Source organism: Papio anubis, chromosome 16 (genome assembly GCF_008728515.1).
Source record: "Papio anubis isolate 15944 chromosome 16, Panubis1.0, whole genome shotgun sequence".
Taxonomy (NCBI): domain Eukaryota; kingdom Metazoa; phylum Chordata; class Mammalia; order Primates; family Cercopithecidae; genus Papio; species Papio anubis.
The window spans coordinates 13,761,439-13,832,161 of record NC_044991.1 but is presented as its reverse complement, the minus strand read 5'-3'; the positions used below and the strand labels follow the sequence as shown (position 1 = coordinate 13,832,161).

Genomic DNA, 70,723 nt, shown 5'->3' with positions numbered 1-70,723 from the left:
ATAGATTTCCATCTCAGGAATTCAGGGCTCTTACAGCTGCCTGAGGAGTATCTCTGGGTCACTTTCTAGAAATAGAAAGCATGTATTGCCTTCCTGTTTTCCGGAAAGTCCTACTTATCAGTTCGCTAGCTAACTTCCGGCCTCAGGGGCAGGGAAGGAACCACCTTGAGCCTTGGTTAATATGTTTGCAAAATGGCATGTAAATAATCCGTCTTCCATAGGGTTGTTGTGAAGATGAACAGAACACGTGCCCAAAGCCCAGGCCGTGGCCGGGTCTGGGTCTGATTTGTGGCTACGTGGTCTAGAGCAGAGGCACAATTGTATCTGATGAATGAATGAGTGAGTGGGATCAGCAGCAGGCCCTTCCTCATCCCTCATCCTCTTCCTTCCATGTTCTATTTTCATCTGTAACACCTGCCACCATCGGACTCGTTGGGTAGGTCATTGTTCACAGCGCGCGCACCCTGTCATTCTCCATCGTACTGGAAACTCCGTGGGGGCAAGGACTTATTATTTATTATTATTATTATTATTTTTTGAGACAGAGTTTCAACTCTTGTTGCCCAGGCTGGAGTGCAATGGTGCGATCTTGGCTCGCTGCAACTTCCACCCCGCAGGTTCAAGTGATTCTCCCGCCTCAGCCTCCCGAGTAGTTGGGATTATAGGCATGCGCCAACATGCTTGGCTAATTTTTATATGTTTAGTAGAGACGGGGTTTCGCCCAGTTGGCCAGGCTGACCTCAGGTGATCCGCCAACCTCAGCCTCCCAAAGTGCTGGGATTGCAGGTGTGAGCCACTGCGCCAGGCCCAAGGACTTTTATCTATTTTGAGAGCCCAGAGCCTGTCAAGTGGCTGGTTCTCAAGAAGTCTTTGTTGAATGAATGAGTGAATGAGTGAGACAAAAGCAGCTTTCTACATAAATCCAGACCCTGACATATTGTAAAACCCAAATATAAGCCTTCTTAGAAGTGACCAGCTCAGTGAACTTCCTCGCCTTCTCTCCTCCCTCTACGGAAGAAGACCAGGACCTCGTCTGCCTTTCCCCGTCATTAGAACGGGGCTGAGGGCTCCGAGGTGTGGCTCTGCTGCCTCTCCTCTCACCAGCCTGGCATCCCTTCTCTTCCTCTGCAGGGCACTGTCCGGGGAGCCACAGGCATCTTCCCTCTCTCCTTCGTGAAGATCCTCAAAGACTTCCCTGAGGAGGACGACCCCACCAACTGGCTGCGCTGCTACTTCTACGAAGACACCATCAGCACTGTCAAGTTTGTGGCCTGGGAGGGAGGGGCCTGTCCAGCCTTCCTGCCATCCCTACCACCGCCACCTCTCGTATCACCCTCTCTTGGGTCCCTCTCCCACTCCAAAGCCACCAGTGGCTCCCAGATGAGCCACAATGCTGTAACAAGACATCAACGTCCAGGGTGGCCTGGCCAGCCTCATTCCCCTTTTCCCCACCCCACACCCCACTTCCAGCCTGATGCCTCCTTACCCCAGCCTGTCACCCCCTTAGAGACATCGCGGTGGAGGAAGATCTTAGCAGCACTCCCCTATTCAAAGACCTGCTGGAGCTCACGAGGTGAGGGACTGGGAATGGGGCTGGGGAGCCAGACACTCTGGAGAAGAGAGCGCAGGGAGAAATGTTAAACACTAGTACGAAGGTGCTGGGGTTTTGCATGTACTTTGTCTTCTCGTTTTATCCACAGCCCAGTCCTACAGGTTAGGTAGCATCTCCCCACTTTAGAGACAAGTGGGGAAGCCGCAGAGAGGTTAGGGGACTTGGCTGAGCTCACACAAGTTGTGGGTTTAGATCCGGATCTGCAGCTGGAGCTAAAGTCTCTCTGGCTAAAAGCCTTGGACTTGAGCCATCCACCCTCAGGGACTCACTACCCGCCCCAGGTCCAGGACCTTGCTGGACAGTTATTTTACAGAACGGTAATCGCACTGTTACGTTTCTGACTGTAAAAGTTGTAGCAACTCATTTTATATATATATATAATGTCAGTAACCATGTCAGAAAGATACGAAGAAGTGAAATCACCTCATATTTTTACCCCCCTCGTTAGTGATGTACACTCAGATTTCTTCAGTACTTACACCCCACACACACATGCACACACAGAAGTTACTTTGGCTGCACAAAACCTTTCTGTGGCTACATCATTAATATGGTCATGTGCTTTTACTGGCCTCTTAGGATTTCTTCTACTTTTTTACTACTCTAAACAACGTTGTACAGACCATCTTAGTTCACCTATTTGATGACTTATCTGATCATTTCCTTGTAACGATGCTCAAGAAGTAGATTTGGGGATTAAAGCATTTGCAAGTCTCACAGCCTTCTGGCCCACGTTGTCAAACTACTGGTAGAAAGTTCAGATCAATTTCTATGTACACCAGCTAAGTAGAAGGATGCGCATCTTCCTGCACCCAGGCCAGACAGTTCCTGTCCTTACAAGGTTCTCCTCAGCCTCACACAGGTTTCTCTCTGAGGCTTTATACGGCCCTACTCTGTGCCCAGTCAAACCTACGCTTCTTCACAACTCTTAAGCTTTTAGCACATTTATACACAAGACACTTCAGGCTGTGCCACTAATTTCCTGTGAAAGTCTCTCTCTTTTTTTTTTTAAGATGGAGTCTCACTCTGTTGCCCAGGCTGGAATGCAGTGGTGCAATCTCAGCTCACTGCAACCTCTGCCTCCCGGGTTCAAGTGATTCTCCTGCCTTAGCCTCCTGAGTAGCTGGGATCACAGGTGCATGCCACCACATCCAGCTAATTTTTGTATTTTTAGTAGAGACAGGGTTTCATCATGTTGGCCAGGCTGGTCTCGAACTCCTGACCTCAGGTGATCCGCCCACCTTGACCTCCCAAAATGCTGGAATTACAGGTGTGAGCCACCACACCCAGCCTCTTCTCCCTTTTAGGCTTCGATATCCCCATCTGTACAATGGGAGGTTGGATTATTTGGATGACACAGGCTTGTGTCAGGCTCTGACCTTTTCTCACTCCTGGCTTCAGGACATAAAACTTTTTTACCCCCTCTTCCTACCCCTACCCCATGCTTAGGCCCTTTGATTATCCCTGACTTTTCCCATGCAGGCGGGAGTTCCAGAGGGAGGACATCGCCCTGAATTACCGGGACGCTGAGGGGGATCTGGTTCGGTTGCTGTCAGATGAGGACGTGGTGCTTATGGTACGGAAGGCTCGCGGCCTCCCCTCCCAGAAGCGTCTCTTTCCCTGGAAGCTGCACATCACGCAGAAGGACAACTACAGGGTCTACAACACGACGCCATGAGCTGACAGTGTCCCTGGAGCAGTTAGGGGACACCAGCAAGAACCTTCAGCTCTCAGAGGAGATTAGGACCAGGAAAACCTGGGGGAATGGGCAGACTTCCCGTCTCTGAGGCCAGTGGACCCATGGGGTTTGTAATCTGTCTCTTTCTACTCTTTACATCTGATTTAAATAAACCATTCCATCTCAACGGGGCAGGCTTCAGGGAAAGAGTGTCTTTCATGCGAGTAAAATACAATTTAATGAGCATCCACGGGGAGGCCATTTATATCTGGCAGGGGCCCTGGCTCTGAGACCTCTGTCCTGCCACCCCATTTCCTTGCTCTGTCCCTGTGTTGGGGGGAAACCTGAGGGTCCCCAAGCCATATCCCTTCTCCCTCCCACTGCTCCCCTTTTCCTGCGATTGGCCACCTGCCCCACAGAAGTGATCTGCTCTGGGTGCCCTCCAAAGGCCCACCAATACCAAGTCCTCGGCTGTGTGATGAGGGTCAGGAGCTCTCCTCTGCCTTCCTGTGTCTGCTGCTCTGTGGGGGCAGGGAGGCAGGTCTCGGGGTTGGTTGTCTCCACTGTAAATAGGGGGAGGACTCTGGTCTCATCCAGGAGGAGGGGGACACAAAGCAGTGGGATCATCTTCTCTGAGCTGAATCTCCTATCCTAATCCGCCAAAAATTAAACAGGTGTCACTCCCAGAATGGTGGTGCAAGGAGCTTGGTGGACCCTCTCCCCAGGGAAACAGCGGTTTCACTGATGAGAGATACTTAAAATCAACTGTTTAAAGTCTCTGGAAATTGTTCTAAGGGCACAGAGCACATGGAGAAACAGCCGTTCAAGAAGATCATTAACGTCTCAGTAAGAAGAGCGAATCAGTGGCATTTGAGACACATTGTGTTCCCGCCCCCCACCCCCAGCTCCATGTGATGGAAACTCTACTCCAGATACTCCACTGTGGATGGATGCAGCCAGGAAGATGGGCTCCCTCATCCCTCAGCGCCTAACCTTCCACAATTTCACCACAGGAGGAATAGGCTACCAGGATCTCTTCTCTCTGTAGCCCTGTGTTGTGGAATCACTATTCTAGGCCATTACAGCAGAGAGGACTGAGTTTCCTATAGTTCCCATAGAAAGCACCAGGAAATTTGGGAGACCGAGACGGGTGGATCAGGAGGTCAGGAGATCGAGACCATCCTGGCTAACACAGTGAAACCCCATTTCTACTAAAAATACAAAAATTAGCCAGGTGCGGTGGCGGGTGCCTGTAGTCCCAGCTACCTGGGAGGCTGAGGCAGGAGAATGGTGTGAACCCGGGAGGTGGAGCTTGCAGTGAGTGGAGATCGCGCCACTGCACTCCAGCCTGGGTGACAGAGCGAGACTCCATCTCAAAAAAAAAAAAAAAAAGTACCAGGAAATTGAGCTTAAGCAACAGAAATCGATCGTCTCACAGTTCTGAATGCTAAGCGTCCTCCACAGGAGGACATGCTCCCTATGAAATATGAAGGGAAATCCTTCCTTGCCTTTTCTTAGCTTCTGATGGTTTACCAGCAATGTTTGGTGCTCCTTAGCTCATTGGTGGATTGCTCTGTCTTCACATGGCATTCTCCCTGTGTGTATTTACACTGTCTTCCCTCTGTGCATGTCTGTCTCTGCATCCAAGTTCCCCCTTGTATAAGGACACAAGTCATATTGGACTAGGGCCCATCCTAGTGATCTCGTTTTACCTTGATTACCTCTACAAACCTCCTCTTTCCAAATAAGGTCACATTCTGGAGTACTAGGGGTTAGGACTTCAACATGTCATTTTTAATTCCAATATAACACTTCAACCCATGACACTCCCTTTACCCACTCAGCTCCCCCTTCTAGGGCAAGGGCTCTGGAATAGGCGTAGCAGGCTAGGAATGCTGGACCTTAACCCCCTGGTAGGGCAGGGGTTTCATGCTAAGAGGGGCAACCTGAGATCAAGGGATACCATACTCCACTCCAATGCCCACTCACAGAGCAGGATGTCACTCCTGGAGAAGCAGGCTGATTTCCCTATCCCCAGATCTGGTGCAGTGGTGCAGAGGTTCTGCCCAGGGAGAGAGTCAGGCCTTAGGGATGGATAATTCCACAGCTTTTCCTGAGGGAACTAACTTTATTTGGAAAGCATGGTGAAGAATTTGGCAAAAATAATGTAAAACTTGGTGGCCAGCAATTAAGGAGGGACTAGATACTAATGCCATCAAGTGAAATGTACGGCCAGAAATTTAACAGAGATCCAGGTAAAGAAATAACCAAGAATACTGGTTCTAGGACTATAGTCATCCCTGAGGACACAGAATATTGTGCTCCTGTGTCAGGCTGCACCCACACAGCAGACATCAGAGTGAAAAGTGTGGCAGACTTGAAATCATTCCCTAAACCACATACAGATCCATCAGTAAAACACACTAGCTCAAGAGGCTGAAGCCTAACCTCTGACCAAGCAATGGCTGAACAATAAGCTAATCTGACTCAGAGAGGATTCTTAGGAAGCCAGGGTTAAAAATAAAATTGCACTCATTTCCTGGTGGTCTGGAAGACTGCACGCATGCCCAGGCTGATCACTCTTAGGAGTGACTGGAGAAAGAAACGCTGGGCTATCAGTTCCTGACTGAACATGGGGCAAGCTTGAACCCTGAGCTGTGAAAGATGTCTCCAAACCACATTCACAGCCGAAAGTAAAGGGTGAAACCATCTAATTGAAGGGGCTTAAGCACAACTTTTCATCAATAGGTGGTTTATGCAGACCCAAGTGCAACCTCTAGGAAGCCAGGATAAGAGAGAAAAAAAAAAAAAAAAGAGAGGAAAAAAATATGAGCAGAGGAATCATAAGCTGCACATTGTAGGGGAAACAGACCTCGCAAAATTAGTTCACTGAAGTCACTAAACAAGTAAATAGATGACAAACCAAATAACAACAACATTAAGCCCTGGAAGGAATAGGAGAGCAGCATCTAGAGTTGCTACAAAATATTACCTAAAATGTTCAGTTCCTGATATGGTTTGGATCTGTGTCCCTGCCCAAATCTAAAGTCGAATTATAATCCCCAGGTTGAAAGTGGACCCTTATGGGAGGTGTTTGGATCATGGGGGTGGATTCTCATAAATAGTTTAGCACAACTCCCTCCGTGCTTTTCTTGTAAGAGTGAGTGAGATCTGGCCATTTAAAAGTATGTGGCACCTCCTCTTTCTCTCTCTCTTCCCTCTGCTCTTGCCATATAAAACTTGCCTGCTTCCCCTTCATCTTCCACCATGATTGTAAGGTTTCCTGAGGCCTTCTCAGAAGCAGAAGCCACTAGGCTTCCTGTATAGCCTGTAGAACCAAGAGCTAACTAAACCTGTTTTCCTTATAAATTATGCAGTCTCAGGTTGTTGTTTGTATGTTTGTTTCTTTTCTTTTCTTTTCTTTTCGAGACTGAGTCTTGCTCTTGTCATCCAGGCTGGAGTGCATTGGCACGATCTCAGCTCACTGCAACCTCTGCCTCCCAGGTTCAAGCGATTCTCCTGCCTCAGTCTCCTGAGTAGCTGGGATTACAGGCACCCCCCACTTCACCCAGCTAAGTTGTGTACTTTTAGTAGAGATGGGGTTTTGCCATGTTGGCCAGGCTAGTCTCAAACTCCTGACCTCAGGTGATCCACCTGCCTCGGCTTCCCAGAGTGCTGGGATTACAGCCGTGAACCACTGCACCCAGCCAGTATTTCTTTATATCAGTGCAAGAACAGAAAAATATGGTTCCTAACAAAAAATTATGAGAATTGCAAAGAAACAGCAAAGTGTAATCCATACACAGGAGGCAAATAAAAGCAGGCAATGGAAGCTAAAGAAATTGCCTTTGAGGGGAGGATTCAGATCCTGGATGTAGCAAACAATGACTTTATATTAGGAATATATTTAAAGAGCTAAAGGAAACCAGGTTTAAAGAATTAAAAGAAAGTATTGTAACAATGACTTTTCAAACAGAGAATATCAATAGAAAGACATAAATGGTTTTTAAAAAGAGAACCAAATTGAAATTCTAGAGTTGAAAAGAACAATAACTGAAATGAAAAGTCCACTAGAAAGGCTCAGCATTAGATTCAACTTGGCAGAAGAATGTTAGCAGAGAAAGTATAAGCAAACTGAGAGATAGATCAATAGAGATGATGCAATATAAGAAAGAAAGAAAGAAAGAAAGAAAGAGAGAAAGAGAGAAAGAGAGAAAGAGAGAAAAAGAGAAAGAGAGAAAGAGAGAAAGAAAAAGGAGTGAAGAAAAATGAGCAGAGCATCAGAGAAATGTGGAAACCATTAAGTGCACCAACATATGCATAATGAGATTACCAGAAAGAGAGGAGAGAAAGAGACAGAAAAAAGATGAAAAGAAATAATGATTGGAAACTTTCCAAATTTTATTTTTTTAAAAAACCACCAATCTACATATCCAAAAAAGCTCATCAAACTCCAAGTAGTAAAATACAAAGAAAGCCACACTTAAACATATCATAGTCAAAATATTGAAAGCCAAACATAAAGAAAAAATCTTGAAAGCAGAAAGAGGAAAATGATTCACCACATAAAAGGGAACTACATTAAGACTAACAGCTGATTTCCTGTCAACCAAGAATCTTACATAAAACAAATCTATCATTCGAAAATGAAGATGAAATTAAAACATTCCAAAATAGGCAAAAACTAAGAAAATTCATTGTTAAGCAGACTTGCCTCACAAAAAAATATTAAAGGAAGTTCACTTCCTTTAATAATGGCTTCATTTTAACTCGATTAGCTCTGTAAAGACTCTTTTTTTTTTTTTTTTTTTGAGATGGGGTTTCACTCTTGTTGCCCAGGCTGGAGTGCAATGATGTGATCTCGGTTCACCGCAACCTCCACCTCCCTGGTTCCAGCGATTCTCCGGCCTCAGCCTCCTGAATAGCTGGGATTACAGGCATGAACCACCAGGCCCAGTTAATTTTGTATTTTTAGTAGAGATGGGGTTTCTCCATGTTGGTCAGGCTGGTCTTGAACTCCCAACCTCAAGTGATCCGCATGCCCCAGCCTCCCAAAGTGCTGGGATTATAGGTGTGAGTCACTGCACCCAGCTAAGACTCTATCTCATGTAAGATCACATTCTGAGATACTGGGGTTAGAAATTCAACATATCTTTTGGGGGAGAATACAGTTCAAACCATAACGGTGCACTAGAAAACATCCATTCAAGAAAAATTTTAAAAGACCTTGCAAGGTGTGATCTCCCAAATCCAGTTATTTGGCTTCTAGTTTGTTGCCTGACCACACTCACCAAGAAAATGTTCTGCCTCAAAACAACCAGACCTCAGCTAAGACACAGTCTTTGAGGAATTGTGAGCCTTACAAGAAGTAAAGGAGTTCTCCAATGATTCTTCCACTCCCCACCAAAAAAAACTATGATAGGTGTTGAAACCAGAATACAGAGCAGTTGGGGTGCTGTTTTCTGGAGAGCAGAGGCAGTCCGGAACGCAGAACCATGGGGAGGCCATGAGGTAGGGAGGCTGAGCCGGGGCTTCTGTGCCAGGCCAAGGCCCTAGATGTGAGAGCTGAGGCAATCCTGAGAGAGTGGCATTCCTGGCTTCAAGCAGAAGAGAGTCTCTTCTGGAGTAACGTATTTCCAGTTTAGGCTGACAGGAGTCACCCTGATTAATATCAAGCAAAAGGCTGATAGTCAAAGATCACCAAAACTCTGTGAGTGAGAACAGGCAGAGGCAATAAACAATAGCTTTACAGCCCCAGGGACTATAGATTATTGAATTATGTGACTGAAATATTTAAAGAAATCAAGAATGTAATCATAAAGATAAATAAGTAAAAAAGAATGAGCAGGCAAATTTTCAGATTTGTAAAAGAAAGAAGGTATGAATGCATCTACATGTGTGTGTGTGTGTGTATACACACATGTACATAATTCAAAAGGTGAGTTGGTGAACAGTCCAAATTTATCAATAATTCTGATACCATAAACATAGATGGATTCCATGCATAAGTTAAAAGACTGTCAGGGCCGTGCACAGTGGCTCACGCCTGTAATCCCAGTACTTTGGGAGGCCAAGGCTGGCAGATCACTAGGTCAGGAGTTCGAAACCAGCCTGGCCAATATGGAGAAATCCCATCTCCACTAAAAATACAAAAAATTAGCTGGGTGAGGTGGTGCACGCCTGTAATCCCAGCTACTCTGGAGGCTGAGGCAGGAGAATCACTTGAACCGTAGGTTGCAGTGAGTCAAGATCGCACCACTGCACTCCAACCTAAGCCATAGAGCGAGACTCTGTCAGAAAAAAAGAAAAGAAAAGAAAAGAAAAAAAGACCGTTAGATTGAATTTTTAAAAATCTAAATCTATGTAAGTGTCATATATACAAGAGACACACATACAATAAAAGGTTATGGAAACATTGAAAGTAAAAAAAAGTATGAAAAAAGATATTCCTGGAAACCACTAACCAGAAGACAGCTGGGTCGTCTATACAGATTCACAATCTACTTTTGTGTAAACTTGGCACTCAAACTCACTTGGTAGCACTCCTTGCCCCTGAATGGAATAGTTACGCTTACCAGCCATATGTCTCTGCTATTCCCTTATTTTTTGATGCTTTGGGGGGGATGACTTTTGATTTTATGTATAACTGAAGTAAGAACGTGTCAAAATTAGAAGTGAAAAGCTTTTGCTGATAATGAAGCTGATGAAAATTGCGTGGGTGGGTTTGTTAAGTAATGCTATCTGATGAAAACCTTGGCTGTGGGCATCAGTCTGCTCTGCAGAATGACTGATGAGGACCCACCAATTACTTACACCCTGTTGACTGTTCTTGGCACACCACGTGCTACAGGAACACACTGGATACATTTGCAAGTAACTGGAAAAAGCCAACATCCACCATCTTTGTAGGATGTATCCAATTTACTCTCTGTCAGTACACATACTAGACACCATGAGTAACCACAGAAATATTTTCTGACTGATTAACAACCTTTTTCTACCAGTGGTACAGACTCATTGCAAGGATTCTGGCTTGGAAGAAACAACTGTTAGATGTTATCATTCCTGGGAAACTACTATGCATACCTCCTTCCTAAACATCTTGTGGAAAAGCAGTTTCGGCTTTTATTTCCCCTAGGGGAATATGTGCATTTTAGCCTGAGTGCAAAGAAGTTTAGAGGAAGGGTAAACACTTTTTTTTCAGGCTGTGTTCTTGCTACAGTCACAGAATCCATGACTCCTGAAAGAGTCCAGTGTTAGAATGTCTACACAATTAACAGTGTTTGGAATAATGTTGATTAGACATTAGCACATTCGACACAGATTCTGACTATACTGATGCTTGCAAACAAGTCTGTACAAAAAGGCTTTGGAGAATTTTTTGTGACTTTCGAGAAAATGATGATGTAAGACTTCATTCTTGCACAAAATGTTTATCAGCTAAAAGTGGAAATAACTAAGAAAAACCAATACCAGAGAAATGTTGAACACTGTGATTCAGCTATTGTTCATTCTTTGCGTAGTGGGGAAGTTACTGACAAATACGGATAAGGGTTGAGGGTAACTGTGATGATAATGACGACACAATTAACACAGAATAAAACATTCTCATTAAAAATATGGTGAATATTTAATTAGTTAATTACGGGCCTTGAACAATTCGCCATTAATGGTGAGCAGGAGATAATAGAAAATTACTCAATTAGAAACAGACTTCTCAAGTAGGCATCTAATGCAATAGGACACTGGAAGAAGTCATTAAAAAGGCAATCAATTGCAGTGTGCTTCTTGGCTTGAGGAACCTGTTCCTGGTACATCATGAGATGTCCAGGAGGAAAAATCTGGCATCCTCAAGTTAAGATAATTCAAGGTGCGTTTAATAAAGGGACTATTTACAAAGACGTAGGCAGCACACGGGAAAACCTCAAGGAATAGTTCAATATCCCACGGATAGGACCTCAGACCTGTTACATTCCTGGATCCAAAGGAATAAAGGGAAGGGGTGTCTACAAAACCTGGAAGGAGGGGATTGTGTAGACATGGCCTCCTTAGAAGGACTGGTGATCTTTGGCTGGTGGGTGAGATTGACCCAAAGTAACCCTGCTGGGAGGGGATCAGAGGACGAAATACCCCGCCCTCCTTCCCCATCCTGATCTCAGGGGAGGGGTTCCCTACTGCCAAACAAAACTGGAAGCCCTAGGGCCAGGCTGTTATAATCCACACAGGTTAGCTTCCCAAGGTAGAGAGCAGGGCAGAAGAGAGCACAGTGTAAATGTGAGTGGGGAAAAATGAAGATCTCTGACACCCTCCACCCGTTTTTCCCCTCATTATATACACTTATCCTTCAGCCAAGTGAAAACTCCATGTTCCCAAGACAGGGGACACAGGAATTCCCATCAGCTATTTTGGCATTTTAGGGTCATGTCCATACAGACATATTCTCACCTGAAACCTGCAGTGTTAGCTGCTACAGGTATTCTTTATATATCCAAAGTTGATATTTTGAGCTACCTGTTCCCAGTGTTCATTTCATGTTCCTCTTTCCTCTGCCAGTACATGGGTTAAATAAGGGTCTTTATGTGGTGAAGCGACTGAAGGCTTCATTCCTATGGGATCTGAGTTCTCGTTAGTCTTGTCTTTACCGGATTGCCTCAGTATTCCATTGACCAGGACTGTTGGGTAAGAAAATACTAAGAGGCACCTATGTGAATCACAGTGGGACCACACATAGTCCTCTCTATCTCCTTTCTTTTTTCTTTTTTTTTTTTTTTGAGATGGAGTTTCGCTCTTGTTGCCCAGGCTTGAGTGCAGTGGCGCAATTTCAGCTCACTACAATCTCTGCCTCCCGGGTTCAAGTGATTCTCCTGCCTCAGTCTCCCAAGTAGCTGGGATTACAGGCACTCACCATCACATCCAGCTAATTTTTTTTTTTTTTGTAATTTTAGTGGAGATGAGGTTTCACCATGTTAGCCAGGCTGTTCTTGAACTCCTGACCTCAGGTGATCCACTCGCCTTGGCCTCCCAAAGTGTTGGGACTACAGGCATGAGCCACCGTACCCAGCCTCTCTACCTCCTTTCTGTAGCAGCAACCTAGTTTCCCTCTTGGTAACGGATCAATTACTCTAGCCAATACAGTGACCTCTTTCTCCACCTATTGGCTCAATGGCACAAGGAGGGTCAAATGGTTCAAATTTCTAAAACATGTCACTTTGTATATGCCACAAGTTTTCATATGCCCCATTGTCATTTGACTGTAACTATCCTTTAAATTCAATTAGGATTTGATTTGAGCTATCAGTTACTTAGAAGTGCGTTTTAAAATTTCTAAACATGTGAGAATTTTATGTTTTTGTTTGTTTGTTTTTTGGGGTTTTTTTTGAGATGGAGTCTTGCTCTGTCACCCAGGCTGGAGTGCAGTGGCACAATCTCGGCTCACTGCAACCTCTGCCTCCCGGGTTCAAGCGATTCTCCTGCCTCAGCCTCCCGAGTAGCTGGGATTATAGGCATGCACCATCGTGCGCAGCTAATTTTTGTATTTTTAGTGGAGATGGGGTTTCACCATGTTGATCAGATGGGGTTTCACCATGTTGATCAGGGTTGAACTCCTGACCTCAAGTGGTCTGCCCGCCTCGGCCTCCCGACGTGCTGGGATTACAGGCGTGAACCACTATGCTTGGCCATGTGAGGACTTTAAAAAAAACACTTTTTTTCTTTTTTCTTTTTCCTTTAAAGTATCCTTGCACATTTCATGCAGATTCATTTGTCTTTCATATCCTTCGGTTGTAGAGACTAGACAAGCTAAGGGAATGAATCAAAATCAACAGATACCAAAGGTGAGGCTTCTCAAAGTGAAACATACTGTTTATGTCGGGTAAAACCACCTCCACAGAACATCATGAGTCATCAGGTATAAGGCCAAACACCTGTGGCGTGTAGTGATACAGCATTTGATTTCTTCCTTATAGCCCAATGAAATAAAGAGAAAGTTTGTTCAAGAGATGATGGTAGTTTTCACTGCACTAGAAGGTTAAAAGAAAGTGAATGAGAACAGTAACCCCAGGAAAAGGAGGCTGCTGCTCACTGCTCCAGCATCTGCAGCATTCTCCTGAGGGGACACATTTGGGCAGCAGATAGACATTTCCCCAAATAAACAGCGAGGGAAATAGAGATGTAGGAGTCCCAGTGTGGAGGCTAAAGTGACTCCATCTAGGAAGCTAGGCCACCATGTTGACTTCTGATTAACGCCGGTTCCTGAAATGCCCCTAAGATTTCCATTTCATCTGTTGTTCTCTGTGTAAGCACATATGCCTACCATAAATCCTGCCTTTTGATCACATTAAGCATGCATACCCTTTCTTTTTAGGGTGTACAATCCCTGGGTCTGGGGGATAATAGTGTAGAGATGTACCTGTCATACAGCCTCCCAAGACCATGCTTCAGTCCCTAAGTTCCCAAATAAAACCACCCTATCACAAGCTGGATTTGTCTGCTTCCTTCTTCTGTGTCCTGGCTCCTATGTTTGCGGGTCACTTTGCATATACAGGCCTAAAAAAACACTTTTAATGGTCAAATATAACAACACAGAAAGTACATAAAAGAAAAATGGCTGAAAATTAACAAGCTAAACTTCCAAAATCAGAAGTAAATAAACAAAAACAGACAAACAAGAAAACAATAGAATTAGCTCAAGGAGGGAAGTAAAGACTTATAAAAATAAGGCCAGAACTCAACATCACCACCACCACCACCAACAAAAAAATACAATAGAAAAGGTCAACAAAGCCAATATTGGGTTCTTAGGAAAGACTGTGGTAAAACTGATGAAGATAAAAAGAAAGAAGAAAAAATAGTATTAGAAATGTAAATGAACCATAATCATAGATGAAACAGAGGCTTAAAAGACACTGAGAATTTCATCAAAAGTTTAATATTCTAGATTTTAAAATTTAGATTGAACAAATACTTAGAATAGTATAATTTGGTTTAAAAAATCAAGAGAACCGATAGACTGAATTTTCCTTTAACTATTAAATAAATTGAAGCTGAAATGTTGCCTCCCCAGGCACATATGGTTTTATGGGCAAGTTCTGCCAAACATTAAAATAGCAGATTATGCTAATATTACAAAATAATTCCAGAAAATAGAAGATAGAATATTTCCCAACTCATCTATGCAGCCAGAATAATCTTGATGCCTGTCTTAGTCTGTTTTGTGCTTCTATAGCAGAATATCACTGATCGGATAATTTATAAAGAACAGAAAGGTATTTCTCACAGTTCTGGAGGCTGGGAAGTCCAAGGTCAAGGCACCGGTAGGTCAGGGTCCAGTTTCCCTGCTTCCAACATGGCATCTTGAGTGCTGCATCCTCCAGAGGGGAGGAACACTATGTCTTCACATGGCAGAAGAGCGGAAAGGGAAAAGAGTAAATCCATTCCTGCAAAGTATTTTTATAACAGCATTAATCCATTAAACACTTCCCAAAAGCTTCCACATTCCAACACTGTGACACTGGAAATTAAGTTTGCAACACATGGATTTTAGGGGACACATTCAGACCACAACAATTCCCAAATAGACAAAAGCAGTACAAGTAGTAAAAATTATAAACCAATCACACATGTGAAAATAGAAAGAAACTTCAGCAAACTAAATCTGGCAGGAAACAGACATACATACAAAGATAATATAAATGCCTACATTAGGTTTAACCCAGATATACAAGGAAAGCTTTGCATCTAAACATGTATAAATATTATTCACACTGGGTGTGGTGGTTCACGCCTGTAATTCCAGCACTTTGGGGGCCGAGGTGGGTGGATCATGAGGTCAGGAGATAGAGACCATCCTGGCTAACACAGTGAAACCCCATCTCTACCAAAAATACAAAAAATTTGCCAGGTGTGGTGGCAGGCGCCTGTAGTCCCAGCTACTCCGGAGGCTGAGGCAGGAGAATGGTGTGAACCCAGGAGGTGGAGCTTGCAGTGAGCCGAGATCGCACCACTGCACTCCAGCCTGGTCAACAGAGCAAAACTCTGTTTCCAAAAAAACCCACAAATATATATACACACACACACACACACACACACATACACACACACACACACACACATATATAATTCACCCACCACATAAGATAATAAAGGAGAAAAACGATATGATCATCTCAACAGATATGGGAAAAATAATTTGATACAATTAAAGACCTATTCATGAATTTAAATTAAACACACGTGCACATACCCACACACCTCTTAGTATACTGGGAATAAAAGTGATATCTTTCATTTAGTAAAGGCTGTCTTCAAGAAAACCTGCAGCAAACATCATTCTAACATTTAGTAGGAGCACATTCAAATACAGCAGTAGTTCCTTTACATGGTAGAAAGGCAAGAATGTCCACTATCACTCATCTACGGACACTGGAGGCCCCAGCCACCCAGCATGGCATTAAGAAGAAATAAAAGCATAAGAATTGGAAGGCAAAAGCATATCCATCATTATATCATTATTCACATGTGCTATAATTGTCTACATTGAAAACCCAATAGAATGGATAGGCAAATCATTCACTGTGATAACAGAGCTTCACTATGTGGCTGATTATGCTAATACTGAAGATTGATTGTCTCTCTATACAACAACAATAAATAATTTGAAAAGAATTCTTGAAAGAGATGCCATTTACGACATCAATACAACCTTAAGGTACTTGGAAATAAACCTAACTAAAGGTATGCAACACCTGTATGTATAAAATGTTAAAACTTAACTGAAATATTCAAGAAAACTGAAATAAATGGAGAGACTACCCAGGTTCATGAATAAGAGGCTAATATTATACAGCTGCCAGTTCTCCCAACTGATCTGTAGCTATCCATAGGTTTGATGCAAACAGAAAAACATCCCAAGAATTTATTTCTTCTTTTTGTTTTATTTTGTTTTTGTATATAATTTCATAAACTTATTCTAAGCTTTATATAGAAGAGCAAAGGACTTGAAATAGCCAAGTTACTCCTGGAGATGTATAAAGTGATGGGAGATGACCTCTAGAATAGTAAGAATTATTCTAAAGCAACGAAAATGAAAACAATGTAATATTGTCCCAGGGACTGATAATTCAACAATGGAACAGAATAGAGAGCCCAGAAATACTTGATATGTAATAGAAGTAGATTTGGCTGGGCACAGTGGTTCACCCCTGTAAACCCAGAACTTTGGCAGGCCGAGGCGGGCAGATCATAAGGTCAAGAGTTTGAGACCAGCCTGACCAACATGGTGAAACCCAGTGTCTATTAAAAATATAAAAATTAGTCAGGTGTGGTGGCATGCACCTGTAATCCCAGCTACTCAAGAGGCTGAGGCAGGAGAATCGCTTGAATCCAGGAGGTAGAGGTTGTAGTGAACCCAAATCACGCCACTGCCCTCAAACCTGGGTGACAGAGCGAGACTCTGTCTCAAAAAAAAAAAAGATAGATTTGCAGATTAGTTGGGGGAAGAGAAGTAAAATCAAATAATGGTGCTTGGGCAATTGCTAGACCATATGGAACACAAAACAAATGAGATTGGATCCCTAACTTAAACCATTACAAAAGGCAATGTTATGCATTAAACTGTAAGAGGGAAAAGTAATATTTTGAGAAGATATATAGGATGCTATCTACCAAATCTTGGGGTAGAGAAGAACTTCATAAATAAAACAAAAATAAATAAATATTAATAAATTTGACTACATTAAGATGTTCTCATCAAAAGACACAAGAAAAGAGGCACAGTGGCTCAGCCTGTAATCCCAGCACTTGAGAAGGCCCAGGTAGGAGGATTGCTTAAAGCCACAAGTTTGCAACCAACCTGGGGAACAAAGCTAGACCTTGTCTCTATAAAAGAAATTTTAAAATTAGCTGATGTGCCTGTAGTCCCAGCTACTCAGGAAGCTGAGGCAGAGGAATCACTTGAGCCCAGGAGCTTGAGGTGGCAGTGAGCTACGACTGCACCATGGCTTTCTAACCTGGGCAACAGAGACCCTGTTAAAAAAAAAACAACAACAACAAAGAAAACAAACAAAAACAAAAGAAAACACAAGGAAGAGAAAAGATAAGCCAAAAACTAGAAGATATTTGCAAGACGTGTAACTGACAAAAGATTAGTATCTAGAATATATCAAGAATTCCCACATATTAATAAGAAAAATACAGACAATGATATAAAAAATGGGCAAAGCCATGATTAGATATTCCACTAAAGAGGAAAAAAAAAAAAAACAAATGGTCAATAACTATATAAAAAGATACTCAGTAGTCATAAGGGGAGTGCAAATTGGTTCAATCTCTGGAAGACAGTTTGCAATTATTTTGTAAAGCTGAACATTCCCATATCTTATGACTCAGCAATGAACCTTGCACGGGACCCTGGGACATAAGCAAGAACATTCACGACAGCTCTCTTCCTAATAGCTCCTGACAAATGTAAGCAACCCAAACGTCTGTCCAGAGAAGAGTAGGTTCCGACAGTGACTATAGCACAATGACAACATGAATGATTCTTAGAAATGTAATTGAACGAAAAATCAACTATCAGAAGACAGGATTCTATTTTTTAAAGCTCAAGAACTATAAACAGAAATAGCAGACACAAAACTCAAGATAGTGGTTATTTCTGGGAGGGAGGTAGCAAAGGCATAGGAGAGGAAGATATAGGTAGGTGTCCGTAACAGGTACTGAAATTTGTTGAAATACTTGGGGTTGAGTGGGTGGGGGAGTGGGTTCACAGCTGTTTTTTATATTTATGGCTTACATATATGTTACACATAATCTTTTGTATGTATCAAATATGACATTAAAGGTAACATATAGTTTACAAGTTTAAAAAACGGTTTCCATAAAAGATTCTTATTCTCCAGTTTTCAGAGCTTTGACTTCATTTTGTATAAATTATTTTGATCTGTTATGCCAGGAGAGTGCTGCTGGTCACGTGGTAGGAGTGGGGTTTTCCTGAAAGACAGGGTGGGATGAGGCTGTGGTGAGCCTCCCCTTGGAGAGGAAAGGGTGAGGCAGGAGTCCAAGCCTAGCATTGCCGGCTGGAGGGACCTGGAGCTCTCTTCCCGGGCTGAAAACTTTGGGACTTTCCACCTTTGAAGTTCTGGTTAATATTCTGTTTCCCTGCAAACAAGTGCAGGGAATAACCTTACAATAACCATGGGCTGGAGGTTTGTCCTTAGGGGGAATGAGGAATGCCACAAAAGAGAGGAAGGACAGGTTCAGTAGAGCATGGGAGTGGGGGTGGAGAAGGGGCAGTTCATGCTAAAAAAGAAAGGCAGACAACCACCCACTTAGAGGCTGCTAGGAAGATGCTGAAAGAAAGCAGGGGAGACCATGAGGCCCTAGAGGTAAAAACATGGGTTCTGGCTCCACTACTTCCTAGCTGGATAACTTGGGTAAGAGACTGTCTTCCCATCTGTAAAATGGTCTAATAATAATGGCAGCACTCCTAGTAATAGATCTCAACAAATGTAAACAACCCAAACACCTGTCCAGAGAACAGTAGGTTTATATAGTGATTATAGCACAATGATGACATAGATGATTCCTAGAAACATAATTGGATGAAAAAGTCAAGTATCAGGAGATAAGATTCCTTATCTTCATACCTCCCTTTGTTGCACGCTTTTTGTGACAATAGGAAATATATTTTGTATATTGCCTGCCACACAGCACCCATCAATAATACAGACTAAAATAAAAATAAGACCGCCTAAAAAGATGCTTTAACAAGAAACTAAGCAATTTGAAGTGGCAGCCATGGCATAGTAAAGGCCAGCTGGAATCTGGAGGAAACATGGAAACCTCCAGCATACTCTCTTGTTTCTGCTGTGCCACTATAACAACTTTTTCAAGGAATAAAACTGCCCCTAGAAACAGTAAACCATCCAGCAACTGTGTATGAGACATGCTTATGGCTGTTAAGTAGACTTTTACAAGTTGTATTCTCTTCCTGTAGCACTATGAAAATTCATCAACAGGTTTCCTGTAGAGTACGATGGACTTGTTCACACATTTGATATTTCAATAAGGTACACTTGGGCCCAAATAACTCAAGTTGGGATGGTTGGTGATTTGGACCTAGGGCTTGTGCACTTCCTGCTTGAAAAGCAGAACCCTTGAGCAGCAACATTAACTCTTGCTGATTCTAACATTTTACAACTTTCAAAACGGGGTAATTAGAATCTTAGAGTGCCCGTGACTGAATCACAGAACCTCTAAAGATCTGTGTGTGTGTGTGTGTGTGTGTATATGTACTGGAAGAAGGGGTTGGGGCAAAGAATACCAAAGCAACAAAAGTAATATGGGATGAAAGAGTTCAAAGTCTTGCAAAAGGGACAAGATGTTTCTGAAGCCTCAAGCACAGAGACGCAGAGATGGCTCATCAGTGATGCTATACGCCTGTTTGATTAAACTTTTTTTTCTACATGTATTGGCCCTTTGCATTTCTTCCTTTGTGAATTATTGTTAATTAGTATGTTCCTATTTTTCTTATTTAGTTATAATATCTCTGTTGCTATTCAGGATATCAACTCTGTATTTTGCATATGTTTTTGCAAACTTTTGCTCTCAGGTTGTCATTTTATGTCTGTTTCATGAGGTGGTTGGCCTGTCTTTGCATCGTATGACTATACAGTTTAGCTCTTGGATTGAGGGCCTGTCTTCTAAATTCTGGGAGGATGTCACTCAGTGGCTGTCAAAGTGCTCATAAACAGAGAAAACTAGGGAATTTCCTGATAAATGTGGCCACAAGAATTCATCTTTTTGTTAGATAACCCAAACCCTTCCCAACCCACTCTCAGCCAATTTCCTTATTTTATGCCCATATAAAAAAACCTGCCTATGCCAGTTTTTAAGTTATTGTCTCCCAGCTCCAAACTCATCCCTCTGTACTTTGCTTTGTTGTGATGCTGGAATTGGTACTTCCCAGCCACAGTGATGTCAGCTGGTTCCTGGTACCTTCTGTCAACTTCGGTGCTAGACGGAAGCTGTGAGCTGTGAGGTTGGAGGGAGAGAAGACTTGCACCTTCCTGCCTGCTTGCTGCTCCAGTGAGCCTCACTGCAGGAATACTTCTTCACCCTTCACCCTAGCAGCAGCAATTATTTCCTGTGGCAGTAGCTGAATCCATTTTGCAGCTTCTCCAACCCTGGCAGAACCAGTTTTGATGAGAAACTCCCCTTTTCCCCTGGTCCCCGCACAAAACACCAGCATCAGCTGATATTGTGTGGGTGTTCCTCCCCTCCAAATCTCATGTGGAAATGTGATTCCCAGTGTTGGAGGAGGGGCCTGGTAGGAAGTGAGTGGATCATAGGGCCAGACCCCTCATGAGTGGCCTAGCACCATCTCCTTGGTGATAAGTGAGTTCTCATTCAGTTCACACAAGAGCAGGTTGTTTAAGAGTCTGGGACCTCCCCCTTCTCTCCCTCTCACTCCTTCTCTCCCCATGTAATGCTTCTCCTTTGCCTTCTGCCATGAGCAAAAGGTCCCTGAGGCCTCACCAGAAGCTGAGCAAATTCTGGCACCGCACTTCCTGTGCAGCCTGCAGAACCATGAGCCAATGAAACCTCTTTTCTTCATAAATTACCCAGTTTAAGGTATTTCTTTATAGAAACACAAGAATGGACTAACACAAAAAAATTGGTACCAAAGAGTAGGACATTGCCATAAAGATATCTGAAGATGTGGAAGTGGTTTTAGAACTGAGTAATGGGCAGAGGGTGAAAGAATCTAGAGGGCTCAGAAGAAGACAGGAATATGAGGGAAAGTTTGGAATTTCTTGGAGACTGGTTAAATGTTTGTGACCAAAATGCTGATAGAGTTATGAATAGTGAAGTCCATGCTGATGGAATTTTCAGATAAAAATGAGGAAGCTATTGAGAACTGGAGTAAGGTTCACCTCCGTTTCTCCCTAGCACAAAACTTGGCTGCATTGGTGCATGACCTAGGGATCTGTGGAAGTTTGAATTTAAGAGTGATGACCCAGGGTACCTAGCAGAAGAAATTTCTAAGTGGCAAAGCATTCAAGACATGACCTGGCTGCTTCTAATAGTCTACGCTCAGATACAGGAGCAAAGAAATGACCTACAGTTGGAATTATATTTAAAAGGGAAGCAGAGTGTAAAAGTTTGAAAAGTTTGTAACCTAGCTATGTGACAGAGAAAGAAATAGCATTTTCAGGAGAGAAATATGTTTAAAAGAGTCTTGTGGATAGCCACTTGCTGAAGAGATTAGCATGACTAAAAGGGAACGAGTACTACTATCCAAGACAATGGGGAAAATGTCTGAAAGGCATGGAAGACCTTGAAGTCATTTTCAAGATTTTCCTTGAATGCAAATCTTCACAGCTGCTCCCATCACAGACCCAAAGGCCTAAGAAGAACCAATGCTTTCAGGGGCCAGGCTGGGGTACCACTGCATTGTGTAGTCTCAGGATGCTGTTCCCTGCATCCCTGCTGCTCTGGTTCCAGTCCCAGGTTAAAGAGCTCCTAATACAGTCAGGCTGCCACTCCAGAGGGTGTAAGCAGTGAGCCTTGGCAGTTTTCACGTGGTATTAAGCCTGCAGGTGCACAGAATGCAAGAATGAAAGAGGCTTGGCATCTCGCACATAGATTCCAGAGGATGTATGGGAAAGCCTGAGTGTCCAGGCAGAAGCCTGCTGCAGGAGTGGAGCCCCCACAGAGAAACTCTACTAGGGCAGTGATGAGGGGAAATGTGGGGTTGGAACCCCCACACAGAGTCCCCACCAGGGCACTGCCTAGTGGGGCTGTGGAAAGGGAGCCACTGCCCTCCTGAATCAAGAATGGTAGAATCGGCCAGGTATGGTGGCTCATACCTGTAATCCCAGTGCTTTGAGAGGCTGAGGAGGACAAATCACGAGGTCAGGAGATGAAGACCATCCTAGCCAACATGATGAAACCCCATCTCTACTAAAAATACAAAAATTAACTAGGTGTGGTGGCACGTGCCTGTAATCCCAGCTACTTGGGAGGCTGAGGAATGAGAATCACTTGAACCCAGGAGGCAGAGGTTGCAGTGAGCCGAGACTGTGCCACTACACTCCAGCCTAGCAACAGAGTGAGACTCCGTCTCAAAAAAAAAAAAAAAAAAAAAAAAAATGGTAGAATCATTGGCAGCTTGCAACCTCAATGTAGAAAAGCTGCAGGCACTCAACTCCAACCCATGAGAGCAGCCGCAGGGCTGCGCCCTTCAAAGCCACAGGAGTGGAACTGCCCAAGGCCTTGGGATGCAGGGCATGCATCTCCTCACACCAGGATGCAGGGCATGGAGTCAAAGAGATTGTTTTGGAGCCTTAAGATTTAGTGACTTCCCTGCCAGGTTTCAAACTTGTGTGGGGCTGATTGCACCTTTCTTGTGGCTGATTTCTCTTTTTTGGAATGGGAATATTTACCCAATGGCTGTACCACCATTGTATCTTAGGAGTAAATAACTTGTTTTTGATCTCACAGGCTTATAGGCAGAAGGATCTCATCTCCAGATGAGACTTTGGACTTGGGATTTGGAGCTTGGGACTTCTGAATTAAGGATGGAATGAGTTAAGACTTCGGGGGACTATTGCAAAGGTATGATTGTATTTTAAAATGCAAGAGAGACACGAGATTTGGAGTGCCAGGAGAGGAGTGATAGAATTTGAATGTTTATCTCCTTCAAATCTCATATTGAAATGTGATTCCCAGTGTTGAAGGTGGGGCCTAATGGAAAGCATTGGATCATGGGGGTGTGGGGGAAGCTCGTGGTTTAGTATCATCCCCATGGTGATGAGTGAGTTCTCATTCAGTTAGTTCAACAACCACATGAGATCTCACTGTTTAAAAGAGTCTAGGACCTCCTCCTTCTCTCTCTCTCTTGCTCTCTCTCTTGCCATGTGACATGCCTGCTCCCACTTTACCTTCCTCCATGAGTAAAAGCTCCCTGAGGCCTGCCCAGAAACTGAGTGGACATGGCACCATCCTTCCTGTGCAGCCTGCAGAACCACTCTTTTCTTTATAAATTGCCCAGCTTCAGGTATTTCTTTATAGCAGCACAAGAACACACTGACACACCAGCTGAAGAGTGGCCCCTCCTCAGAGAGCTCAGGTTCATCTTCTTCCTCTTTGTTTCTCAGTTTTTATAATTTTAACCTCTTCCCTTTTGCGAGGGGTGAAAGCTGCTTCCTGCAGTTGTTACCACCATGATACTTTACAGTTCTCTCTCTCTTTTTCTGTCTCTCTCTCTCTCTGGCTTGCTCTCTTAATCTTTTAGTTACCTAGTTAACAACTCTATACTTAATTAGCAAATCTTTATGTTAAGTTCTCTCTGATCAGATAACTGGTATGATTTTCTGTGTATGGATTGGACCCTGACTGACGCAATAAATATAAATTAATCATATTTATTGTATGTCATTGTCTGGGACTTAGAAGGTCTGCATTTCAGACTTCATTTTACTGCTATTATATAAAGTAATCAAGGAAACAGTCCTCTGGACTGCCCTCTCTCTAACTCTACTCCCATCCTCTTGGGTTACAAAGTTTCACCTGCTAGAATGCTCTTATTTCCAGGAAATAATAATAGCATGTTTTATTTATATATGCTATTTATAATAGTATTTTCAGAGTTTATGTGCCACATAGATCCTTATTTGGATTTTCTTATTTAGTCCTCATAACAACACCATGAAGTAAATACTATTGTTAGTATTATCCCTATTTCATGGACAAAGACATTAATACCCAAAGAGATGAAAAGACTTGCCCAGGAACACACAGCCATAGCTGGCAGGGCCAGAAATCAACCCCAAGTAGGCTAACCCCAGGGCTAGTGTTCGTCACCTATTGGTTGCTGCTGGTATGGAAAGAAACTAGCTCTGAATTCCAGTTCTGCCACTAATGAGGTGAATGACCAAGAGGTCGAGGTATTGGCTGGATGGCTCTTGGGAGATGGCAACCTGAGGAAGTGGAGGGAAGGAGACCAAGAGCTGGTTGCTGAAGACATCAGGATTGGTGGGCGCTGACCAGATCATTGGTAGATGCCAGCAACACAGAATGAGCTGCAAATGAGCTGGGGTTTCTAGAAGGCAGGAATGAGGGAGAAAATCAGCCTCCAATGGAGAGGGCTGCAAGGAAGCAGTGTGCTCAGGGAGGACAGGTTCGAGTTGGCACAAGAGGGTTACATGAGTGTCCTAGGGCTGCCAGAACAAAGTACCATATGGGTGGCTTCAACAACAGATATATGTTGTCTTCGTCCTGGAGGCCGGAAGTCTGAGATCAAGGTGGCTCCAGAATGGTTCTTTCCAAGGGCTGTGAGGGAAGGACCTGTTCCAGGTCCCTCTTCTTGCTTGCACATGGCATGTTCATGTTGACACGGTGCTCTCTCTGAATGTGTGCCTGTCTCAACATTTCTTTTTACAAGGACACCAGCCATATTGGATCCGGGATCATTCTAATGACCCCATTTCAGTTTGATTATCTCTGTAAAGACCCTGTCTTCAAATCAGTTCATATTCTGAGGTATTGGGGTTAGGACTTCAACACATGGATTTTTGGGTAACACAATCCAGCCCATAACAGGGATAAAGAGAACAGTCAGAGAAAAGGAGCAGGGGATGTTGCTAGACCATGAGTTCCCACAGGTACAGGGAAGGGCTTGGAAAGGCTGAGTGGTCAGACAGGAGATGCTATTAGGAGGACTTATGTATGGAGGACTTGGGGATGAAGTCTTGGGTCTTGAAGGATGTCCTGGGAGCCTGGGTTTCTGGCAGTGACTAGGGAGAGCCAGAGAGTTGATGTGCTGGACCTGACCATGATGGTCACCTTGGGGAAGGTGGTGACCAGTTCCAACTGGCCTGGGGCCACTGGACAGCTGGCCTTTCTTCCACTCTTGGTAATTTGGTGCCAAGTGGGGAGTAAAGGCCTCCTCAAGGCCCACACCCTTAGGCAGCATTGAGAGTGGGGGTTCATCCTCCACTCTCAAATAAAGGGACAGGAGGTCTCCTCCAGGGCCATGAAAGCAGAGTTGGTATCACTGAGTGTCACTGACCTCTCTGTGCATGGTAAGGGCAGGGGATACAGTTCTGGAACCTTTTTGACTCCCATCAATCAATCAGATTTTCTACCTCTGTCAAGTTTCCTCTTGTAGTCAGTAAGAACATAAAGATCCTAAGAATATGGAAGGCCCTCCTGGCTGGTGTGAGGAGCTCTGCTGCAGGGGAGCAGGAACCCTTCAGGCTACAGGGGCTGGGGCCTTTGAGAAGAGGCAGGCAATGTGGGGAATTCTGGGCACCCACAGGAGGGCCAGCTGCACTGTAGGCTACCCCATGGGCTGGGCTGGATGGAAGGAGCTGTTGAGGGTCAAGCCCATGGGGCAGCTCCCAGATGAGAGGGGCCTTGATGGCCCTGGATCCAGGCTTGACAATCCCACACCGTCTGAATCCAGTTAGCTCTCCTCATCTGCCTCCCCACCAAACCTCAACTCCTCCCTGCCCTGCCAAATAAGTCCATCTGGTGTGAGTGGCCCTATGTGTCCAGTTAGCTCCCCACCCCCATGCCAGTCACCCCAGGACACATGCTTACCACTTCCTCTGTCATACTATCAAACTATCACTAAGGAAACTATCAATTTGAAGGCATCAAATGATTCAACAAAAAGTCTGGATAAAACCACAGTCTAGAGAGAAGCAGGGTCTCATGGAGACCGCAGGGGACATGTGTTTGAAAGTAGGGACAGGTCGCGCACGGTGGCTCATGCCTGTAATCCCAGCACTCTGGGAGGCCGAGGCGGATGGATCACGAGGTCAGGAGATGGAAACCATCCTGGCTAACACAGTGAAACCCCATCTCTACTAAAAATACAAAAAATTAGCCGGGCGTGGTGGTGGGTGCCTGTAGTCCCAGCTACTCGGGAGGCTGAGGCAGGAGAATGGCGTGAACCCCGGAGGTGGAGCTTGCAGTGAGCCGAGATCACACCACTGCACTCCAGCTTGGGCGATAGAGTGAGACTCCGTCTCCAAGAAAAGAAAAGAAAAAGAAAGAAAGAAAACAAGTAGGGACAGAGTCTGAACACTCCATGTATCCTGGACAGGTCCCTGCCAGTGGCAGTGAGGTGCAGATACCCAGGACAGGAACAGGCATGTGGGTCCCTCCCTCTTCTCTGCCAGCTCCCAGGGCTGTACAGGGCCCCAGCCCAACCCGCCCTCCCTGAGCCCAGTATACCACATTCACATCTCCTGGCTCCTCCACTGGCACCACTGTCCTTAGAGTGTCCTTGTTCAGATGCAGCTTCGTGCCCAAGCCACACTCACAGCGTCTGTCTGTCCAGGCCCCTCCCGGGATCCCTCCCACAGAGTCCTGCATTCTTACCTAGAGGAGAACCTCCAACCCCACAGAAAGAACAGCCTTCTCAGGGACAACCTACCTGGTTCCTGCCCCCTGGTGCCCCTGACCCCCAGGCTGGCAGCTCAGATCCATCCCTAGCCCTGGGACCCGCCCTGACCCGAGTCAGGAGGGACTTGCAGGAGGAAACTTGCTGTTTCCCAGTGCTCCTTAATTCTTGGTTCTCATTCTGGTGCCAGCTTTGTTTCGGACAGCTGGGGCCACTTGCATCTGACAGCTGAATTCCTACGTTCCTTCCCACGGCCTAGAAGCTCAAGGTGGAGACTGCCTTGCCCTTCCCCATCCCAGTTCCCCTCCTACCCTTGCACCTGGAGCCCAGCTCCCTGTTGACAGCTGGCCCCTCAGAACAACCCTGCTTTTCCCGTCGCTGTAATGAGCCTGCTGTGGGGACACCCTTCTCTTTGGGCAGTTTCTACCTGCCAATAGTAATGGCCTGAAGTCCCTCAGCCCTGAAGCTCCTATCTGGAGACCTTGAAAAAGAGCCCCATCTCTAAGAAGGAAGCATTGCTTCTTATGAAAGGGTTTTCCTGCAACTTCTCACTTGAGAGCAGTTGTTGTATCCGCCTCTGCAGTAGATCAGACGCTGATGGCTCTTATCTTTCTCATGACTCCAAACCACACAGTTTGGTTCCTGGTATCTCCTTTACCACCTTGGCCTGCTCCTGAAGACCAGAACGTGGATGTTTGGGTTCCCTGTCTTTGGCTCAGGATGGTCCTGCTGGTGAGATGTGTGTTGGGCGCTTTTCTGGCCTTGGAAGAGCTAAAGGTCCAGGGCAAAGTCACTGAGATGGTGCAGGGATGACGGGAAGGTGGAGAAGACAAAGAAGGCCTTCACGAAGAGGAACAGAATATATAGCATATTAGCGGGTACAGCAGAGTGCTGTCAGCTGCAAGCAACTGAAAAACCACTGAAAGTAGCCAAGGAACGAGGGGTTTGTCATTGCTGAGATACAGAATCTGGAGACACAATAGTACCATGCAGGGCCAGGTAGGGTCTCAACTTCTTTAAGAACCCAGGTGCTTCCCCTCTTTCCACTTCGACAGTTCAGAATGGGAGTGATGATGGCTGAGGGAACTCCAGGTATCACATGCAAAGGGTGATGCCCAGAGGTAGAAATAACATCTTCCTTTGTCTCACTGACCAGATTGAGATCACATGACCCTTCCCAAGCCAATCACAGGAAAGAAGAGAATTACTGTGAGTAGTTTCAACTAATCAAGTTCTACCTTCTTGGGACAGAGGACAGGAAGGTATTTTATATCCAAGATCTGATTTTTCGAAGCTCTTTGGTTCTTGAAAGTCTATATCTTTGTATTTTATATCCAAGATCTGATTTTTTCCAAGATCTTTGTTTCTTGGAGGTCTATATGTATTGTTGGTTGTTTCTGCTGACTCTCACCCATGGTGGCTTATTTCCTTGGGAGTTTGGTGATTGTTAATATGGGCTCCTACATGAGAGCATGTGACTATGTGGAAAGTCAACATGGTTCAGCGAAAAGAAACGGTGTCTTCTACTATCAACCAGAACCTTGTGCCTGAATGACATCCAGGATCCAGCTGTTTCATTGCTCCTCCATTGACTGGCCAAGTTGGTGTTTGTACTAAGTCACGTGGTTGCACATCCATATTGTCATGCCTGTTCCCTGTCATCACGGCCACCTGGAGGGGAACTCCAGGAGGGAAGCAGGAGCCAGGAGCAGGCAGACAAGCTTGTTCTCTCTCCTACGCCCTGCCTTCTACCCTCCACTGCCTTCTACCTGCTCTCCCAGGACCCCCACTCCTTCCCAGTTCCTGAGATTTCGTTACATAGAGGATGTCAGTGGCAGGAGGGCAAGGTCTTTTCCTTTCATAAACAGAAAGGAGACTGTTGGTGTATCCAGGGGTTACAGTGAGAAACAGAGATGTGAGTTTCACAGTGAGTGTGTGGATGAAATTCTCTGTGGGAAACGCAGCTTGAGATGAGCTGAGAGCACTTATGGGGACTTGGAAACATCATCACCTGAGGAATGGGCAAAGAAAGAGGAAATGACAACAGAGAGTGCCAAAGATCCAACAGAATGAGCTTGTCCAACCCGTGGCCTGCGGGCCACATGCAGCACAGGATGGCTTTAAATGCAGTCCAACACAAATTCATAAAAACAGTATGAGATTTTTTTTGCGATTTTTTTAGTTCATTGGCTATTATTAGTGTTAGTGTATTTTATATGTGGCCCAGGACAATTCTTCTTTTTCCATTGTGGCCCAGAGAAGCCAAAAGATTGGACACCCCTGAGCTAGAGAAAGGGAAGAAAATAAGAAAGTGTGGTGTCCTGGAGGCCAAGGCACAAACAGGTGTCCAGAAGTGAAGGCTCCACAGTGCCAAATTCTGCTGCCACAGAATAGGAGGTAGCTCTAGAACTGGACAAAAGGAAGGTCCCTGTGGACAAAGCAGCATTTGTGGAGCAGGTTTCACTGAGCTGGGGAGTAAGTGAGAGGGAAGAAATGCCGACAGTGAGTGCAGATGGACCCTTTAGGAATGCTGAGTACCTCTGCTGCCTGAGCAGGTGTACCCTGACCATCCCAGTGAATGCTGGAATCTGCCTTGTCATCACCCATCCAGTCCCCTAATGGCTCCACTTCTTTGTTCCATTGCACTGACACTCACAGTCCAAAGTGCCATTTGCCTTGTATTTTTGACTAATGTAGTATGTTCACTGCTGATTGTGTATCTCCCCTGCAAGATTATAACAGTCTCAAAGGCCTTTATCTCTTTTGGTCATCAATACATTCTAAGTGCCCAGAGCACGGGCTTGGCTCCTGGTAGGTGTTTAGAAGAGTTGGTCAAATGGAATGACTGAATGGGGAGAAGGACAGGGTTTGGGAAGAAGCCTGGGGCAAAAAAAAAAAAAAAAAAAAGGTTTCTGCTTTTAAAGCTGGGTGCAGCCTGCTTGTTTATGGCTGAGAGAAAACAACTTGGTTTGAAAACATAGAAGAGAGAAGTGGGAATTCGTGATGCAAGGTCTTAGGGGAGACGAGTTTCAGAGCAGGCTTGGGGGAAACGACCTAGTTCAGGGAAGCTGGGAGGGGTCAAGGTACATACGGCTGGAAGGTAGGCTTCTGGAGTGTCTTAAGTAACTGAGGGGCTTAGAGTCAAGGCCCTGGGTACTGGGAATTCCCTGGGTGATGGGATTTTTGTTGTTGTTGTTGCTGTTGTTTGTTTGTTTGTTCGTTTGTTTTTTGAGACAGAGTCTCACTCTGTTGCCCAGGTTGGAGTGCAGTAGTGCAATCTCGGTTCGCTGTCACCTGCGCCTCCAGGGTTCAAATGATTCTCCTGTCTCAGCCTCCAGAATAGCTGGGATTACAGGTGCGTGCCACTAAGGCCAGCTAATTTTGTGTTTTTAGTAGAGAGGGGGTTTCACCATGATAACAAGGCTGGTCTCGATCTCCTGACCTCAAGTGGGTTTTTTTGAGCAAGGGAGCAACACATCACTATGGTGACCACTCAGGGTCATTGTGCTGTACAACTCAGGAGACACCATTTGCAATCCCATAGAACACAACGGGAATGGTGCCCCTTGGAGGTGTGCAACATGGCAGCCCTGTGAGGAAGGGTTAGTGCTAAGAGGAGTGTGAGGCAGGACCCTCTGGTGGAAAACTCTTGGAGACTTAATTAAGGTCTGACTAGGGGGTTGCAGGAGGGACAGCAGAATGATCACAAAGGCAGTCTGACAACAGGTGGGAAGGTAAGAGGACTGGAGGGCCTGAGTGTAACTTGTTTATGGAAGGACCTTCAGGACAGCGGGCTGGCTGCACTAAGGAGATAATAAATTGAGGTTTTGATAGTTGCTGTTGCTCAAGAACAAAGAAGGAAGTCCACTTAGATGTGGTAACATTGAAAAATATGTATGATGGCAGATAAATTCCCAGGTAAGACCCACAGAGGGAATTTAGAACTTACCCCAGAAAGCGTTATTGGAAGAATCTGGAACTTTTGAGATTGATGTAGGGAGGCCACACTGAAATCATCTTTTAGTGTCTTTCCTACTTGATCTAATTGCATCCTGTCTGCTCCATTCAGTTCAACTATATCCTAGTCCATTCAACAAACATTAATTGAGCATTTACAAGTCCTCAGAATTAGAAACAAAAAATAAACGGTATAATCCCTGTTCCTGATTGGCTGTCAGGCTAGCAAGAGAAACAGAAGCGTGAGCAGCTACAACAGAATATGCAAGATGCTCAACTAGGGGTTCTGCAGAGGAACAGGGGAGGGCAGAGGCAGGATCTCACCAAATTTCCTGTGTATGTGGGGCAACATTGAGCCTCCCTTGGTCATTTTTCTTCCCAAAGTCCCAGGAGCTGGAGCATATGGGCGAAGAAACAGTAGAAAGCTCAGACCCCACATTTGCTCCTGGATTCCTCACTGAGGCTGTAAGAGGTAGCGCTGGCCTTAACTCGGCCGCTGAGTGGCTGTGACCTTGGGGTAACACTTGCTACCTGTGAGCCTGGAAGTGGGTCTTGGGCCAGTCCTATTGGAGGTTCCCTTGACTGCATGGTGTTCTCACAGTTAACACAGTTTGCCAGGTCAGAGAGTAGATCCCAAGGATGATGAGTTGGAGGGCAAAAGCCACCACCTCCAAGAAGGTAGCCAGATACACCTTTTGCTCTGCCTGGCAAGACACTCCACAGAGTCCAAGGTCTAGCTCCGGGGGTGCCACCTCTGTGGATCCTCCTCTGACCCCCTCAGAGATGAGTCTCTGGCTTCCACATGATTCTACTCTGAGTGAGGGGTTCTCCTCCTTCTGGTGCATAGGACAGAGAGGACCCCCAACTCAGAGGAGAAGCATGCCCTCTCTAAGTTGTAAACTCAATGATGTCATCTCCATATTTCATTGCCTGGCACATAGTAGGTGTTCAGTGCTCTTTGAATGGATGAATACATTAACAAATGTCAAAATCTTATATCGTCCACAACCCAGTGCCTGTGTCACTGCCCCTGGAAGTCTTCCCGTGCCTCCCTTACTAACAGTCATCTCTCTTTTCCCCATACTCCAATAGGATGCTGTTTGAATGCCTACACTAGAACAGAGCTGGCAAACTTTTTCTATTAGGGACCAGATAGTAAACATGGCTTTGCCAGCCACAAAGTGTCTGCTTTAATGACTTCACTTTGTCATTGCGGCACAAAAACATCACACAGCCACAGAGAACAGAAATGAATGAGTGTAGCTGTATTCCAATAAAACTATTTACAGGCCGGGTGTGGTAGCTCATGCCTGTAATCCGAGCACTTTGGGAGGCCAAGGCAGGCGGATCACTTGAAGTCAGGAGTTCAATACCAGCCTGGTCAACATGGTGAAACCCCATCTCTACTAAAAATACAAAAATTAGTTGGGCATGGTGGCGGGTGTCTGCAATCCCAGCTGCTCGGGAGGCTGAGGCACAAGAATTGCTTGAACCCAGGAGGCAGAAGTTGCAGTGAGCCAAGATCATAGCATTGCACTCCAGCCTGGGTGACAGAGCGAGACTGTCTCAAAAAAAAAAAAAAAACTATTTATGGACACTGAAATTTGAATTTCATGTAATTTCCTAATTTCCATGTCACAAAATATTATTCTTATTTTGCTATTTTAAAAACCATTAAAATTAAAAAAAAAAAAAACAATTTTAGCTCCTGGGCTGAGCTAAAACAGGCTGCAGTCTATGTTTGTTGCGTAGACCAGAGTGCACCAACACCTGCTTGAGAGCTTACTAAGATCGGCTTGCTAATAGGCTTATTTTGGTCTTGCCTATTAGCCTATAAAAAGAAGAGTTAGGAACACAGCCTTTGGGTGCAGATGGGTCTGTATTAATATTCTGATTCCAGACTCCCTCTCTCTTTTTCTTCCTTTTTGGTCAAAGTCACTGGGCAGGCCTGCTAAGGGCCAGAAGGCAGTCCAAGGGTAGCCAGGACTCAAACAAGGACAGTGTGTCAAGTTCCTAGGGCTGTCATAACAGAAACTGGGTGGCTTAGAACAATAACAATGTCTTGTCTCACTTTTCTGGAGGCTAGAAGTCCAAAGTGAAGGCACCGGCATGGCCATGCCCTCTGATGTCTCTAGGGAGAATTCTTCCTGCCTTCTTCCAGCTTCCGGTGGTTGCTGGCAATCCCTAGTGATCCTTTTTTTTTTTTTTTTTTTTTTTTTGAGACAGAGTCTTGCTCTATCACCCAGGCTGGAGTGCAGTGGCATGATCTCTGCTCACTACAACCTCTGCCTCCCGGGCTCAAGCAATTCTCCTGCCTCAGCCTCCTGAGTGACTGGGATTACAGGCATGCGCCACTACGCCTGGCTAATTTTTGTATTCTTAGTAGAGACGGGATTTCACCATGTTGGCTAGACTGGTCTTAAACTCTTGACCTTGTGATCCGCCCACCTCGGCCTCCCAAAGTGCTGGGAACCACCATGCCCGGCCCCCTTGGTCATCCTTAACTTGTGGGATCCCTCCAGTCATATGACTTTCTTCTTCCTGTGTGTCTTCAGTTGTTTTATCTCTAGGGCTGTCTCCATGTCCACACTTTCCCCATTTTATAAGGACATCGGTCATATTGGATTATGGCCCACCCATAAGACCTCATTTTAGTTTGATTACCCCTGTAAAGACCCTATTTCCAAATAAGGTCATATTCTGAGGTACTGGGGATTAGAACTTCTGCATATCTTTTTGGGAGACGCAAGCCAATCTCATAACAGATAGTGTCAGTACAGGGCAGGACCCAGTCCAGCTTGGAAGTGGGCTATATTCAGTGGGGCAGGGGGAGGGGAGCAACGATGTAAATACACTGACCACAATAGTGTAGTCTGGCACAGCTAAGGAGGGAGGTACAGATACAGACAGAGAAAGCTAGAAAGAACCCTGTGGTGTTGGATTGGAATTGACAGTATAAGTGTGAACTCATGGTTTTCAAAATGATAGATATAGAAATAAATATAGCTGGTCGGACGTGGTGGCTCACGTCTGTAATCCCAGCACTTTGGGAGGCCGAGGCAGGTGGATCACTTGAAGTCAGGAGTTCAAGACCAGCCTGACCAACATGGTGAAACCCCATCTCTACAAAAAAAAAAACAGAAAAAAAAAACCAAATTAGGGGGACGTGGTGGTGCACACCTGTAATCCCAGCTACTTGGAAGGCTGAGGCAGGAGAATCACTTGACCGGGAGATGGAGGTTGCAGTTAGCCGAGATCACACCAGTGCACTCCAGCCTGAGCAACAAGAGCAACACTCTGTCTCAAGAAAATGGAAAAAAGAAAAAGAAAAAAGAAAATATAGCTGTAAATACAATACATGCATTTGTTCATTCATTCTCTGACTCTGTCCAATGAGAGACCGGAGGGCAGTGACACCTGAGCAGCAGGGAACGAGGTCACCTTGTGTGTATATCTTGGCTCTAAATACCATTCTCTACTATGAGGAACCCGAACCCGTTGGAGAAAATTCCCAAGTCCAAGCCCAGGACAAAGCAAGTAGGAGAGGGGATGAGCATTTCATGCTGCCTGAAAGGCAGGGAGGTCTTAAAGAATGATGGGGATCATTGGAAAGGACACAGGAGCCCATTTGAAGGAGCTGTCACTGGCCAAAGTTGGCATGATTTGAGCATTAAAATAAATCATGATAGGAACTGACTATAAGCCATTTAATAAAATAGAAATCCGTGAGTCCACCGGATTAAATAAGTGAAAAAAGAAAACAAGAAGGAAAACAAGCTCTTCTTTAGGTAGAATGCCAACTATTAAATGCAAAAGGAATGGTGACATTTTATTTATTTAATAAAGGCAACTTTTATTTTAGATTCAAGGGTTATACATGCAGGTTTGTTATGTGAGTATATCTCATGATAATTCATGTCCCAAACCGCATGGTAAGTGTAGTACCTGGTAGTTAATTTTTCAATCCTTGCCTCTCTCCCTCACCCCTCCAAGTAGTTTCCTGTGTCTTTTGTTGCCGTCTTTATGTCCATTAGCACCCACTGTTTAGCTCCCACTTATAAGTGAAAATATACAGTATTTGTTCCTGCATTAATTTGCTTAGGATAATGGCTTCCAGCTGCATCTATGCTGCTTCAAAGGACGTATTTCATTCATTTTATGGCTGTGTAGTATTTCATGGGTGTATATGTACCACATTTCCTTTGTCCAGTCCACTGTTAATGGGCAACCAGGTTGATTCCACGTCTTTGCTATTGTGAATAGTGCTGCAATGAACATATGAGCACGGGTGTTTTTTTGGATATAAACCCAGTAATTGGACTGTTGGGTCAAATGGTCGTTCTGTTTTAAGTTTTTTGAGAAATCTCCAAACTGCTTTCCACAATGTCTGAACTAATTTACATTCTTATCAATAGTATATAAGCATCTTCTTTTCTTAGCAGCCTCACCAGCCTCTATTGCTTTTTGACTTTTTAATAACAGTCATTCTGACTGGCGTGAGATAGTATCTTATTGTGGTTTTGATTTGCATCTCTCTGATGATTAGTGATATTGAGCATTTTTCATATCTGTTGGCTGCTTGTATGTCTTTTTTGGAGAAGTGTCTGTTCATTTCTTTTGCCCACTTTTTATTGGGGTTATTTTATTATTATTATTATTGTTGTTGTTGTTGTTGTTTGCTTGCTGAATTCTTTAAGCTCTGTACAGATTCTGGATATTAGACCTTTGTTGCATGCATAGTTTGTGAGCATTTTCTCCCATTCTGTAGGTTGTCTGTTTACTCTGTTGATAGTTTCCTTTGTTGCACAGAAGCTTTTTAGTTTAATTAGGACCTGCTTGTCAATTTTTGTTTTTATTGCAAATGCTTTTAGGTACTTAGTCATAAATTTTTCCCCAAGACTGATGTCTAGAATGGTGTTTCCTAGGTTTTCTTCCAAGATTCTTATAATTTGAGATCTTACATTTAAACTTTTAATCCATCTTGAGTTAATTTTTGCATATAGTGAAAGGTAAGGGTCCAGTTTCATTCTTTTGTGTATGGCTGGCCAGTTATCATGGCACCATTTATTGAATAGGGAGTGTTCCCCCATTGCTTATTTCCGTCAGCTTTGTTGAAGATCAGATGGCCGTGGGTACTCAGCTTTATTTCTGTGTTCCATTGGTCTATGTGTCTGTTTTTGTACCAGTGTCATGCTGTTTTGATTACTGTAGCCTTAGTATAGTTTGAATTTGGGTCATGTGATGCCTCAGGCTTTGTTCTTTTGGCTCAGGATTATTTTGGCTCTTTGAGCTTTTTTTTTGGTTCCATATGAATTTTAGAATAGTTTTTCTAATTCTGTGAGCAATGACAGTAGTAGTTTGACAGGAATAGCATTGAGTGTGTGGATTGCTTTGGGCAGTATGGCCATTGTAATGATACTGATTCTTCCTATCCATGAGCATGGAATGTTTTTCCAATTGTTTGTGCCATCTGTGATGTCTTTCAGCAGCGCTTTGTGATTCTTCTTGTAGAGATCTTTTATGACCTTGCTTAGCTAGGCATTCCTAAGTATTTTATGTGTGTGTGTGTGTGACTATTGCAAATGAGATTGCATTCTTGATTTGGCTCTCAGCTTGAACTTTACGGGCGTATAGAAATACTACGGATTTGTGCACATTGATTTTGTTTCCAACTTTACAGAAGTTGTTAATCAGTTCCAGGGGACTTTTGGTGGAGTCTTTAGGGTTTTCTAGGTACAAAATCATATCACCAAAGAAGAGACAAAGTTTGACTTCTTCTTTTCCTGTTTGGATGTCTTTTATTGCTTTCTCTTGTCAGATTGCTCTGGCTAAGACTTCTAAATGACAGAATTTTAAAAAATCACCGTTTGGCAATGATCACCACGATAATGTTTAATTAAATTAAGGAACATCATTGCATATTGAAATTATACAGGTGTGGGAGTGGGATGAGAAAGCTTAAAAGTATCTCCCTACCAAATGCTTATAAATTACGATGTGGAAGGGGAAGTAACTTTACAATAGAGAAACTTGACTGAGGTCAAGTTAATCAAATGATCAGAGTGAACAACATTAGTGGTGGGACAGATTGACAATGAAAGCTGATAGGACTCATCAAGAATAATCCAGCATCACTTCTATGTTATTTTGGCCAAAAAAGCATAACCTCGGTCTAATCATCAGACAGAGCCAAATTGAGGGACGTTATTCAAAACAACTAGCCTGCAGTCTTCGAGATGTCAAGGAAAAAACAAGGCATCTATTTCAAACTGGAGACCCGAAAGACACGGTAACTAAGAGCCATGCACGGTCCCAGATGGATCCTTTGCTAGAAAATACATTTATTGAGACACTTAGTGAAACTCAAAGGGGGTTTCCACACAAAGGGTATGTGAGAGTTCTTTGTACCGTTCCTTTAACACTCTGTATTTTGAAATAGTTTCAGAATAAAAATGGAAATGGAAAAAAAATGCAATGTTAACATATACGAGTTACTACTTTCGACAAGTTAGCTTCCTTTTCATGCCTCAGTTTCTTCACCTGTACGGTGAAGACAGTAACAGCTACATAAAGGTTACTGGGAAGAGATGGAGAAGCACCGAGCCCAGGGTCTGCTCACAGCATAAATGCTCAAGCCCTGGTCATTATGAGTACTACGTTCTCGCCAACATTTTCTTGGGTTTCTTAGTCTCTAAAAGATCGTCAATTGCAAGAAACGGTATTTTACATACCACTGAGGGAGAAAACAAACAAACAAACAAAAACATTCAATGAATTCCTGACAATGTGATTCTTCTCGCTTAGAGCTTTTAATACTTATTGAGAGAACTCTGTTAGACTTATTCAAATGTAGATTTTTATCCTCTGCTGCTCTATGACAACTTTTTTTTTTTGAGACGGAGTCTCGCTGTGTCTCCCAGGCTGGAGTGCAGTGGCGTGATCTCCTCACTGCAAGCTCCGCCTCCCGGGTTCACGCCATTCTCCCGCCTCAGCCTCCCAAGTAGCTGAGACTACAGGCGCCCGCCACCACGCCCGGCTAGTTTTTTGTATTTTTAGTAGAGACGGGGTTTCACCATGTTAGCCAGGATAGTCTCGATCTCCTGACCTCGTGATCCACCCGCCTCGGCCTCCCAAAGTGCTGGGATTACAGGCTTGAGCCACCGCGCCCGGCCTATGACAACTTTTAAAAGGAGAGGATCAGTCAAGTGAATTGGCTGAGGTGTTCCTAAGGCTCCTTCACATTTTGGGTCTGGTGGCCGGAGTCATTCTGAATCAGAGTCTCGGGGTCTTCGTTTCTCCACCAGACAGCATCCTCTGTGCTCCTGAGGGCATCCAGGCCTGCAGCCTGCCAGTCCCACAGAGGAGCTCAGGAAAGACAGGTAGGGACACCTGGGAGAAAAGAGAGGCTGGGATGTCACTTTAATTCCATCCTCTCCAGCCCTGGAGAATCCCCTGCAGGGTTTTTCCATGCCAGGCAGAGACATCACACAGGCTGGCGTGCCCGAGAGAACCACCCATGCCTTCCTCTACCCTGGGCTTTCTCTGCTAGGGTGAGGCCCTGCCAGCTCTTCCTGGCCAACCCTGCCCTTCCTGGTAGGAGGAAAGCAAAGAACAATCAAGCCAGAATTCCAGTGGCTTCCAGGCAGGTTCCCGCCCCTCCATTTCCTCGATTCCCCTCATTCTTGCCCTCCATTCCCCTCATTCCTGTCTGTTGCCCTTTCCCCTGGGAGATAGCCCCATGTAGGAGAAATCTGACTGCGTTTTGTTGTGTCTTGGCACTGTGACTCATCCTGTCTTTATTCAAACTTTTCCTATTTGGTTCACCATGAATAGTTTCTGCATTAATTGAGATTTTTTTAAACCATATTGCATTAAAATACTACTTATATCGATTACTGAATTTTGAGATGCCTGCTTAAATTTTGAGCCCGAGGGAGTGCCTCACTCATCTGACCTTAATTCTGCTAGCTCTGCTATACTCAGGGAGCCATTCATTCATTCATTCATTCATTCACACACAGTCACTAAAGGTCTCCTGTGTACCAGGCCATGTGCTAGGTATTTGGGAGGGAAATGCAAGCCAGACACAAGCCAGCACTGAAGATAGTGTCGGAGGAAAGACAGCCATGAACGTGCATGACCATATGACACATGGTGGGGTGGGACGGCAGGGCAAAGAGGACATGGGGCAAATCAACATACCACCAGCTACCACTTGTAGGGGGTTCTCCTCTGGCCAGTTCTGAGCTAAGGTCTTCCTGCACGCAGTCTCGCTGGATCCCCTCAACAGTCCTTCCAGGTTTGTAGATGCTTCTGCAAAAGTAACAGACAGGTGGATGTCCCAAGGCTTGGGGAAGTAACACGCAGATGATTTGCATAAGGACACACTTTAAGAAGCAGTGGACTTGGAAGTCCAACCCAGATCTGCCTGGCTCTGGGCTCAAACCAGCTGTGGTTATTGCAGCCATTTCTACCTGCATCGCCATCGAGGAGTCAGGGAAGGCTGCATGGAGGAGGCCTTCCCTGGCAGAGGCTTGAAGGAGGCCTAGAAGTTTGTAAGAAGATAAGTTGGAGTAGAAGGCCTTCTGGAAGTAAGAAAAGTCACGTGCACTATTAGCAAAGTAGTCCTGGGCTGGCACTGCTTCCTCTTTCTGCTTCTCTGTTTCCTGATGACGTCAACATAAATAGGAAGCGTGGGAGGTTCACTCTGCCTAGAGGCTCCAGAAGAAAGCTGGACTCTCCGACCACACAGAGGTATGTTCTGGCGTCCAGGAGCGGTGCTGAGGGGGGGTGGGGTCACAGCAGAGGGGAATGTGGGGAATCCAGGATGGAAAAGGACAGGGGGAGCCTGGGGGGCGTCCTGTGGGCAGCTGCGCCCTGGGGACTTGGAAGAGTTAGGGCTTGGCCTCTTGGGATGACCTGAGCCCAGACTCCTGGGGCAGCCAGTGGGTGGGTAGGCAGCCAGGGGTGCCAAGCTGCTTTGGTGTTGTACGATAGCCCTGGGGAGGACTCAGCCTCGCCAGTGGGATCTGGTTGGTCCTGGTGGGAAGGACACCTAGTGGGGTGGAAAGACCTCAGGCCTGGGAGTCAGGCACCTATGGTCTGTCTTCACTTTGTCACTAAGATGCTGGTGGTAGTGAGAGCACCCCCTGTCCACCCCGGGCTTCTGTCTCCTCATTTGTGGAATGGGGAGCATAGACAGTCCCTGACATCTTGATATAGAAACAGAGAGAATGCATGCTCGTGTGTTTGCCTGTGTGGGCATTTGTGTGTGTGCCTCTGTGTGTGTGTGCATGTGCGGATCCCTGGGGATGCAGGAGTGCAGAGAGACTAAGAGGCAGAGGGTGAAACCTGGAAGCTTGCTGCGCTGAGGCCCAGAGCTGGGTGCGGTGTGGCTTGAGAAGCTCACTTTGAACTTGAGAGAGAGCCCAGCCCTTTGCCCAGAGACAACATACCAGGCACTATCCAGCAATCTCTCTCTTTCTCTCTCGCTCTCTCTGTCTTTTTAGTTCTGACACTCTGCCCTGCTTATTTGGGTTGCTGATGTGCGTTGGTGCCCAGGTGTGTGTGTTCTGTAACCAAGTATGTTGGCTGGGTGGGTAGGTATCTGGGGTGTCTGCTTTAGGGTGTGTGCAGGCGTGCGTACTGGCCCTGAGAATGAAAGGGCAGGTGTTTTACTGGGACCTTGTCAGACGGGTGCCAGTGACGAGCTGCATATGTGCAATTTTTAGTCTTCAAAAACCCTGCTGTTATATTTTTGTATAACCAAATTCTAAATTTTTTAATTATCTTTCCTGCTTTGTAATCATTTTATAATGAGTGAACATTTCCAATTAGCTTTTGGTCACTCTTTTTCTCATCCTGCAGTTTTATTTATATTGTTCCAGTGTACAGATATACCAACACCACAGGATAGTTCATAAACTGTATAGGGAATGTATTTAATACTAAACAAGCAACTACGCAGAAACCTGACTTCATGAAAATCAGAATAATCTAGAAGTATGCAGCATAAGAGACAAAGTCCCCAGCAATTTCTTTTCCCTAGTTCCATAGCTTACTCTTCTCACCACATGTATTCTTCCAGAACATTTTCTAAGCATGATACAAGCATGTAGTTTTTCTTTCCTTTTCTTTTTTTTTTTTGTTTGTTTTTTGTTTTGTTTTGTTTTTGTGATGGAATTTTACTCTTGTCGCCCAGGCTAGAATGCAGTGGCACAATCTCGGCTCACTGCAACCTCCTCCTCCCAGGTTCAGGTGATTCTCTAGCCTCAGCCTCCTGAGTAGCTGAGATTACAGTCCCCAGCCGCCACCAGGCCTGGCTAATTTTTGTATTTTTAGTAGAGATGGGGTTTTACCATGTTGGTCAGGCTGGTCTCGAACTCCTGACCTCAGGTGTTCCACCTGTCTCAGTCACCCAAAATGCTGGGATTACAGGCTTGAGCCACCGTGCCCAGCTGGTAGTTTTTCTTTTTACAGAAATGGGATTATTTATATATTATTTTATATATATATTATTTATATATATATTTCTTTTTTTACTTAATATTATATTTTGGAATATTTCAAAATTTCTACAATAATACATATAGATCTAACTTGTTAAGTAATCCTAAGAAATATGTGGCATTTATTAGGATGAGTACACCACAATGCATCTAATCTCATGTTGACTGACACCTAGATTGTTTCTAATTTTTCCACGTCTACGGAACTGTTTCTGTAGACTAAATTACTAAATGCAGAATTACCATGCAAGAGGTTGTGCGTTAGAAATTTTAATAGGTATTGTCAAATCAGTCTCAAAGCAGCTGAGCTAAGCTGACATTCCCAGGTAGTGCCTAAAAGGGCCAATTTACCTTTAGAGAAATTATCAATCTTCTAATTTTTGTCCAATATTATGTACGGAAGTTCTCAATGTTGCTTGATTTTTTTCTTTCCCTGATTATGGGTGAAGTTGTACATTTTCTATATGTGGATTGGCCATCTGGATTTCATTTATGATGAACGTGGAGAAATTTTTGTTCATCTCCTGTTGAATTCTCTTTTACATCTTAACTTTTGGAGTGACTCGTTTATTATGTATATTAATAATCCATTTATATATGTTGAAAATATATTCTCCCAAGTTATCACTTAGCTTTTTCTTTACCATGTTTAAGATGTCTTATGTCATATAAAAATGTTTTCATTGTTAAGGCAAACCTGTCATTACTTTTTATATGGTTTCCGGTTTTGGTGTCTTGTAAACCTCTGAGATTATCGGTGTCTTGTAAACCTTTTTACTTTATGATTTCTGGTTTGGTGTCTTGTAAACCTCCAAGATTACAGAAAGAGTTTTAATAATTTTACATTTTGGTTTTGACTTTCAGATTTTTAGCCTACCTAGAATTTAGAGAGGTGAATAATGTGTAAAGTAACTTTTAAAAATAATTACCATCTAATTGTCTTAACATTGCTAATTATGAGTGTGCGGTTTCTCCTCTCTTCAATGATTCGAAGTGCTCCCATTACATCCTAGGATTCTATACGTACTTTGTTATTTTCCTTATTGTTTTCTGTTCCATTTGGCTACCACTACATTCCTTATTATTTTTCCAGGGAATGGAGCAAGTCTCTCATCTCTGGTTTGTTATAATTTAGAATCAGTTTGCCAAGGCCCAGCGCAGTGGCTCATGCCTGTAATCCCAGCACTTTGGGAGGCTGAGGCAGGCAGATCCCTTGAGGTCAGGAGTTCAAGACCAGCCTGGCCAACATGGTGAAATCCCATGTCTGCTAAAAATACAAAAAATTAGCCGGGCTTGGTGGTGCACACCTGTAATCCCAGCTACTTGGGAGGCTGAAGTGGGAGAATTGCTTGAACCCAGGAGGCAAAGGTTGCACTGAGCCGAGAGCACACACCACTGCACTCCAGCTGGGCAACAAAGCCGGTGACTCCCCTGTCTCAAAAAAAAAAAAGAAAAAGTGAGGTGGGTGGTAGGCGCGGTGGCTCACGCCTGTAATCCCAGCACTTTGGAGGCCAATGCGATCGGATCATGAGGTCAGGCGATCGAGACCATCCTGGCTAACATGGTGAAACTCGCCTCTACTAAAAAATACACAAAAATTAGCCAGGTGTAGTGGCAGGTGCCTGTAGTCCCAGCTACTCGGGAGCCTGAGGCAGGGGAATGGCATGAACCTGGGAGGCGGAGCTTGCAGTGAACCGAGATGGAGCCACTGCACTCCAGCCTGGGCAACAGAGCAAGACTCCATCTCAAAAAAAAAAAAAATCAGTTTGCCAAGTCCATTAAGTATCTTTTTGGAATTTTTATGTTGATTGCATTGAATTTAGAGATTATCTGAGGGACATTGGCCACTGGAAGTAAAGACAATAGCGAGAGCCTCTTATGTGAGGCTTTTACGGAGGACACTAACGTGCCCCCTTGGCTCTGACATTGCCTTTGGTTTCTGGCAGACATTCAGTGATGCCAACGTTTCCTCCACTGCCTCGTTTGCCAGGGTTTGTTTGTTCATTTAACCAGAAAAGTCTTGTTTATTATTAAATATTTAGGAGCATCTTTCAAGATCAACTTATCCTTTTTCCCTTTTAATCCATTCATCTGTTTGTTTCAATCATAAGTAGATTTCTCGAGGGTTCTCCTTCAATGTATGGAGTACCCTCTACTTGGTCATGATGTCTTCTCCTTTTAAAAGTCTTTGTCAGGTTGACCTATGAAATTGTTTGTTTCTGGAGTGAATTTGTATTTTGCTTTTTTCCCCCTAGTTTTTATTCCTACCATTCAGTTTCTTCATAAGCCTGGGAATGTTTTATGTGTGTGTTTATTTTAAGTAAGAAGGTGTTTGGTTTTTCTCTTCTCTTTTCTCTCTCTTCCTTTCTCTGTCCCTCCCACCCCTTCTCTGTCATCCTCCTGTCCCCATGCTTACTCTGCATTCTTAGTGATTTTTAATCTTTACATTTTTAAGGATTTCAAATGTATTGAACTTATATTTTTTGGGTTGGGCGCAGTGGTTCACGCTTGTAACCCCAGCACTTTGGGAGGCCAAGGTGGGCAGATCACTTGAGGCCAGGAGTTTGAGAACAGCCTGGCCAACATGGTGAAAACCGGTCTCTACTAAAGATACAAAAAGTAGCCAGGCTGGTGGTGCATGCCTGTAGTCCCAGCTACTCAGGAGGCTAAGTCACAAGAATCGCTTGAACCCAGGAGGCAGAGATTGCAGTGAGCCAAGATCATGCCATTGCACTCCAGCCTGGGTGATGGAGTGAGATTCTGTCTCAAAAAATATATACATATTTTTTTAAAGAAACCGTATTTGCTACCAGCATTTGGGTTTATTTAGCACATATATGCTCTTCCAAAACAAGAGGAGATCTTTAGCAAGTTTTCAGTTCTCCTCCACTCTCCACCCCAGCCTCGCAGCCAACTCCCATGTTAAAATCATCTGAGTTTTGGTTCAGTATTCTTCTTTACTTATCTCTAAGTGTTACTGGTTTCTTTGCCTCAGTATTTCAACCTTTCTTGGATTTTTTTTCCTGAAATATAACCTGGAGTAATTTTTTTCAGAAAAGATTTGAAAAACTTTCTTTGTCCTTACATATCCAAAATTTTTTGTGTCCTTTAAATGTCAAGGAAAACTTGGCATTTTGTGATTCTAGGTTTAAGCATGATTTTCCCTTGGTATTTTCAAGACATCTATTTAAAGTTCAGAGTCTCTCATGTGAAATCTCTAGCCAATCTGACCCTTGTCGCATTCAAAGTATCCTATTTGTTTTCTTCTGGAAGCATTTCTAGGATTATCCTCATATTCTTGCAAGATGGAAAGTTTACCAGTGAGAACTGGGTTTGGCTCTATTAAAAGGAATCTTGAGAGTTAACTCTGATCTCTGTCCCCTACTATAAAATCCCATTGTAGTAGTCCCTGCCCCTTGAATACAGATTCCTTACTGTCTTTAAAAAATATTTCACAAAGGAATCTTGTTCTTTATTGAGTGGCCTGTTGTCTTCTTGAAAGCCCTGGGAAGCTTTCCCCATTTGCTGTTGTATCTGTTTGGTTGCACATGGAAAATCCCTAAGCAACGGTGGCTTGACAACATAGAAGTTTCTTTTTCCCAGCATATAAAAGAGGCCCAGGGGTAGCAGTTTCAGGCTAGTATGGTTGCTCCAGAGTGAGAGTGGGAATCCAACTTCCTCTCTTTCTGTTGCATCATCTTCACATATGACTTCCATCCTCAAGGTAACCTCATGGTCCAAAATAGCTGCTGAAGCTCCAGCTATCACCCCTAAGTTGCAGGCTGGAAGAAGGAAGAAAGACAGAGGGATAAAAATGAACTTCTCCCACCTGAGTCAACTGCCATCGAGCAGCCTTTTTTGGAAGACATACACAATGTTTCCACTCTCACCTCCTTGGATCACATTTAGTCACTTGACGGCACCTAGCAGCAAGGGAGTAGAGGAAATAAAAACTTTTATTCTGTGTAGCAGTCAACTCAGCTGAAACCTTGGTTTCTGCTGCCAGGAGGAAAGGGACACGGTCTTGCACTGTCTTTCAGACTAGGTGACTGACACTGTCTGCCATACCTGTTCTTAATTCTCTCCACCCCCTGCTTCCGGATGCTGGAATTTTTGAATTTCTTTCCCAGGTCTAAACTTTTCTCTAAGACTTTTCATCTTCTTGATTATTTGCTCTATTTTATACATCTATCTTTTTCATTTGTGGTATCCCTTCTGTGGTTTGGCCCATTATTGATAGTTTGTTGGGGTTTTTTTGTTTGTTTTTTTTGAGAGAGAGTCTCAGGCTGGAGTGCCATGGCAGCTGTCTCAGCTCACTGCAACCTCCGCCTCCCAGGTTCAAGCAATTCTCCTGCCCCAGTCTCCAGAATAGTTGGGATTACAGGCGTGTGCCACCATGGGCAGCCATATATATATAATATAAATATTATATTTTTAGTAGAGACAAGGTTTCACCATGTTGGCCAGGCTGGTCTCAAACTCCTGACCTCAAGTGATCTGCCCGCCTCGGCCTCCCAAAGTGCTGGGATTACAGGCATGAGCCACTGCGCCCAGCCTTTGACTGATTTTTTTTTAAATTATGGATCTCACATCTTCAAATTCCAAGAACTCTGTTCTTTGCATAGAAGTGCCTTCTTTTAAATGGCTATGATTTCTCAAATCTCCCCGAGGATGCTGATTTAAATGTCTTAATGTACTCTTTTATTTTTGCTGTTTCTGTGCCTGTCTGTAGAAGCGTCTGCTGGGTTAGTGTATGTCAGAATAGATGTGCGCTGTTTGGAGATTTGGGGAATGGAATCACTATTGGCATAGAGGTCAGGGACAGAGTCTAGAGGTAACTCACCGTGGGCTTGAATCCCAACCTGTTCCTTACCAACCATGTGACTGTCGACCAATTATATAACATCCCACCTGTTTTCTCATCTACAAAGTGGAGATTCTAGTGGTAACCTATACATGGACGTATTCATATCCGTGAAGCCTTTTGAATAATGCCTGGCTCAAGGAAAACACTGCAATATTGTCAGCCACTATCATGAATTCTCTCTGTATATGTGAATGTTGTTTGTACTCTTTAATGATATTGATTTGTTTTCACCTTTTACACTAACCTGTGCTCCATAATTCTAGTTGCTATGGTCTCTATGTTTAAGTGCTTCCAACTTGATGTTGCAACCTAATCCCCAATGTGAGAATATCTGGTGGTAGTGCCTGTGGCACCCTATAGAATACCCCAGCAGGTACCCTTGCTCCTTCCGCCATGTGAGATTACAGGGAGAAGACTGTGAGGAACAGGCCCTCACCAGATATCGAATCTTGAACTTCCCAGCCTCCAGAACTATGAGAAATAAACTTTGTTACTTGTAAGCCACTCCGTCTATGGTATGTTGTTAGAGTAGCCCTAAGGGATGAGTACGTCGGTGCAAAGATTTTCTGTTTGCACTCTGTCCTTTGCTTTTATGGTTCTGTCAGTTTGATAAATTACAGAAGATTTCACTTTTATGTATTTCTGCCAGCCTTTGTCTCTGTGATGTCTCTCCTATGCTTTTAAGCTTAAAGAGTTCAAAGGCATTCACTTCTCTGGTTTGCAGGTTTCATAGGATGTAACATTTTACATTGAAATTTGTAATTAACTTGTTATTTGGGGGAATGGTGTGAAATGGGGTTTTAGATAGGCATTTTTATGTTGTTATTCAATGATTTTAGCATTTTTTAAAATTGAATATTTCATCACTTCACATTGATTCCTGATTCCTCCTTCATCATGTATTAGTACATTCTGGGGTCAAATAGAGTTTGTTTCCAGCCAGCATGTCCACTGATAGATTCTGTGTGTGTGTATGTGCGTCTGTGCATGTATCTGTATGTATGTGTGTATGTCTGTGTGTAGATGGTAAATGCGAGTGTGTATATGTGTATGTGTGTGTGTTGTGCATGTGTGTGTATGTGTGTGCCTCTGTGTGTGAATTTGTGTGTATATGTGTAAATGTGTGTGCATGTTTGTGTGCATATGTGTATATATGTGTGTATACATGTATGTATCTGTGTTGTTCATGTGTGTGTATGTGTGTCTGTGTCTCTCTGTGTGTGTTTGTGTGTATGTGTGTGTGCATGTTTGCGTGAGTATATGCATGTATATTGTATGTATCTGTGTGTGTGTCTGTGTATGTGTGTGTGTCTGTGTCTGCGTTTGTGTGTATATGTGTGGGTATGTGTGTATATGTGTGGGTATGTGTGCACATTTTGTGTGTATGTGTATATATGTATGTATCTGTGTGTGCCTGTGTGTGTGTTGTGCATGTGTGTGCCTGTGTGTGTGCGTGTGTGTGTGTGTGTGTGTGTGTGTTCGCGTGGGCATCTTGAGTGAAGCTTCCAGCAATCTTCCAGAAGAAAAGGAGCCACAGTTGTCTGTTCTGCTCTCTTGGGTACTTCCCAGACCAGTGAACTGAAAGGGAGGAAACCCCCGGCCTCCGAGGAGAAAAGGGAACTGGCAAGCAGAGGGTGGGGGGATGACGGTAAATGGAGCAGGGGTGGGGAGAGCACAGGCCCTGTGGAAGCGAGGACATGTGTGTGTACGTGTGTTCATGTCCAGGGGATGACACCGTGGCATCCAACAGCCGTGGACCAGCAGCTCACAGGGAGCTTAGTAGGAGTCAAATCCCAGGCCCCCCTCTCGGCTGCTCTGCTGTCTAGCGCATTGTGCAGTGGTAGTGTCCGTGACCCAAGTGGCGGCCCAGTGCCTCAGGCCATGCAGCACATGTCCATTGCCTTCATGTTGCAGGACACTGAGGGGTCATGCGTGAGGGCCACTTCTCTGGGTTGTCCCCACAACATGGGTGGTGTCCCTGGGACACGTGGAAGGGGAGGGGCAGCTCACTGCTGATATCTCCTTCTGCAGGCCTGGAGGAGGCAGAGGCCAGGAGGGAGAGGTCCCAATAACCTGTGAAATGGATCTGGCTTGGCTTCCAGCTGGGCAGGAACACAGGACTTCAGGACACTGAGGACCCTGCCACACCCATGGCCAGCACCCACCAGTGCTGGCACCTGCCTGTCCAGAGCTGACCAGGGAGATGGCGCTGACCCAGAGGCTGCTCTCCATGGCCCTGCTGGCCCTGTGCTGGGGGCACAGACTGGCAGGGGCAGAAGGTGAGTCCCGTGGCTCCCACCCCCTTCCTTGTCCCCCTCCTCACTGCTGCATCCTGGGGGAGGGCCGCAGCGTACCCCCAGGACCCTGCCCACCAGCCATCCTCCTGCTCCTCTCCCTCCGTCTCTCCCCCTGGCCTTCCCTGGGCCTCCCTCGCTTCCCTCCTCCTGCACATTCCTGCTCATCCTGTCCTGGAAAGTCCAGCTGAGCGTGTCCGGCTTCCTGGCCCACATTTCTCAGCACGGCACTCCTGGCCCCCAGCCTCCAGGATGGCTGCTCTGGCCGTTTCCCCGTCCCTCCTTCCCCAGCAGACACTCTCTGCGCCTCAGGGGTTCCCACCTCCGGGACTTTGCTCCTGCAGGGCCTCGGCCGGGGTTCTCTCCCTGCTTCAGCCGCTAGCACCCTCCTTGTGCCTGAAGGCCATGCTGGGATGCTCCTGGGTTCTTGAGGTGAAAGGGCCCCTCCCAAGGGCTCCCAGACTCCCAAGGGCTTCTGTGACAATGCTGGAACCACAGTCCCCTTAACAAATACCAGGCTCCCGAGGCTGGGGACTAGAGAGCAGGGGGGAGGGCGCAGGTGGGACTCTGCCACACTGCATCCCAGGGCTGAGTGTGTGCCCCCTCCCAGGCTGCACAATGGGTTCAGGGGCCAGGCCTGTGCCTGATGCATGTCCCGGTCCTGAAGGTGGGGGAGGGGACCGTGCCCAGGAACAGCACACAGCAGAGCCCCAGAAAGTGTGCTGAGAACCAACAGAATATTGCGCTTCTGTCGGGAGAGGAGGGTCTGCAACCAGGAGCCCCCCCATCGGGCAGACCCCCTTCCCAACTCAGGGCACCTCTGCCTGGCCACCTGGTGCCTCTGCAGGGACCTGGGAGACCCCTCCCCAGAGTTGGGCATCCCAGAGCAGCTGGAGGTGATGGTGACAAGGGTCCCCACAGGAAAGAGAGGTGACCCCCACCTACCCCTCTTGTCAGAAACCATCCTGCTGCGGACCCTACGCTGCTACAATGACTACACCAGCCACATCACCTGCAGGTGGGCGGACACCCAGGATGCCCAGCGGCTTGTCAACGTGACCCTCTTTCGCCGGGTGAATGAGTGAGTGACGCTGGGTGCAGGGTCCACGGGCAGGGGCTACGGTGTCCCCTGTGCCTGGCGTGGGACGGTGGTGTAGAGAGGGACCTGTCAGATCAGCCTCAGGGTGGAAGTGGACAGAGGACAGAGGAGAAGGGAGGCCCTCCTGGGAGCTCCTGCCCTGCCAGGCACCTGCCAGGCCGGGCGCTGCCGTCTGATGTGGGGTTTCTGTGGAGTGCCTTCTACATTCACGTTGTTGATGATGGTGGTGGTGACAATGGTGACAATCTTCTCTTATTTCGTCACAATTTAACACAATTGCCCCACATGTCCTGTCTTAGTTCCTCCTCACCTTGAGGTGGGCAGGGCCAGGCCACGATGCCCCAACTGTGCCACCGCCTGCCTGTCCAGAGCAGAGCAGGGCGATGATGCTGGCCTGGGAGTTCACAGATGGGGAAACTGAGGCCCTGGAGGTGAAGTGCCAGCCCTGGCCACAAGGTAGGGAGTGGCAGAACAGGCCGTGTGAACGTGTCTGGGAGGGGGCTCCGTGCTCTCCCAGGGTCCCCCCTCTGCATATGGGCTGCCACGTCTCCCACCCGAGCTCTCCTGGGCATGCGCCACACGGGAAGGAGACCAGCATCGCTCTGGGGTGTTGGCCAGGGTCTAAATCAGCCTTAAATGAAATAATTAAACAGCTGGAACCAGAGAGGCAGGTGACAACCCATTGGAGGTCACCCCAGCATTGGGGGGTGGGACCGGCTCTGCCACTCCCCACCCCTCCACCGCCTTCAGTTCTCCTGGGCACCTCTGTTGGACCTTCTCCATTCTCCCCAAAGACCATCCTGCCCCTTCCCGTGACCTGCTTTCTGCTGCACAACAGGGAACCAGGGAGAAGCTCCCTGCCCACCCCACACTCACATTCCCCACTGCCCACCGCCGGGCTGTGGGCCTGGACCGGGGCTCCTATCTAAGGCCTAAGACCTGATGCTGTCTGGTCCTGTTGCTCAGGAACATCATGGCCCCCAAGTCCCCACTCTGCCCTATGCCACCCACTGTACCCTCTCCTAGGATCTTTCCCAATTGTCTTGCAAACCTGCCCCGACCCCCTCTCAGATGCCCACAGGAGTGCAGCACCTGAGCATCTCATAACCTGGCAACCCTGCGGCCCCTCTTTCTCTGCTTCCTTTGACAGTAGCATTCCCTACAGAGTTGTCCACACTCACCACATCCAGTGTCTTTCCAGCCATTTCCTCCTGGGCCCACTCCCCTAGGATGCTGCCCCCACCAGGCCACCCAAACTGCTCTGGTCCAAGTCAGCAAATGCCCCGGGGAGCAGGATCTCATGGTGGAGCCTCTGCCTTCTTCCTACTTAACCAGGGGCAACCCCTGACAAGGAGGACCACCGCGGCCTCCCTGCAGTTCCTCCTGCACCTGGCTCTGCCCACAGCTCACCCAGCGCCCCTGGGGCCCTGCCCACCCTCCTCTTTCTCCTTGTCTGCAGCCTCTTGGTTCTCTCGGCTGCCAAGGGTAAGACACCCAGGCCCAGTGTATGGGTCTCCTCTCTGCTGTATCCACTCTGCGGAGACCCCGTTAGGTCCCGGGGGCATCTCCCAAAGGTGACCTCAAGCCCACACTTCCCCTAAGCTCCAGGCCTCCAGGCTCACTAGCTTCTCCACCTGTCACTTAAACAACAGGCGTCTCCGACTCCAGATGTCCTCAGCCAAAGTCCCGCTGTCACCTGAGCTGCATTGCTGCCTCTGTCTTTCCCCATCTCCCTTTCTAAATGGGAGCTCCTAGTGGCTCAGGCTAAACAACAGGGAGGATTTTGTTTTAAGTCTCTTTTGCCACCATTCCTTCCTGACTGCTATATCCCTCCACCAGCAAATGCTGACAACCTTATCTCAAGCAGAGCGTGAATCTCACCCACACCAGCCTGACCACCGTGGTGCACGCCACCTCCTGTCACCTGGATATTCCAGAAGCCTCCTAACTGGGCCCCCTGCTTCCAACGTTGCCACATTCCCACCTCAGTCTATTCACAACTGAGGACGCTCAGGAATCCTTTCAAAGCATTCATCAAAATCTACAACACCTTTGCTCAGAACTGTTTCCCACTCACTCGCAGTAAGATCCAATCCCATCACGTTGATGGGTGGGTCTCCTAGACCTCCCTGTCACATGCTCCACTCCCCACGCACTGGTTTGAGGCCAAACCACGCAACACACCAAACTCTGCCTGCCCCAGGGTCTTTGCACATGCTGTTCCCGTTTCCTGAATTCCTCACAATTTGCACAGTCCCTCCCTCAATGCCTTTCACATTCTGCCCCCAGGTCACCTCCTTAGAGAGGCCTGCTTGTCCCATATTTCAAATCGCCTCCCCAGCCCAGCCCTTACTCCCTCCTCACCTGCTGCTTGCTTTATTTATCCACATGAAGTTCTCTCCACTGCTCACGCTACATGCTCTTTTCCATGCGGGTCCCCTTCTCCCAGGATGGCAGCTCTGGGGGCAGGATTTGTGTGTGTTTTGTCACTGCCTGGCCCCTGATTCTGGACAGAGCCAGGCACGTGGTGAGCACTCAGTGAACCTTTGATGAGTGAGTGATCCCCATACACCCTGGGCTAAGCCATGTCCTCTCCCAGCAGGGACCCTCCAGAGCCAGTGTCCTGTGACCTCAGTGAAGACATGCCCTGGTCAGCCTGCCCCTATCCCCGCTGCGTGCCCAGGAGATGTGTCATTCCTTACCAGAGTTTTGTCGTCACGGACGTTGACTACTACTCATTCCGACCAGACAGGCCTCTGGGCACCCAGCTCACCGTCACTCTGACCCAGCATGGTGAGGGGCTGGGGACCCTGCCAGGGGCTTGGTTTCCTGTGTGGACAGGGGGGCACCAGGGGTGGCCCAGGGAGTCTTCAAGGCAGGAGACTGTGGCTTGGGGTTGGGTGAGGGTTTCTTGAGGGATGAGGGTGTGGTCTGGTTACGTGGAGGTTTCAGAGCAGGGACTGTATGAGGGGCCCCTGACAAAGGCTTCTCCTATGCCCCTGGCTGCTACCACCTCCCACTAAGCCATGGGCTTCCAGCACTGCAGGCTTCCCTTGAAGAAAACCGTTCTCACCACTCACTTAGAAGCCTACCCAGTTAGAAAACTCTGTCCGCTTAATTGTTTCATCTCATCTCTGAAGCAACCCGTTTCCTGGATGTGGCCCTTGAGGCCCAGGAGGTCAGATGCCTCCTCTGAAGTCCCCCCGCTGAGTAGTAATGACAGAGATGGGTCAGCCTTCCCAGGGGCTTCCTGCACGGTAGACAGGGAGCTTCTCTCCTCCCTGCCCTGGAGGAGGGACCCCGGTGTGGGCTGCAATCCCACAGTGGTCCATGAAGCCATCTGTGGTCTAGGGTGGGGTAGATGATCATTTTATATAGTTAAGTTTTATTTGCCTCTACATTAGAAAGAAATGTAACCCACAATTCGAAGTCCTGGATTCAAGGAAATGGTTGCCTAGAGTGAAGCTAAACCTAAAAAGGGACATGTTTCATGAAAGTTTTCGTTGACGTGGCAAAAACCCACGCTGGTGGCAGGCTGGTAGGAGGAACTGCAGGCTGTCATTGCAGTCTCAGAACCACGGCACGCTTGGTGCTGTTACTGGTGCCTTTGGCTGCTGCTGAAACAGAGACAGAGGGAGGTGACTAGTCCAGGGCCTCTCTGGTGCTGCTGGCAGAGCTGAGATCCAGATCCAGCACAGGATGGTCTGGGTCCTTGGTCCTAACCACCAGGCCACCTGGTGCTCTTTGCAAGGGTCACACGGAAGGGGCTGTGACCATGGCTTCCTGCCCCTTTTTGTCACAGCATCATAAAGCCACTGCCAGAGGAGGGGATGGGTTAGGCCACCAGGAATCCATCAGAAGCAATGTTTCCACACATGGGTTTGATGGACACGAGAGTCCCTTCCTTCCTGAGAGCAGCTCAGGGTGCCCAGGCTGGAGGGAGGAGAAACACTATGTCGTCCACCGTGAGAACTTACTGACAGTGGCGGGTGGGTGCCTCATGCAGGGGGTAAAGCACAGGGTCCCTGGGAGATCAGCACAGGCTTCCCAGAAGGAAGAGCTTTGCAACTCAGATCTGAAGGGTGGACAGGAGAGGAGGGCAGGAGGAGCCTCTCTGGCAGGGTAACAGCTGTGCAGAGGCTGGGGGATCGGAAGGGCACGGGCGGCTGGGGAACCTGCTGACCACTGTGTCCAGGGAGCATCAACTTCAAAGGTTGGGCAGTGGTGGGAAGAAGCAGGAGACACAGGCAGGGACCTGGCCCTGGAGAGGCTTCTGTCTCCTGCAGTCTCAGGGTAGAGGGGACCCTCTAGGCATGGAGAGCACTGAGGGGAAATGCCATGATCAGATGTGGATGTGAGAATGCTGGGGACAGGGGACTTACAGGGTAGATTGGAGGAGCAGGAGTTGGGAAAGAAGTTGAAGCTCAGGATGTGACCTCAAGCACTCATTCCTAGAAATGACGAGGACACAGCTGGCTAGGAGATGGGGGCATGAGGGCATGCAAATCATAGTTTGGATATACACACAATTCATTCATTCAACCCTCTTTCTTTGAGCACCTACATATACCAACAAAGCCGTCAACAAAGCAGCCAGCAACCCTGCCCTTGGAGCTTACAGCCCGGAAACCAGGAACGTTTCTAGGGCGAGGGAGACAACTTAGATATAGGGAGAGAAGTGTGGCCCTTGGCCTCCTGGAGGCTGTGTTGAGTAGTGAGGTAGGGTCCAGCTTAATGCAGACTAGCAATGAATCAAGGAAGCTGGGGGGTACTGGGCAGGTGACAGGCCTGCCTCTGATCTGCTCTGAGGCTCCATGTTTGGAGACCTTGGACATTTCACTTCCTCTATGAGTTTCTCCATCTGTGACATGAGCTGGTGGACTAAACCTCTTGAGCTGGTTGAGCAGGTTTCTGATGGGGCTGCCGGTCTGTGCAGTTTGTGGCAGCTTCCAAGAGGGCTCTGCCGGGAAGGACTCCCCCTCCATGACAGCCTCGGGGGCTGGGAGTGCAATGACCCATGAGGGACGCTGGTCCTGGCTGTGGGTGAGGAGGGGCGGCTCCCCTGCTGTGTGTCTGCCGTTCTGGGCTGATGATTCCTGACATGCTGTAACACACCACAGCCCATGTCCAGCAGAGAGCACTTCCATCCTATGTGTGCGGGTATTTTTGTTTGAAAGTCATCCCTCGGCAAGCAGACACAGAAATGCCAGAAACCAGGTGCCATGTCTTCATTCTGCATGTTCTTGAACAACCCAGAGCTCCCAGGAGATGGGTGCTTGCCTTGTGGCTGCAAGGATTTCATGAGAAGCCCCAAGGTTGCCTACGCATATCCGTTCATTCATTCACTCATTCACCTTGCCCTGTAATTCACTAAGCAGCCACATCTCAGCCTGGAGGTAGGGAAGGGGGTCAGGACCAACCCCACCCACCCCCATCTCCTCACCCCTTAGGGGAGGCAGACACAGAAACACAGGAACCCCTCAGCTGTGGTAAGACCCTGGTGGAGGGAATTCCACTGAGCTATGGTGGCAATGAGAGAAAGAATAAGGGATTCTGCCTGGAGATGCGGCTCCGAGGACGTTCCTAGAGCCAGAGGCATTTGCCCCGGGCATTGACAGCAGGAGGGACCCTGGGCAGGAGGAAGGGAGCTTGGACTGCGGCCTCTGAACCGCAGGCCCCTCTGCTGGCAGGAGCCACCCAGGCCGCAGCATGGGCAGTGGGGAGCCTCAGGACAGAGGAGGCTCCAATGAGAGTTTCCTCACCAGCGCCTTTTATGGAGCTCGGGTCACATGGGCGTTGCAATCGGCACGGCTTTCCATTGCTTTCATGTTGAAAGGCTACAGTTTTGCAGATGAAGGACTGAGGCCCACAGAGGAAATGGGTCTTGCTCAAGGTCCCTTAGCTGCTGGGGGCAGGGGTGGCCTGGAAGCCCCTGTGTCCACACAAAAGGCCACGCAGGCCCTGACTGCCCCCCAGCAGTCCAGCCCTTAGGTGCCCTTCACTTCCCCCCGCCAGTCCAGCCTCCTGCGCCCAAGGACCTGCAGATCAGCACCGACCAGGACCACTTCCTGCTGACCTGGAGTGTGGCCCCTGGGAGTCCCCAGAGCCACTGGTTGTCCCTGGGGGATCTGGAGTCTGAGGTGGTCTACAAGCGGCTCCAGGATTCTTGGGAGGTAGGAACCACGGCCAGCTCTGCCCCAGCCCAAAGGGATGGGCGGCACCCCTCCTTCAGCACCCACTGTCTCCTGACAGGATGCAGCCACCTTCCTCTCCAACGCCTCTCAGGCCACCCTGGGGCCAGAGCACCTCATGCCCAGCAGCACCTATGTGGCCCGAGTGCGGACCCGCCTGGCCTCAGGCTCTCGGCTCTCGGGACGTCCCAGCGAGTGGAGCCCAGAGGTTCGCTGGGACTCCCAGCCAGGTAATGGAGCCAGAGCTCAGGAAATGCCCCGTGGTGGGAGGGTGGGCTCATCAGGAGCTCCTGGCACAGCAGGGTTCCTGGGCTCCACCTGGGGGCTTCCCAGAGCTCCTGCTGCCATCTTTCCAGGAGCTTCCCTGGGCCGTCCCACCTCTACTGTGATTGCTGCCCAGTAGGACTCTGCATGTGTTCACTTTGGGCTTCCCGGTTCCTGCATGCTCTCTGCCACTGGCAATTACAATAATAACAACAATAGCGCTATTAGCAGCCGTGTGTTACTGGAGGCTACAGGATGTGCAGGGCTTACCCACGTTTTTCTGTTCAATCCCCAAACACTGAAACTTAGATACTATTTCCACTCTCTGGGAGGGTGTGCAGGTGCACAGAACTCTCTCTGTCGGAGCTGTTGGACACCCAGCTGGCAGGTTCAGGCTGAAGTTTCAGTCCTGGTCTTTTGACCCCAGAGCTCGTGACCTCTGTGATGAATCACACGGAGGGCACCTACCGAGAATGATGGGAGGGATGAAGGAGGGAGTGCATGAGGACCTGTCTCCCTCCCAGGGGACGAGGCCCAGCCCCAGAACCTGCAGTGCTTCTTTGACGGGGCCGCCGTGCTCAGCTGCTCCTGGGAGGTGAGGCAGGAGGTGGCCAGCTCAGTCTCCTTTGGCCTCTTCTACAAGCCCAGCCCAGATGCAGGGTGAGCATCCTTTTCCTCCGTCCCCTCCCCTCCTCTTGGCCTTGCTCTCTCCATGCTTCCTCCTGTCCCTGGGGCCCCAGCAGAAGCCACAGCCCACCCCAAGCTCTCCTCCCTCCCGTGTGCCCTCCCGCCCCCTGCCCTCAGCTCTGCTGTGCTCCTCAGGGAGGAAGAGTGCTCCCCAGTGCTGAGGGAGGGGCTCGGCAGCCTCTACACCAGGCACCACTGCCAGATTCCCGTGCCCGACCCCGGGACCCATGGCCAATACATCGTCTCCGTCCAGCCAAGGAAGGCAGAGAAACGCATAAAGAGCTCAGAAAACAGTGAGTTTGCTCCCAGCCCACTGTGGGGATGGTCTGGGGACTAGCACACCCTCATTGTGTAACCCAGATCAGCTCAGGGTTCCTCCTGGCCAAGTCTTCATGTTTGTCACTTTCAAAGAGATGCAGTCCAGTGACCGAAAGTGAACAGAGAAGCAATGAAACCACGATGGCAGTGGCCGAAAACAGGAGCAGATCTTTTAAACCTCTGATCTCTTGTCCTTTTCTTCTGCTTCCCTCTCCTATCCTGCAGCTCTCCAAATCTCCACCGCTAGCCACACCCTCCTGGTCCTGTCACCAAAACCCTCCCTTTCATTCCTCGTTGGATTTTCCTCTTTCTGATTTCCGAAGTTCCCCGCCGACTGATATTCTTCCTTTAATGTAATTGATCTATGATGTACTTTTCAGCTGGGGCCTGTGGTGCGTACAGATAGTGTTGATCCTTGGAGTTTAATATGCTTCATTTCTGTGATGTAACGAAGACCCCAGTGCAGTGGAACCTCTCACATTGTTTCAAGATGACCAAGTTCTTCCATCCAGTCTTTAGCACGTGTGAAGGGCAGAGGCCAATTTGTCTTAGTTACCTGGGTTTGAATCTATCATTAACTCTCTTGGGATCCTCACTGGAAAAAGGAATTCTGATTGTTCAAACGCACAGGATATATTAAGGGCCTCATAAAATGCCTGGCACATAAGAGGCCTCAACAAATTACAGGCATTCATATTATGTTTATACTGTGAAGGCATCGAGGTTATAAGCATTCTCTTTTTTCTTTTGGGTAGACTGAAGCTCAGAGAGGTTGAGTGACTTACTTAAAGTTGCACAGCTGTGAGTAGGCAGATCAAGATTAGAGTTCAGAACTTCTGACTCCCTACCCAGTTTCTGCTTTCTTTACCCTTTGCCTCTTTCAACTTGTGAGTCTGCCAGCCAGGTGGGAGGCACTGTCTGCAAAGGGCTTCCCCTTTCTCTTTGGCCACTATCTCATTGGGGAGAGGCCTCACCTAGATGTTGTTGAAGGCCTGCTACAGCTGCTGTATTGGGGATTTTCTGGAGATGAGAACGTGTGAATGGTCCTGGCCTTCAGCCATCTCCCTACAACACCTCTGGGAGTGTCAGACAAGAGAGCCCATCACACTGGTGGGGTCGCAATCTTTGTTCTACCACTGCTTACCTGCCTTTCCTCAGGGCAAGTTACTTAATGGTTCTGTGACTCACTTTCCCTGTCTGTGAAAAGTGAAGATTAATAGTACCCACCACATAGGGCTGTTAGAATTGAGTGGAATAATTCATGTGAAATAATATGTATAACATTGCCTAAAACATAGTCAGGCTGGGCACAGTGGCTCACACTTGTATTCCCAGCACTTTGGGAGGCCAAGGCAGGTGGATCACAAGAGGTCAGGAATTCAAGACCAGCCTGGCCAACATGGCGAAACCCCATCTCCACTGAAAATACAAAAATTAGCTGGGTGTGGTGGCAGGTGCCTGTAATCCCAGCTACTTGGGAGACTGAAGCAGGAGAATCGCTTGAATCCAGGAGGCAGAGGTTGCAGTGAGCCAAGGTTGCACCACTGCACTCCAGCCTGGGTGACAGAGTGAGACTCTGTCTCAAAAAAAAAAAAAAAAAAATAGCCGGTTGCCTAGAATAGAACCAACTAATAGTGGTTTTATTTTTATTGCCAAAAAAAAAAAAAAAAAAAAAATAGGAGTGATGCAAGCACTGGGCCACATCGCTACAAAACAAGTGTATCTCAGCATCTCCCAAGAGGATACCACTCAGGTCAAAACATGATATAGTGAAGTGGGGATGAAAAGGATGAACCATGGACAGAACCTGGGGTCTTGTGCCAGTGGAGACAGCCCCAGTGTCTAGCATGAGACACGGGGAATGTTCTGTTGGAGGGTGGGTGTGATGACTCTCCTAACAGTGTCCCTCCCTCCAGTCCAGATGGCCCCTCCATCCCTCAACGTGACCAGGGATGGAGACAGCTACAGTCTGCGCTGGGAAACAATGAAAATGCAATACGAACACATAGACCACACATTTGAGATCCAGTACACGAAAGACACGGCCACGTGGAAGGTGAGGCCCTTTGCCCAGGGAGGGGAGAAACACTGGGGAAGGCGAGAGAGGAGAAAGCAACCAGAGGTGTTCCAACTGCAAGGTGTCGGGCCCTTGGCAGGTGACCAGTGAGAGGTAGCCACGGGGACGTGGTGATCACTAGGCTATGTGGTTAGCAGGTCACTGTTCCATCTCTTGGTGAAGTAACTGAGGTTCGGAAAAGTGGCGTGGCTTGGCCAACACGAATAGCTGACCCTGAGTTCCCAGGGAACAGAGGACCCTCTGGGCAGGGAGGGGTTGAAAGGGCACTGGGAAGAAGGTTTTCAAAAGTCATGAAAGTTTGGGGTTATTTCCTCAGAGGAATCTCGTCTGGACACACATGGAGGCTCAGACAGAGCTGCTTCTGATGAGTCGGGGGTGCGCCCAGGCCAGGGCTCAGTCCCCTGCCTCCAGAGCCCGGAACAGAAACCACAGAACCAACCCCAGACCTTCAGACTAGAAATGGGGCAACTGAGGCTAGGAGGGAGGTGGGCCTGTGGTGGAGCCAGGAGCGGGCCTGGGGTCCTGAACTCCCATTGTCAGGGTCCAGAGTCCAGTCAGTCTGCACTGCATTCCTGGAAAGGCCACAATGTGGGTGTGCTGAGAAGGCTCAAAAGATGGTGGGACAGGTGGCTTCAGGGTTCCGGGCCTTAGTGTTGTCAATGTCAGGGCCTGCATTGAGAGGCGGAGTCCCCGGTGCCATCCGAAGTGCTTTCCCTGGGTGGGACCTTAGGGAGGATCCACGGTGGTGAGAGAGAAGCCGCAGCGGGCCTGGGGCATGGCAGAAGCTGGGAGCCAGCGAAGCTGAGGATCTAGGTGGGAGGGATTTGCAGCCGCTCCCACAGGCACCGGGCCAGGCCTCACCCTCAGCGCCAACCCACAGGACAGCAAGACTGAGACCCTCCAGAACGCCCACAGCATGGCCCTGCCAGCCCTGGAGCCCTCCACCAGATACTGGGCCAGGGTGAGGGTCAGGACCTCCCGCACCGGCTACAATGGAACCTGGAGCGACTGGAGTGAGGTGTGCTCCTGGGACACCGAGTCGGGTAGGTGAAGGCTGGAGTCCAGAGCTTCTGGCCAGGACCAGCTCATAGCTTCTCACTGCCATATAATCCTCAATGCAATAGCTGTAGTAGACCTGCAGCAACTTGTTGGTGAGCCCTCTCCCCAATTAGATGGTGGCCAAATAGAAAGGGAAGGCCTTTGCAGACAACACCTCCCACCTGGTCCGCAGACCCGCAAGTTGAAAGAGGCAAAGGGTAAAGCAGGCAGAAACTGGACGTGCAGTTAGAAGTTCTCCATCCACTCTTCATGAGACAGCGCAGCTGGGCAGAGAGTGCAGGCTGTGTGGGCACAGATGTGGGGCTCCAGACCCCACCCCTTTCAGGCCTCCTTCCCTCCCTTGGGCCACTAGTCATTGGAAAGTGACACCTGGTGTGCAATACAGACTGCAAGTGAGGACTTGAGGGAGCAGAGGAGAGCAGGTCTCATGGTCACTCCTCCTTTAAACAGGGACTTAGGCCTCTGTTAATATGGCCCTTGATTTCTTAGCTTTTGGAACTACCAAGTTTTTGTGGTTGCTCCGCCCGAGTTTCCTGTTACCATGGAAGCAAGAAAATCTAGAGCCGCAGACTGGGTCCTTGGATTGCAAGGTTTTGCTGTGATTCCTTCATCTTCCCACCTCCCTGCACTTGCCTCGTGCACTGACCCCTCACCTTTCACCATAGTGACCACCAGGGGACTCCCGTAGAACAAGACAAGTCCAAGGGGTCGTTTCAGAGGGAGTAGGGATACAGGAGATATTGGGAGCAACCCAAGTGCACAGTCAGGCTTGGTAGTGGTAGGGGCCCAGGAAGAGGGCCACAACCAGGCAGAAACAAGGCCGGACCAATGGGCCCAAGGGAGGACCAAGAGGGGAGTCCTGAGGAACCTGGTCTGGGAGCTCAGGGCTGGGCAGCAGGAGGGATCAGGGGCCTCCAGAGGGGCCTTTGCACCTGCTGGTGTCTCTGCCAGCATGCCTTTCCCCATCTCCACCTCTCTAATCCTTCCTATTACTAGAGGCCCAGCTAATATGCCACCTCCTTCAGGAAGTCCCCTGTGATTGCCATGAACTGTGTGGTACTTGCCCTCCCTGTAGCACCTTCTGTGCTGTAGATCCTGGAAAGGATCTGACCCTCCGGTGTCCTCCCAGCACTTTGAACACGGTGGGGGTTCAGACCAATGCCCTTCTCAGCATGGATCTGGCCTCTCTCTGCTAATCCCCCAAAGCAGTAAGTTCCAGAGCCCTAGGCCTGCACAGAGCAGGCTCTCAGGGAATACTGCGCCAACCCCACTCCCTGCCCTGAGGTCGATTTCCCTCCCCGATGCTGACACTCCTCTTCCTCCCCGGCTGCTGGAAGTGCTGCCCATGTGGGTGCTGGCTCTCGTTGTGATCTTCCTCACCATCGCTGTGCTCTTGGCCCTCCGCTTCTGTGGCATCTACGGGTACAGGTGAGGGGACTCTGTGGGGCTGGAGGTGGTAGCCAAGACCCCAGAGGGCACCAGGGAATCCCACCCAGCTCCCTCCAGGTCCTGCTCTGCCACTCACTTCCTGGGCCTCAGTTTCCCCTCTGGACACGAGCATGGGAGCAACTGGCCCTGAGTTCTCTGATGGCTGTCACCTCCCTGGTGTCTTCCAGGCTGCGTAGAAAGTGGGAGGAGAGGATCCCCAACCCCAGCAAGAGCCACCTGTTCCAGGTAGGAACTGGCTTCGAGGGGTGGGGTGGGGGCTTCTCTGTTCCTGCCTTTCTTGTCTCTGTCCCCACCTTCTCCTTCCCTTCCAGTGGGTTTTGGGTGGTAGGGATGTAGGTGGGCTGGAGGGGGGCTTTGGGAGCTTTGGGAGCGGGGCCAGCACTTGGAAATTCATTCCTGGGATTCCCTGCAGTGCCCATGCCTGGCCCTGCCTGCCAGAGCTCTGCATGGAGCCCAGTGGACAGAACTGAGTGTGGGGCTGCCCGGGACAGGGTGGGCTCACGGCGGGGGAGTCCTGCTACCAGGATGGATGGGGTGTCAGGAGGCAGAAGGGCTCCCCAAGGACAAGACACCTGGGCTGAGCTGTGAGGGTCCGAGTGGTGCCAGGTGGCAAAAGTTGCTCAGGCTCAGGGCGTCTCAGGCTTAGGGCATCTTGAGGGTGGAGACGGAAACCTTTCAGGAAGGGAGCTGAGGGCATGGGACAGGAGGCTGGGGGCCATGGCGGGAGGCTGAGGTGACCATGGGGAAGACACCAGCATGTGGGTGATGGGAGCCCTTTAGTCAGGCAGGCGGGGCCAGCTTTGCCTGTGGAGGGATCTCTCTTGGCTGGTGTGGAGGAGAAATGTGGGCGAGCATGGAGACAGGCACTCCAGGTTAGGAAAATCACAGGAAAAGGACCCTGTCCTCAGGTATCAGGGACATGCGGGAAGTCCCAGCCCCTATCTGGGCCTCACTTTGCTGGTGTCAAAAGGCCATGGCCAGTCCTGAAGAAGTGGAGATGCTTCTCTTGTCTGGGGGCTCCTTGAATCCCCCTGCACCCCCATCCCCCTCTGCCTTGCCCCCACCTCGGGGGCCTCCTGATGCCCACAGGCCCAAATGTCCCTCCCTTGCAGAACGGGAGTGCAGAGCTTTGGACCCCAGGCAGCATGATGGCCTTCACCAGCGGGAGCCCCCCACACCAGGGGCCGTGGGACAGCCGCTTCCCTGAGCTGGAGGGGTGAGTGTCTGGGCTCATGGATCACTCCTGACCTCTGGGGAGCATACAGGGAGCTGACCCCATTGTCCAAAGTGGGACTCAGGTGAGGTTGTTTGTGGCTCACTGTGAAGGGATCCAAGGGGACAGGTTTGCACTAAAGCAGGAGGCACCTGGGGTGGATGTGAGGAAGAACTTCCCCTTTCCAGGCTAGGGAGGGCCAGACAAAGGAATTGACCAGAAGCGAAAGAGGGAAACAGATGGCCTTCCCCTCCCCTGTTGGCTCAGAGGTGTCACTGCAGAGGCCTCACGGGGTAGCTGGGTCTGTAAACTCCCGGGAACTCAGCGCCTGAGCCGGCAGCTCACCACCGACTCGGCAGGGAGAAGGGGGTGGCACGGTTGATAGAATGATGGAAGGGTGGCCCAGTGCACAGGCTGGGCATGAGCCTGGTGCTGAAGGAGGATGGACTTTAAGGTCAAAAGGGAGAGGGCTCCAGCCTTGCGGAGGAAGACCTTGAGCTCAGCATGGAGGATGGAGCTCCCGAGCCACAGACAGACTGAATTCATGTCCCGTGTTCTTCTCTGGGGCCCCTGCTCCCTCAGCCCTGCCCTGCTCAGGTTCTCACTGTGAGCTCTGGGGGACATCAGGGCTCCCAGAGAACCATCTCCACCCCACCTTGTGCCTGAGCCGAATCATCTGCCCAGGGTGGTCCCAACTCTTTGGCCCATGTTCTTCCCACAGGGTGTTCCCTGTAGGATTCGGGGAGAGCGAGGTGTCACCTCTCACCATAGAGGACCTCAGGCATGTCTGTGATCCACCATCTGGGCCTGACACGACTCCAGCTGCCTCCGATCTGCCCACAGAGCAGCCCCCCAGCCCCCAGCCAGGCCCACCTGCCTCCTCCCACACGCCTGAGAAGCAGGTTTCCAGCTTTGACTTCAATGGGCCCTACCTGGGGCCGCCCCACAGCCGCTCCCTGCCTGACATCCTGGGCCAGCCAGAGCCCCCACAGGCGTGTGGGAGCCAGAAGTCCCCACCTCCAGGGTCCCTGGAGTACCTGTGTCTGCCTGCTGGGGGGCAGGTGCAGCTGGTCCCTCTGGCCCAGGCGATGGGACATGGCCAGGCCATGGACGTGGAGAGGAGGCCGAGCCAGGGGGCTGCAGGGAGTTCCTCCCTGGAGTCTGGGGGAGACCCTGCCCCTCCTGCTCTTGGGCCAAGGGTGGGAGGACAGGACCCAAAGGACAGTCCTGTGGCTATACCCGCGAGCTCTGGGGTTCCTGAGGACCCTGGAGTGGCCTCTGGTTACGTCTCCTCTGCAGACCTGGTACTCCCCCCACACTCAGGGGCCTCGGCTGTCTCCCTGGTTCCCTCTCCGGGCATCCCCTCAGACCAGACCCCCAGCTTCTGTCCTGGGCTGGCCAGTGGACCCCCTGGGGCCCCAGGCCCTGTGAAGTCAGGGTTTGAGGGCTATGTGGAGCTCCCTCCAACTGAGGGCCAGTCCCCCAAGTCCCCAGTGAACAATCTTGTCCCCCCTGAGGTCAGAAGCCCTGTCCTGAATCCAGGGGAACGCCGGGCAGATGTGTCCCCAACATCCCCACAGCCCGAGGGCCTCCTTGTCCTGCAGCAGGTGGGCGACTATTGCTTCCTCCCCGGCCTGAGCCCCGGCCCTCTCTCACCACGGAGTAAACCCTCTTCCCCGGGACCCTGTCCTGAGATCAGGGATCTAGACCAGGCTTGTCAAGTCAAGAAGCCCCCAGGCCAGGCTGTGCCCCAGGTGCCCGTCATTCAGCTTTTCAAAGTCCTGAAGCAGCAGGACTACCTGTCTCTGCCCCCTTGGGAGGTCAACAAGCCTGGGGAGGTGTGTTGAGACCCTCAGACCTAGACAGGCAAGGGGACGGAGAGGGCTTACCTTCCCTCCCTCCTGACCTTCCTCAGTCATTTCTGCAAAGCCAAGGGGCAGCCTCCTGTCGAGGTAGCTGGAGGCCTGGGAAAGGAGTTAGCCTTGCTCCGGACCCCTTGACCTTCGGCAAATCACTTCTCTCCCTGCGCTCACACACACACACACACACACACACACGTACGTGCACACATTTTTCCCCTCAAGTTAACTTATTTGTAGGTTCTGAATTATTAGAACTTTCTAGACATACTCATTCCATCTCCCCCTCATTTTTTTAAATCAGGTTTCCTTGCTTTTGCCATTTTTCTTCCTTCTTTTTCCACTGATTTATTATGAGAGTGAGGCTGAGGTCTGAGCAGAGCCTTGTCAGACTGAGACACGTCTGGTTGTGTTTAGGATTTGTGTGGGCTGCCTGTCCCCGGCAGGTGCTGATGCACATGACATGATTCTCATCTGGGTGCAGAGGCAGGAGGCACCAGGTGGGCACAGTGAGGGTTAGGGCTTGGAAGAGTGGCACAGGATTGGGCACGCTCAGTGAGGCTCAGGGAATTCAGACTAGCCTCGATTGTCATTCTGAGAAATGGGCATGGTAATGCGGGGGGTGGGGTGCAAGGGATGTACATGAGAGACTGAGAGCTTCTGGGGAGCCCTGCTGGTGATGTCTGCGGGACCTCCAGTCCCCTGAGACCCCATGTCATGTAGAGAAGTTAACGGCCCAAGTGATGGGCAGGCTGGTGGGACCTGGGGAACATCAGGAGAGGAGTCGAGAACCCACGTCTACTGCAGAAAAGTTGGGGGAAACTGCCTAACAAAGGAAAATGCCCCAAAGGCATATATGCTTTAGGGCCTTTGGTCCAAATGGCCCAGGTGGCCACTCTTCCAGATAGACTGGGCAACTCTCACTCCCACCGGCCACAGATGAGGGGCTGCTGGTCAATGCCTGGGCCTACGCCAAGGATTACATTTCTTTTAAATCTTGGCCTTTCAGATACATGAAAAATAATGGCATTAAATTGCTGTAATTTGCATTATTTTTGTTATCCAGTTTGCACATTTTTTATAGGCATCTTAGGCATTGATGGGTAGTTTTTAACTGGGCCAAGCCCATTAAGGTTTTTTTTTCTTCTGTTGGGTGCTATCATTTCCTGATTAAGTTTTTTCAACTATTAACATACGGTCTTTCATGGATGATGGAGTGTTTTCCCCCCAAACCTGTAGTTTGTCTTATAATGTTGTATTTGAGGTTTTATGGTGTACAAATGTGAATGCTTCTGTAATGTCAAACAGATCCCTAGTAAACTCCTTCTTCACTTTTACTGTCAAATTTACAAAGGTCTTCCCACTGCAGAGCAGCGTTTGTCCTAATTTATGTAATTTTTTCTAGTTTGTTTTGTGTTTTCAACTTTTCATGTAAAATTTTAATTATTTTTGAATGTACAGATGTGAGATGGAGGTGCCTTTTGGTATTGAAATTCTTTTTCCATGTATGTGAAGTGTTACTTTTGTGATATAGGAAGTCCTTGTATATGTACTTCATCGGCCCCTAGGCTTCCTATTTTGTTACCTCGTTCTCTCTATGGCATCCACCATTTTGATTGTTCTGCTTGTATATATTTTCGTAAGTGGTTAAGCAAGTGTTCTCGTTACTTTTGCTCTTAAATCCCTGTTCATTACAGCAATGTTGGTGGTCAAAGAAAATGATAAACAACTTGAATGTTCAATGGTCCTGAAATTCATGACAACATTTTAGTACATTGTAAAGTAGAATCCTCTGTTCATAATGAACAAGATGAACCAATGTGGATTAGAAAGAAGTCCGAGATATTAATTCCAAAATATCCAGACACTGTTAAAGGGGAAAAGTTGCAATAAAATATCTGTAACATAAAACAAAGTGAAACCCTGAATTTGTGTGTGCATGTTGGTGTAGCTGGAGGAAGGGGTTGCTCTTTGAAACCTCAATTGCTATTGTAAGTGATACAGGTCCAGTGACTGAAGGAACACCAGGATCCTTAGTCTTGTGCCGATTTAAATAAAATGACACAGAAACACATGGAGTGGTTTTAAGGAGTGGAGAGTTTAATAGGCAAGAAAGAAGGAAGAAGGGACAGATGGAGGGGGGCTCCGAAGCTGAGAGAGGAAACCGAGTGCCACAAAAATTAGCCAGTTATATGAGGATGCTAGAGGAGGCGGTATCTGATTTGCATAGGGCTCAGGGGATTGGTTTGACCAGGCATCTCATTCATGTAACCCCTGAAAAACCTGGCCCTTTCACCCTAGCATTTTAATATGCAAATACAGGATGCCATGACGCTCTACACAGGTGGGGCTATGTGGGGGCGGCCATACTGCCAGGCAAACCTAGTGGCAAGGAAAAGATGGTGGGAATTCCCGTGTTTGGGTGGACCCGGTTTCTAATGGTCCACATTTGCATATCAAAGGTTGCCAGCCTGACTCTAAGAGCCGGGGCTTTCCTGCTAGACAAGAAACGTTTTTTGGAGCTGCTTTTAAGACAGAAATGAAAACTTCCCAAGGACCCCTTTTCCTCTCTATCTGCCTCAAATAATTTTTAAATAATTCCTATAACATAAGGAAATGAATTCTGCTAAACAGAAGGGCCTTTGGTCTTTGGGGCACTGCAGTGGGTACATGATGGCGTGTGGGACACCACGCAATGGAGGGAGATGCAGGGCGCTTCTGGGAAAATCCAGGAGGGCAGGGGGAAGAGGAAAGACAGTGAGGGAAAGGAGGATAAAGAACACACTTTTAAAAAATCGTTTATTATTATCTGAAATTCCAACATAACTGAACGTCCTGTATTTGATCTCTAGCCATGAGAGTGAAAAACTAAATAGAGACCAAATTCCCCATAAAAATAACTGAGAGTGATCGAGAGCTTATTCCTGGCAGGCCCCGTTTGAGTGACCTATAAGATCAATTCATTTAGATACTATGGAAGTGGAAGATACTACCTTTATAATTTTCATCATTGAGGAAACTAAGGCACAGCGATGTCACACAACTTGCCCCAGGTCTGCCAGCAGGTAAGGGGCAGAGCCAGGATTTGAACTGTAGTCCTGTGGCTCAGAGCCTGCCCTCAAAAGGTAAGTCTGTCACCTAAAGATCCATACGTGGTTGTAAGATGATCCATGTTGGTTGGCAAAACAGAAAAATCCATAAACCAAATAAATTGATTTGGTGGCAGGGGGAGATTGAATCAGAGGTGACCCTGAAAAATGTCTGTTTATCTGGAAGCTGAACAATGAAGGTGCGGTTCTCACCCATTGGAGTCCTGAGAGACCTTTCCTGGAGGACTGCAGCTCCCTCGTCTGTCTTCCCCTGAGAACCCAGCCCAGAGCCATGCATGTAGTAGGTGATCATTGAGGTGAGCAAGGCCTGCAGGAGGCTGTCCCTGAGATGGAAGAGGACAAAAAACTTATTAGGGGGATGAGAGGGAGGACAGGAAGCAGAAGTGGGCCGGGGAAGCCATTGGCCATCCAGAGTTGACATTTGTCCCCCCATGGGGAACTTGGGGGCATGAATTGCCTGTTGGAAGAGCCCGTGTTGGGTGGAAATGGCTAGGCCCAGAGCCCTTCATGGTGGGGAACCCTGAGAACCTACTACATAAGGAAGGAGTAGGGCTGGAGACCATCAGTAGCTTGGGTCTCACAAGCATTTCACATGTTTGATCACACAGAACCCTTGCACCAAGACAGTCGTTTGCTCCTAGAGGGAGCCTTTCCTTCTTTTGAAAACAATCCTTTCCCAACTCCAACAAGGCGACCTGCACCCAGGGTGCTCAATCAATAAAAGTTGGGCAGCCCGGCTCCGGGGACAGTGTGCCCAAAGCATTGAAATGCAATGATTTGGGCCATGGGTCACGCTGGGTGTCCTGAGCAGGGGTAACTTCATCTGCCTGGTGACGCAGGTAGCAACTCTCTGGGTCTGGTGGCACAGGAGGTGAGGGAATTTACCAAGCCAGTTGTAGGTTAAAAAAGGCAGATTTATTAGAGAAGATATGAAAATACGTTGCAAGGTTGCAATTACAATGAGCAGAGAAGGGGCTGTCTGCAAAGAGGCAGGCACTAGAGGAAAGTTTCGTAGGGTCACGTTGAAGAGGGCTACATGCAGAACAAGCAGAACGAGGTCGTTGTGCCCAGTTGTTTGTGATTAGCTGTCTCTCAGAACAGTTGTTCATTTTTCTCCCGACTTGGGCCCCTCCCCAACCTGGGGTTTCTTCCTCATCGTTGCTCATTTATCAGGACTCCACACCAGGGACCCTGAGTCACCCAACAAGTACTAAACTCAAGTGTGGGTTCCTCTTAGAACACAGCCCCTCCAGCTTCTTTGGAAATCCCCATGTCTGCCCAAACGACGTAGGACTTTTCCTCTTGGTCACTTTGCAAGCCAGGGCACCCAGCCAGGGATGCCTTGCCCAGGTCTCACTCGGCCTCACTGTCGCACCCCAGCTTGCCTGTATTATAACTTGTACCCATGTTCGGTGGTTCCTAAGCTCTTGTACCTCGCCTAAGAAGAATGAAGATATACTGGACATTGGAGGGTGAGGAGGGCTGAGAATAATTTTACTGAGCGATGAAAACGGCTTTCCGTGGAAAGGGAACTCGGGGGTGGGAGGTGGGCTGTCGGGGGAGGTTTTGCCATGTGGCTGGGTCTGGGGTCCTTTATGGATTCAAAATGAGGAGTGTGTGCTGATTGGTTTGTGAGTATGCAAAAAAGGTTAAAGGGACAACACCACTCAAAGGTGGGCACAACGGTGTAGGAAAACCAATCAGGAAAGGGTAGGGAGGTATATGTAAAATAGGTGAATGGTGAGGACCAATCAGAGGTAAGCATGCCAAATAGGAAGACAAGTTATCAAACCAGTCCAGTCGGAGGATTTAACTTGTAGCTTGGCTTTCAGGTTTTCAGCTGTCTTTGGCTTGGAGGTGGGGTTTCACCGAGGACCTGCCCCTATCTGCCTAGGCATTTGTCCACCTCCTACTTCTAGCACAAACAGAGCATGTCTCAGCCTGTCTGTCCCACCACTCAACTTTGTCCCCCTGCCTTTATTACCCGTCTTGTAATTCCTGACTCACAACTTTGTGTTCCAACTAGACTGAGAGCTCCCTGAGCCCAGCTACTGCCAGGCTTACTTCAGGCTTCAATGCCCAGCTCAGACCCAGTGCATCTGCTAGTGTGTGTGGGGTGTGTGTGTGTGTGTGTGTGTGTTAAAAGTGTTTCTTGCTGGCTGGTTCTGGAAATTTGTCATTCCCTGTCCTCTATCTCCCTGTTAAAAACTTCAGCTGAATTAAATTTGAAGGAGTTTAATTGAGCAATAAACAATTTGTGAATTGGGCAGTCCTCAGAATCACAGCAGATTCAGAAAGACTCCAGGGGTGCCTTGTGGGCAGAACAAATTTATAGACAAAAAAAGTAAAACGACATACAGAAATCAGAACTGAGGTACAGAAACAGCTGGATTGGTTACAGATTGGCAGTTGCCTTATTTGAACACAGTTTGAACACTCAGCAGTGTATGAGCAGTTGAAGTATAACTGCTGGGATTGGCCAAGACTCAGTGATTGTTACAGGCACATACTCCTAAGTTGGGTTTTCAGTCCTGTCTACCTACTAAGTTAGGTTGCAGTTCATCCACAAGGACTCAAATATGGAAGTACCGAGTCCTTCTCAGGCCATATTTAGTTTGATTTGACATCCCCATTGAGATGACTCAACTATTCAGCTAAGGGCTGTAGACAGGGAAGAAATGTGACTAATTGCTGGATACTGCAGTATATTGAGTGTGCGAGACCATTATATCTAAAAAACAATGTACGTACTGCAATTTAAAATGTTTTGCTGCTAAAAATAAATGCTAACAGTCATGTGAGCCTTCAGCAAGTTGTCATCTTTTTGCTGCTGGGGGCTCTTGCCATGATGTTGATAGCTGCCGACTGAGTAGAGTGGTGGTTGTTGAAGGTTGGGGTTGTGTTAAAGGCTGTGGCAATTTTGTAGTGGCCACCAATGGAGTTTGCTGCATCGATGGACTCATCTTTCCATGAAATATTTATTGGTAGCATGCAATGTTATTTGATAGCATTTCTTTCCAAATTGAAGTTAATCTTCTCAAACCCTGCTGCTGCTTTATCAACTAAGT

General features: G+C 47.6%; 2 protein-coding genes across 8 annotated transcripts in view; both read left to right on the top strand.

Annotated features, from left to right (window-relative positions):
- The window catches only part of NCF4 (neutrophil cytosolic factor 4), an 18,596-nt gene extending 15,114 nt beyond the window's left edge, over positions 1-3,482 (top strand). The window contains exons 8-10 of one of the 2 annotated variants that reach the window (XM_003918660.4): positions 1,132-1,262; positions 1,508-1,573; positions 3,095-3,482. In XM_003918660.4, coding sequence (XP_003918709.1) covers positions 1,132-1,262; positions 1,508-1,573; positions 3,095-3,290 — 393 coding nt within the window. In that variant the 3' untranslated portion in view covers positions 3,291-3,482. Of the gene's footprint in view, positions 1-1,131; positions 1,574-3,094 lie in introns of both variants that reach the window. The other variant, XM_009198795.3, reaches the window with a different exon arrangement.
- A 35,723-nt stretch (positions 3,483-39,205) lies between these two features.
- Positions 39,206-66,471, top strand: CSF2RB (colony stimulating factor 2 receptor beta common subunit). 6 transcript variants are annotated; one of them, XM_031656332.1, is made up of 14 exons: positions 39,206-39,414; positions 48,067-48,314; positions 49,287-49,410; positions 52,028-52,221; positions 55,444-55,601; positions 55,681-55,849; positions 56,408-56,543; positions 56,706-56,863; positions 58,805-58,944; positions 59,846-60,008; positions 61,362-61,452; positions 61,641-61,698; positions 62,586-62,689; positions 63,408-66,469. In XM_031656332.1, exons 2-14 carry the CDS (start codon positions 48,239-48,241, stop codon positions 64,531-64,533), a joined length of 2,697 nt encoding a protein of 898 aa, XP_031512192.1. In that variant the 5' UTR covers positions 39,206-39,414; positions 48,067-48,238; the 3' UTR covers positions 64,534-66,469. The 6 variants fall into 6 exon arrangements, with proteins under 6 accessions (XP_031512192.1, XP_031512190.1, XP_031512193.1 ...); XM_031656330.1 differs by having other exon boundaries at positions 56,688-56,863; XM_031656333.1 differs by having other exon boundaries at positions 52,031-52,221; positions 63,408-66,450.
- Positions 66,472-70,723: the final 4,252 nt, after the last annotated feature.

Excerpts from the sequence above, each read along its gene's own strand:
- CSF2RB (XM_031656330.1), top strand. The coding sequence starts at position 48,239 with ATGGCGCTGACCCAGAGGCTGCTCTCCATGGCCCTGCTGGCCCTGTGC. Across the intron at positions 55,850-56,407 it reads TCGCTGGGACTCCCAGCCAG|GGGACGAGGCCCAGCCCCAG; the intron begins GTAATGGAGCCA and ends TCTCCCTCCCAG. Across the intron at positions 58,945-59,845 it reads AAGACACGGCCACGTGGAAG|GACAGCAAGACTGAGACCCT; the intron begins GTGAGGCCCTTT and ends GCCAACCCACAG.